Source organism: Triticum aestivum, chromosome 4D (assembly GCF_018294505.1).
Source record: "Triticum aestivum cultivar Chinese Spring chromosome 4D, IWGSC CS RefSeq v2.1, whole genome shotgun sequence".
Lineage (NCBI taxonomy): Eukaryota > Viridiplantae > Streptophyta > Magnoliopsida > Poales > Poaceae > Triticum > Triticum aestivum.
In genome coordinates, this window is record NC_057805.1 from 31,111,080 (window position 1) to 31,182,718 (window position 71,639).

Here is a 71,639-nt window from a genome sequence, read left to right on the forward strand (position 1 = left end):
GGAAGGGTGTTCTCACTCGAGACCTATATAGCAGCCCACCAGCTGATTTCTTTCTGCGTGCTGTTATAATTTGGTGCATCCATGATTATCCGGCTTTGGGCACTATGTCAGGGCGAACGACACATGGTTACAATGCATGTGTTCGCTGTGACAGGAATCCGCTGTCATACGCAATACTTAGCAAGATCTATTACATTGGACACCGCCGCTTCCTTGCCAAGGACAAGCCGCATCCTAGAAAATACCGAAGACATGTGTTCAATGCAAAGCATGAAAACCGTGATGCGCCAAAGAGGCTCACCGCCGATGAGTTGCAAGTGGAATTAGAGAAGGTTAGGCATATTACACCAAGAAACCATCCTGGTAATGGTAGCGGGAAAAGGAAGCGTGGCAGGGTAGAACAGAGATTATTGTTTACCCGCAGGTCCACTTTGTGGGACTTGGAGTATTGGAAAGATTTGGATCTACGGCATAATCTTGATGTGATGCACATCGAGAAAAATATATGTGACAGCATTATCGGCACACTTCTTAATATTGAAGGCAAGACGAAAGATACCTTAAAATCTAGGATTGATTTGACACACCTGGGTATCAGAAAGGATTTGCAGGTGCAAGATGAAGGTAAACCACGGGATATGGCACCAGCTGTGTACGTCTTGGACAAGGTAAAAAGAAAAGAATTCTGCGAGGTCTTGTCACGTGTGAGATTCCCACATGGATTTGCTTCCAACCCTGAAAGGAGAGTCAGTGCAGATGGAAACAAGGTACAGGGTTGAAAACTCATGACTGCCACGTCCTACTTCAAAGGGTTTTACCTGTTATCCTTAGAGGATTGGGCCGCCCTGACTTATACAGAGCAGTTGCAGTGTTGGGACAATTCTTCAGGGAACTCTGCAGTAGGAATATCAGGATAGATGCTTTGGAGTGTCTTAGAGACAAGATACCAACTATCCTATGCGACCTTGAGAAGATATATCCTCCAGCCTTCTTTGATGTGATGGTGCATTTGGCTGTTCATCTACCTGATGAGGCACTACTTAGAGGTCCAGTACAGTATGGCTGGATGTACCCTATTGAAAGGCGGCTAGGCACTTTCAAGGGATATGTTAGGAACAGAGCTAGACCCGAGGGTTCCATTGCAGAGGCCTACATTGCTACAGAAGCGTTGACATTCTGCTCAAAATACATTGAAACAACTGATCAGCTTAGCAAAGAGGTGGGTGAAGACAATCCCGGGCTTAATGTTTTCAATTATTCTGTTCGAGTTATAGGGAAGAGTCGACAAGAGGACAAACCTAAAGATTTGGACAAAATGGTTTGGTATGTGTTGAATAACTGTCCTGAGATACTACCTTATATCAAGTAAGTGCAGTACTGCAGCTTATATATCGTAATCTACTAAACTTGCAGCACATTCTTATATATTTAGATGTTTGACGCGATCACTATGTTGTGCAGCATCTACAAAGAGGGGTTACTGCCACAAAATCCAAGAAACATTGACAAACTGGTTATGGCAGGATTTGTGAAATGGTTCAAGAACCATGTAAGCTTTCGAAGTGCACTGTCAGTTTTTTTAATATATTGAGTACATAAGATGATCAGCTTGCCTATTTTCTAACCATAGGTTAAGAAGATGCGGGAGGATGGGCAGGCAGTTGATGATGCCCTTTACTCACTAGCAATGGGTCCTGATACTCGGGTAAGACATTATGAATCTTGCGTTGTTGGAGATGTGCGCTACAACACCCTTGCACGAGACGAAGGCAGGAAGACACAAAACAGTGCCATCATGAGCACGGATACGTATGACAAAGAGACAACTGAAATGTATGCTAACATAACAGACATTGTTCAGTTGCAGTATATCTCCAGTTCCGAGGATCATCGGTGTGTGGTTCTGTTGTGATGTCGTTGGTATAACCTGTTTTCCAGGATCGCAAAACCCAGAGCTGATGATTATTTCAAATCCATCAATGTCAAGGCGGCGTACCAGACCAATGAGCCTTTTATTTTGGAAAATCAAGCAACACAGATATTTTTCTTGGAAGACACATTTGCACGTAGCGATGACTGGAGAGTATTGCAAAGGTTTGAGCAGAGGAATTCGTTTAATGAAGTTGCACAACAAGATGATGCTTACACTGCTCCTGATGTACAAGATAACACAGATGTTCCTAATATCTTTGAGAACCATCACGTCAATGACGCCGGCGAAAAGATTGCTTGTCGTGCTGTGGACATACAAGAGTTGATCAAGAAGAAGCCAACGTTCGAGGACGTTGAGGACGAAGAAGAAGATGACACCGTGGGGAATTACGATTCAGACTGATACACATGACGAAGATGTTGACGCTGCTGCTGCGGATGATGATTACATTGCTTTTGTCGTATTTGCCTGTCAGAAGACGTTTTTTTATCTACTATGTGAAATTGTGTTTGCTATGACAACTGAAACCTGATGAACATGTTGTTTAGTATTTTGCTGTGAGAACATCACTTGTTATGTATGCTGATTTGTGTTTGGTGATTGTATGACAACTAAAACATGATGACATTGTTGTTTAGTTGTACTCATATTTGGCTGTGAAACTTGAATTTGATGACATAGTTTGTTGTTGGACTGCAATTTGCTCGACGTCTTCGAATGAGAACAAAGCTGACCCGATAGGGCCTCTGCTATTTATTTATTTATATGAGCAAAAGGGGATACCCCCTGATTTCCGTTAATAGAAATCATTAGATGTTCACAACACTACACCCAGCCTGCTACACAGGTTTCATTCATTACTAGTTTCAGCAAAGTGCTCATGTCGTAGCCACTTAATACATCACGAGTGCTACATACAACACATCGATTTTGCCCATTATCTTCACAAGCTCTTTCATCTCCTCATTGCTGTCAAGGCCGTTCAGCAGCTGTTGCTTGGCCATGATCAGAGGAACTGCATCTTTAACCTTCTGCTCTGCATCTTCCTCTTCTGCCGTTCCTTCAGTTACTTGTCCAACACCCCAACCTGCTGGTATTGGGATTCCTCGGCTAACCAAATAATCAGCGTAGTTGCATTTCCCCACATCAGCAACTTCCCAGAAATACAAATCACACGAATCTTCCCTTTTCTGCACGAATCAAATTGGAAGATCATCAACCAAACTATTAAAAAAATCAGCAACTGAAAGCAGCAGAACAACACTTAAACATATTATTACCCCATGATTCGGGCATTTGTAGAAGACTCGGCCAGGGTGAGACGTGACGGATGACTCTGCGTGATTTGCAGCAGTGGCATCACACCAACAGCAGCGGGTTGCGATGAGCAATTGGCTGCGGTGCGCGTGCCGGCGGGGGTGTGATGAGACCCACAGGCGATGGTACGGGTGGCGACTTGGCGCATATCTGGTTGTTGCCTGCTGAAGAGCAGGTGGACGAGCAGCCAACGGACATGGTTGCTGCGGCCAGAGCTTCTGATGCTAGGCAGAGTAAGTAGAGAAGAGGAGAAGCGAACGTTGGATATGTCAGTTTCATTACTTGCAGAGTAGCATAGCACCATATATAGTCATAGTCTAGGTTTGGATTTGAACCAGCTACAGGAGGGACCTCCTTGTTTTGCGAAAAAAAGTTATTTCTCCACCTGACAGTTGGGACCCACCGGCTGTATCTTCGCACGGAAGGAAGTGCATCCTTGTTTTGCGGAAAAAATTATTCATCCCGTTGACAGCTGGGACCCGTCAGATTTGGTGACTGACTTGTGGGCCTACTAAGCGGACGTGTACGCACGGCTTTGTCAACTTAATCAACAAATGATTCTAGCAGCTGGACCGTTGGACGTTAATCCAACAGCCGTACTCCTTCTTCAACCTCTGTTCTTGCTCCTGTCTCCCGTGGGCGGCACCACGGCTGTGCTGCCGCGCACCCGAACCAGTGAAGTTTCCCACTCCTCTCCATCTGCGACTCCACTGCCCCGTCTTCCCCATCTCCGGGCCGTTCCAGTCTGGGTGCGCTCGGCACGGTGTGGTCAACGTGGTCAACAACCGAGAGTCATCGGAAGATGACTGTACGTGAGAGGCTGACAGTGGGGACGCACCACGCCCATGGACGCATGCATGCAACGGAACGCGGCGAGGTCAACGTGGTCAAGGAACGACTTCCATCGGAAGTATACTGTACATGGAGAGTCTCAGCTGGGTCCACGGCCACAGCAAGTAAGTGCCTCCTTATTACGCGGAAAATAATGATTCCTCCAACTGACAGCAGGGACCCACTGGACGGGCCACCGTATTTTGCGAAAAAAACGTTTGCCCCCTGACTGCTGGGACCCACCTGACGGGCCACCGTATTTCGCGAAAAAAACGTTCCCCCCGCTGTCAACTCAGACCCACCGGAAGTGCCTCCTTATTACGCACAAAAAAAATGAATACTCCCCCGGCTAGCTGGGACCCACCTTGGTGGGAGGCTGACTTGTGGGCCTACTAAGTTGACAGGGACGAAGGGCTTTGTCAACTTAGTCAATATGAACGATTCTAGCTCCAGTGACCGTACAATGTCCATCCAACGGCCGTAGTGCTTCTTCAACCTCTGGTCTTGTTGCTCCAGCCGCCCAAAGCAGCGCCGGTCGTGCCGCATGCTCCTGCCTCCTGTGGCCGGCTATGCTGCCGCGAAGGCCTCACCGCCCCCTACTACTCCCACCGCTGGCTAGGCCCTGCGGCGACGGCTGTTGGGGAACGTAGTAATTTCAAAAAAATCCTACGCACACGCAAGATAATGGTGATGCATAGCAACGAGAAGGGAGAGTGTTGTCCACGTACCCTCGTAGACCGAAAGCGGAAGCGTTAGCACAACGCGGTTGATGTAGCCGTACGTCTTCACGATCCGACCGATCAAGTACAGAACGCACGGCACCTCCGAGTTCAGCACACGTTCAGCCCGATGACGTCCCTCGAACTCCGATCTAGCCGAGTGTTGAGGGAGAGTTTCGTCAGCACGACGGCGTGGTGACGATGATGATGTTCTACCGACGCAGGGCTTCGCCTAAGCACCGGTACGATATTATCGAGGTGGATTATGGTGGAGGGGGGCACCGCACACGGCTAAGAGATGAAGAGATCAATTGTTGTGTGTTTGGGGTGCCCCTGCCCCCGTATATAAAGGAGCAAGGGGGAGGCGGCCGGCCTAGGAGGAGGGCGCGCCAAGGGGGGAGTCCTACTCCCACCGGGAGTAGGACTCCTCCTTTCCTTGTTGGAGTAGGAGAAGGGAAGGGAGAAGGAGAAGGAAGGAAGGGGGCGCCCCCCTCCCTAGTCCAATTCGGACTAGTCCATGGGGAGGGGTGCGGCCACCCTTTGGGGCCTTTCTCTCCTTTCCCGTATGGCCCATTAAGGCCCAATACGAATTCCCGTAACGTCCGGTACTCCGAAAAATACCCGAATCACTCGGAACCTTCCCGATGTCCGAATATAGTCGTCCAATATATCGATCTTTACGTCTCGACCATTTCGAGACTCCTCGTCATGTCCCTGATCTCATCCGGGACTCCGAACTCCTTCGGTACATCAAAAACACATAAACTCATAATATAACCGTCATCTAACTTTAAGCGTGCGGACCCTACGGGTTCGAGAACTATGTAGACATGACCGAGACACGTCTCCGGTCAATAACCAATAGCGGAACCTGGATGCTCATATTGGCTTCCACATATTCTACGAAGATCTTTATCGGTCAAACCGCATAACAACATACGTTGTTCCCTTTGTCATCGGTATGTTACTTGCCCGAGATTCGATCGTCGGTATCTCAATACCTAGTTCAATCTCGTTACTGGCAAGTCTCTTTACTCGTTTCATAATACATCATCCCGCAACTAACTTATTAGTTGCAATGCTTGCAAGGCTTTAAGTGATGTGCATTACCAAGTGGGCCCAGAGATACCTCTCCGACAATCAGAGTGACAAATCCTAATCTCGAAATACGCCAACCGAACAAGTACCTTTGGAGACACCTGTAGAGCACCTTTATAATCACCCAGTTACGTTGTGACGTTTGGTAGCACACAAAGTGTTCCTCCGGTAAACGGGAGTTGCATAATCTCATAGTCATAGGAACCTGTATAAGTCATGAAGAAAGCATTAGCAACATACTAAACGATCGTGTGCTGAGCTAACGGAATGGGTCAAGTCAATCACATCATTCTCCTAATGATGTGATCCCGTTAATCAAATGACAACTCATGTCTATGGCTAGGAAACATAACCATCTTTGATCAACGAGCTAGTCAAGTAGAGGCATACTAGTGACACTCTGTTTGTCTATGTACTCACACATGTATTATGTTTCCGGTTAATACAATTCTACCATGAATAATAAACATTGATCATGAAATAAGGAAATAAATAATAACTTTATTATTGCCTCTACCGCATATTTCCTTCAGTCTCCCACTTGCACTAGAGTCAATAATCTAGATCACATCGCCATGTGATTTAACATCAATAATTCACATCAACATGTGATTAACACCCATAGTTCACATCGTCATGTGACCAACACCCAAAGGGTTTACTAGACTCAATAATCTAGTTCACATCGCTATGTGATTAACACCCAAAGAGTACTAAGGTGTGATATTGTTTTGCTTGTGAGAGAAGTTTAGTCAACGGGTCTGCCATATTCAGATCCGTATGTATTTTGCAAATTTCTAAGTCTACAATGCTCTGCTCGGAGCTACTTTAGCTAATTGCTCCCACTTTCAATATGTATCCAGATTAAGACTTAGAGTCATCTGGGTCGGTGCCAAAACTTGTATTGATGTAACCCTTTACGACGAACCTTTTTGTCACCTCCATAATCGAGAAACATATCCTTATTCCACTAAGGATAATTTTGACCGCTGTCCAGTGATCTACTCCTAGATCACTATTGTACTCCCTTGCCAAAATCAGTGTAGGGTATACAATAGATCTGGTACATAGCATGGCATACTTTATAGAACCTATGGTTGAGACATAGGGAATGACTTTCATTCTCTTTCTATCTTCTGTCGTGGTCGGGTTTTGAGTCTTACTCAATTTCACACTTTGTAACACAGGCAAGAACTCTTCTTTGACTGTTCCATTTTGAACTACTTCAAAATCTTGTCAAGGTATGTACTCATTGAAAAAACTTATCAAGTGTTTTGATCTATCTCTATAGATCTTGATGCTCAATATGTAAGCAGCTTCACCCAGGTCTTTCTTTGAAAAACTCCTTTCAAACACTCCTTTATGCTTTGCAGAATAATTCTACATTATTTCCGATCAACAATATGTCATTCACATATACTTATCAGAAATGTTGTAGTGCTCCCACTCACTTTCTTGTAGATACAGGCTTCACCGCAAGTCTGTATAAAACTATATGCTTTGATCAACTCATCAAAGCGTATATTCCAACTCCGAGATGCTTGCACCAGTCCATAGATGGATCGCTGGAGCTTGCACATTTTGTCAACACCTTTAGGATCGCCAAAACCTTCTGGTTGCATCATATACAACTCTTCTTTAATAAATCCATTAAGGAATGCAGTTTTGTTTATCCATTTGCCAGATTTCATAAAATGCGGCAATTGCTAACATGATTCAGACAGACTTAAGCATAGATATGAGTGAGAAACTCTCATCGTAGTCAACACCTTGAACTTGTCGAAAAACTTTTTGCGACAATTCTAGCTTTGTAGATAGTAACACTACTATCAGCGTCCGTCTTCCTCTTGAAGATCCATTTAATCTCAATGGCTCGCCGATCATTGGGCAATCAATCAAAGTCCATACTTTGCTCTCATACATGGATCCCATCTCAGATTTCATGGCCTCAAACCATTTCGCGGAATCTGGGCTCATCATCGCTTCCTCATAGTTCGTAGGTTCGTCATGGTCAAGTAACATGACCTCCAGAATAGGATTACCGTACCACTCTGGTGTGGATCTCACTCTGGTTGACCTACGAGGTTCGGTAGTAACTTGATATGAAGTTACATGATCATCATCATTAGCTTCCTCACTAATTGGTGTAGGAGTCACAGGAACAGATTTCTGTGATGAACTACTTTCCAATAAGGGAGCAGGTACAGTTACCTCATCAAGTTCTACTTTCCTCCCACTCACTTCTTTCGAGAGAACTCCTTCTCTAGAAAGGATCCATTCTTAGCAACGAATGTCTTGCCTTCGGATCTGTGATAGAAGGTGTACCCAATAGTCTCCTTTGGGTATCCTATGAAGACACATTTTTCCGATTTGGGTTTGAACTTATCAGGATGAAACTTTTTCACATAAGCATCGCAACCCCAAACTTTAAGAAACGACAACTTTGGTTTCTTGCCAAACCACAGTTCATAAGGCGTCGTCTCAACGGATTTAGATGGTGCCCTATTTAATGTGAATGCAGTTGTCTCTAATGCATAACCCCAGAACGATAGTGGTAAATCGGTAAGAGACATCATAGATTGCACTATATCCAATAAAGTACGATTATGATGTTCGGACACACCATTATGCTGTGGTGTTCCAGGTGGCACGAATTTGTGAAACTATTCCACATTGTTTTAATTGAAGACCAAACTCGTAACTCAAATATTTGTCTCCGCGATCAGATCTTAGAAACTTTATTTTCTTGTCACGATGATTTTCCACTTCACTCTGAAATTCTTTGAACTTTTCAAATTTTTTAGACTTATGTTTCATCAAGTAGATATACCCATATCTGCTCAAATTATCTGTGAAGGTCAGAAAATAACGATACCCGCCGCAAGCCTCAACACTCATCGGATCGCATACATCAGTATGTATTATTTCCAATAAGCCAGTTGCTTGCTCCATTGTTCCGGAGAACGGAGTTTTAGTCATCTTGCCCATAAGGCATGGTTCGCAAGCATCAAGTGATTCATAATCAAGTGATTCCAAAATCCCATCAGCATGGAGTTTCTTCATGCGATTTACACCAATATGGCCTAAACGGCGGTGCCACAAATGAGTTGCACTATCATTATTAACTTTGCATCTTTTGGCTTCAATATTATGAATATGTGTATCACTATGATCGAGATCCAACGAACCATTTTCATTGGGTGTGTAACCATATAAGGTTTTATTCATGTAAACAGAACAACAATTATTCTCTAACTTAAATGAATAACCGTATTGCAATAAACATGATCAAATCATATTCATGCTCAACGCAAACACCAAATAACACTTATTTAGGTTCAATACTAATCCCGAAAGTATAGGGAGTCTGCGATGATGATCATATCAATCTTGGAACCACTTCCAACACACATCGTCACTTCACCCTTAACTAGTCTCTGCTTATTCTGCAACTCCCGTTTCGAGTTACTAATCTTAGCAACTGAACTAGTATCAAATACTGAGGGGTTGCTATAAACACTAGTAAAGTACACATCAATAACATGTATATCAAATATACCTTTGTTCACTTTGCCATCCTTCTTATCCGCCAAATACTTGGGGCAGTTCCGCTTCCAGTGACCAGTTCCTTTGCAGTAGAAGCAGTCAGTCTCAGGCTTAGGTCCAGACTTGGGCTTCTTCACTTGAGCAGCAACTCGCTTGCCGTTCTTCTTGAAGTTCCCCTTCTTCCCTTTGCCCTTTTCTTGAAACTAGTGGTCTTGTCAACCATCAACACTTGATGTTTTTCTTCATTTCTACCTTCGTCGATTTCAGCATCATGAAGAGCTTGGGAATCGTTTCCGTTATCCCTTGCATATTATAGTTCATCACGAAGTTCTAGTAACTTGGTGATAGTGACTAGAGAACTCTGTCAATCACTATCTTATCTGGAAAATTAACTCCCACTTGATTCAAGTGATTGTAGTACTCAGACATTCTGAGCACATGCTCACTAGCTGAGCAATTCTCCTCCATCTTGTAGGCAAGGTACTGTCAGAGGTCTCATACCTCTCGACACGGGCATGAGTATGAAATACCAATTTCAACTCTTAGAACATCTTATATGCTCTGTGGCGTTCAAAACATTTTTGAAGTCCCGGTTCTAAGCCGTAAAGCATGGTGCACTAAACTATCAAGTAGTCATCATACCGAGATTTTGTCAAACATTCATAACGTCTGCATCTGCTCCTGCAATAGGTCTGTCACCTAGCGGTGCATCAAGGACATAATACTTCCGTGCAGCAATGAGGTTAATCCTCATATCACGGACCAAGTTCGCATCATTGCTACTAACATCTTTCAACTTAGTTTTCTCTAGGAACATATCAAAATAAAACAGGGGAGCAAAACGTGAGCTATTGATCTACAACATAGATATGCTAATACTACCAGGACTAAGTTCATGATAAATTTAAGTTCAATTAATCATATTACTTAAGAACTCCCACTTAGATAGACATCCCTCTAATCCTCTAAGTGATCACGTGATCCAAATCAACTAAACCATGTCCGATCATCACGTGAGATGGAGTAGTTTTAATGGTGAACATCACTATGTTGATCATATCTACTATATGATTCACGCTCGACCTTTCGGTCTCAGTGTTCCGAGGCCATATCTATTATATGCTAGGCTCGTCAAGTTTAACCTGAGTATTCCGCGTGTGCAACTGTTTTGCACCCGTTGCATTTGAACGTAGAGCCTATCACACCCGATCATCACGTGGTGTCTCAGCACGAAGAACTTTCGCAACGGTGCACTTATACCTTGATAATTTAGTGAGAGATCATCTTATAATGCTACCGTCAATCAAAGCAAGATAAGATGCATAAAAGATAAACATCACATGCAATCAATATAAGTGATATGATATGGCCATCATCATCTTGTGCTTGTGATCTCCATCTCCGAAGCACCGTCATGATCACCATCGTCACCGGCGCGACACCTTGATCTCCATCGTAGCATCGTTGTCGTCTCGCCAATCTTATGCTTCTACGACTATCGCTACCGCTTAGTGATAAAGTAAAGCATTACAGGGCGATTGCATTGCATATAATAAAGTGACAACCATATGGCTCCTGCCAGTTGCCGATAACTCGGTTACAAAACATGGTCATCTCATACAATAAAATTTAGCATCATGTCTTGACCATATAACATCACAACATGCCCTGCAAAAACAAGTTAGACGTCCTCTACTTTGTTGTTGCAAATTTTACGTGGCTGCTATGGGCTTAGCAAGAACCGTTCTTACCTACGCATCAAAACCACAACGATAGTTTGTCAAGTTGGTGTTGTTTTAACCTTCGCAAGGACCGGGCGTAGCCACACTCGGTTCAACTAAAGTTGGAGAAACTGACACCCGCCAGCCACCTGTGTGCAAAGCACGTCGGTAGAACCAGTCTCGCGTAAGTGTACGCGTAATGTCGGTCCGGGCCACTTCATCCAACAATACCGCCGAACCAAAGTATGACATGCTGGTAAGCAGTATGACTTATATCGCCCACAACTCACTTGTGTTCTACTCGTGCATATGACATCTACGCATAAAACCAGGCTCGGATGCCACTGTTGGGGATCGTAGTAATTTCAAAAAAATTCCTACGCACACGCAAGATCATGGTGATGCATAGCAACGAGAAGAGAGAGTGTTGTCCACGTACCCTCGTAGACCGAAAGCGGAAGCGTTGGCACAACGCGGTTGATGTAGCCGTACGTCTTCACGATCCGACCGATCAAGTACCGAACGCACGGCACCTCCGAGTTCAGCACACGTTCAGCCCGATGACGTCCCTCGAACTCCGATCCAGCCGAGTGTTGAGGGAGAGTTTCGTCAGCACGACGGCGTGGTGACGATGATGATGTTCTACCAAAGCAGGGCTTCGCCTAAGCACCGGTACGATATTATCGAGGTGGATTATGGTGGAGGGGGGCACCACACACGGCTAAGAGATGAAGAGATCAATTGTTGTGTGTTTGGGGTGCCCCCTGCCCCCATATATAAAGGAGCAAGGGGGGAGGCGGCCGGCCTAGGAGGAGGGCGCGCCAAGGGGGGAGTCCTACTCTCACCGGGAGTAGGACTCCTCCTTTCCTTGTTGGAGTAGGAGAAGGGAAGGGAAAAGGAGAAGGAAGGAAGGGGGCGCCCCCCCTCCCTAGTCCAATTCGGACTAGTCCATGGGGAGGGGTGCGGCCACCCTTTGGGGCCTTTCTCTTCTTTCCCGTCTGGCCCATTAAGGCCCAATACGAATTCCCGTAACGTCCGGTACTCCGAAAAATATCCGAATCACTCGGAACCTTTCCGATGTCCGAATATAGTCGTCCAATATATCGATCTTTACGTCTTGACCATTTCGAGACTCCTCGTCATGTCCCTGATCTCATCCGGGACTCTGAACTCCTTCGGTACATCAAAAACACATAAACTCATAATATAACCGTCATCTAACTTTAAGCGTGCGGACCCTACGGGTTCGAGAACTATGTAGACATGACCGAGACACGTCTCCGGTCAATAACCAATAGCGGAACCTGGATGCTCATATTGGCTCCCACATATTCTACGAAGATCTTTATCGGTCAAACCGCATAACAACATACGTTGTTCCCTTTGTCATCGGTATGTTACTTGCCCGAGATTCGATCGTCGGTATCTCAATACCTAGTTCAATCTCGTTACCGGCAAGTCTCTTTACTCATTTCGTAATACATCATCCCGCAACTAACTCATTAGTTGCAATGCTTGCAAGGCTTTAAGTGATGTGCATTAGCAAGTGGGCCCAGAGATACCTCTCCGACAATCGGAGTGACAAATCCTAATCTCGAAATACGCCAACCCAACAAGTACCTTTGGAGACACCTGTAGAGCACCTTTATAATCACCCAGTTACGTTGTGACGTTTGGTAGCACACAAAGTGTTCCTCCGGTAAACGGGAGTTGCATAATCTCATAGTCATAGGAACATGTATAAGTCATGAAGAAAGCATTAGCAACATACTAAACGATTGTGTGCTGAGCTAACGGAATGGGTCAAGTCAATCACATCATTCTCCTAATGATGTGATCCCGTTAATCAAATGACAACTCATGTCTATGGCTAGGAAACATAACCATCTTTGATCAACGAGCTAGTCAAGTAGAGGCATACTAGTGACACTCTGTTTGTCTATGTACTCACACATGTATTATGTTTCCGGTTAATACAATTCTAGCATGAATAATAAACATTTATCATGAAATAAGGAAATAAATAATAACTTTATTATTGCCTCTAGGGCATATTTCCTTCAACGGCAGCCTCACACCGCAGCCGAACCAGTGAACCCTCGTACTCCTCTCCGCGCGGGCTTCCACTGCCGCGTCTTCCCCGGCTCCGTGTCGTCCCCTTTCTAGGCCTCGCCGTCGTCCACCGCCGTGGTGCTCTCCGCGCGGCGTGGTCAACGTGGTCAAGGAATGACTTCCATCTGAAGAGTACTGTACGTGGAGAGGCTGACAGATGGGTCCACGGCCACAGCTTAGTTTTTTTGTGATTTGCCAAGTAAGTCGCTTTGTCAGGCCTGTTGGGCTGCAAATCTTTCAAGACAAGGAGAGCTTTCATTCGGCTGGCCGAGAAAATGGCCCATCAGTAATGAGAAATGGGATGTACATTTTTAAAACACATCAAACCGGCAATTAGTTTTAAATATCTTTTTTTTCATTTCGAGATTTTAAATTACATTAATTTTTATGCGTGGAGAATTTGTTGGATTTTATATTGATATACATTTATTTTTAAAATCAGTTTGAATGTGAGTCGAAATTTCGGGATTAAAAACAGTTCGGACCGCACCGAAATATGCAAAATTTCGTATAATTTTTTAACCGTGGCCACAATATGGGCTGTAATGCTAACAAAAAGAATATGGGCTCCAAAAAATACCTTAATAATTAGCAAATGGGCTGTAAATTATTAGAAATAATGGCAGATGGGCTGTATGCTGTTTTCCACAGATTTGAGGCTTTCCTAAAAAAAAGGTTGACGCACAACCAGTGACTGTTGGATGGCCATCCAACGGCCGTCGTGCTTCTTCAATCTCTGCTCTTCCTGCTCCAGCCGCTCAAACAAGCGCCGGCGGGACTGCCTGCTCCCTCCTCCCCGCGGCCGGCTCTGCTGCCGCGCAGGCCTCACCGCCCCACCGTACTCCCATCGCTGGCCTAGCCATCCCTCTACTCACCCACACCTATTGTTATTCTTTGGCGACGGCAGACGAACCAGTAAACCCTCGTACAGTCGTACTCCCCTCCGCGTGGGAAACAACTGCCGAGTCTTCCCTGCCTCCGTGTTGTTCCCTTCCTAGGCCTCGCCGTCGTCCACCGCCCTGGTGCTCTCGGCGCGGCCTGGTCAACGTAGTCAACGACCGACATGCATCTGAAGTGGACTATACGTGGAGAGGCCGACAGCTGGGTCCAAGGCCGCACGCAAGGAAATGCCTCCTTATTACGCGCAAAATAATGATTCCTCCACCTGATATCAGGGACCCACCGAAAAGGGCCTCTGTATTTCGCGAAAAAAACGTTACCGCCGCTGACAGCTCGAACCCACCAGCTATATCTTCGCACGCAAGGAAGTGCCTCCTTATTACGCACAAAAAAAATGAATACTCCCCCTGTTAGCTCGGACCAAGTATAGTGGCAGGCTGACTTGTGGGCCTACTAAGTTGACGGGGACGAAGGGCTTTGTCAACTTAGTCAATATGCACGATTCTATCTCCAGTGACCGTACGATGTCCATCCAACGGCCGTAGTGCTTCTTCAACCTCTGGTCTTCTTGCTCCAGCCGCCCAAACCAGCGCCAGTCGTGCCTCGTGCTCCTGCCTCCCGTGGCCGGCTGCGATGCGGCGGAGGCCTCACCGCCCCTAGTACTCCCACCGCTGGCCAGGCCATTCCTCTACTCACCCACACCCCCTGTTATTCTGCGGCGACGGCAGCCTCACACCGCAGCGAACCAGTGAACCCTCGTACTCCTCTACGCATGGGCATCCACTGCCGCGTCTTCCCCGGCTCCGCGTCGTCCCCTTCCTAGGCCTCGCCGTCGTCCACCGCCCTGGTGCTCTCGGCGCGGCGTGGTCAACGTGGTCAAGGAACGGCTTCCATCGGACGTGGACTGTACGTGGAGAGGCTGACAGCTGGGTCCACGGCCGCAGCAAGGAAGTGCCTCCTTATTACGTGCAAAATAATTATTTCTCCACCTGACAGCGGGGACCCACCGGACGGGCCACCGTATTTCGCAAAAAAACATTTGCCCCTGACTGCTGGGACCCACCAGCTACATCTTCGCACGCAAGGAAGTGCGTCCGGGCAAAAAAAATGATCCGCCCCCTGACTGCTGGGACCCACCAGCTACATCTTCGCAGGCAAGGAAGTGCCTGACAGTCGGGACACACCTGGTCGAAGCGTACGTAGCGTTGTCATTCTGGTCGCGAACGTGTACGTACATATATACTGGTGGATGTAGAGGCGCGCACGTGTCGTAGTAGAGGCGCGTACGTGTCGTAGTAGAGGCGTGCACGTAGCATGTACACGTACGTACAGCAGCCAGGGTGCAAGAAAGAAAATATGGCCACGTATGTGTACATACGGGCGGGATCTCGAACGCCTACTCGCGCATACGTACGGCCAGGGCTCGTGTACATGGCTGGGTCGGAACGGAGAAACAGCGTCGTCGTCATGTTCATGGGGAGGCAACGGAATGCGTCGTGTTCATGGGGAGGCAACGGAATGCGTCGTGTTCATGGGGAGGGGTGTGGCGTACCGCAAAACGGAGGAAACAGACCTCCTACGGTCGAAATGGGGGTCCTGTTGATCGGAAGGAGTGTGGCGTACCGCAAAACGGAGGAAACGGACTTCCTACGGTCGAAATGGGGGTCCTGTTGATCGGGAGGGGTGTGGCGTACCGCAAAACGGAGGAAACGGACCTCCTACGGTCGAAACGGGGGTCCTGTTGATCGGGAGGGGTGTGGTGTACCGCAAAACGGACGAAACGGACCTCCTATGGTCGAAACGGGGGTCCTGTTGATCGGGAGGGGTGTGGCGTACTGCAAAACGGATGAAACGGACCTCCTACGGTCGAAACGGGGGTCCTGTTCATCGGGAGGGGTGTGGCGTACCGCAAAACGGGACTCCACGGGATACTGTTCATCTCCACCGTCGACCTCCTCCAGCCTCCACAGGCTACCGTCGACCTCCTCCAGCCTCTACGGGCTCCTATTCATCCAGCCTCCACCGCGCACTACTCCACCAGCTACTGTTCAACCACCCCTCCACGGGCACCCCTCCACCGTCTACTGTTCATCCAGCCCTCCACACCACGGGGTCCTGTTCAACCACCCCTCCACGGGCACCCTTCCACCGTCTACTGTTCATCCAGCCCTCCACACCACGGGGTCCTATTCAACCACCCCTCCACGGGCACCCCTCCATCGTCTACTGTTCATCCAGCCCTCCACCACACCACGGGGTCCTGTTCATCCAGAGGCAACGCCACCGCTCACTGTTCATCCAACCCCCCCCCCCCCCCGCAACGCTCACTGTTCATCCCAGAGGCATCATCGATCGGCTTCAGTTAGAAGCAGTAGTGAAGGAATCGCTCGATCGGGTTCAGTTAACAGCCATCGATCGATCGCTCGGGTTCAGTAACGCGTAGCCTGCAGTGCAATCGCTCGGGTTCAGTTAGAGCCAACTCCTCGCACACACGCGCGTACGTGTACGAGAGAAACGCGCATCGCTCGGCCCCCGACCTCCCACCATAACCGGGAACTCCCCGAAATTTTCCTCGCCCTCGCTTCTACCATGGTTTTTTCCGTCATGGACGGCCCAAAGAATGTCATGCAGCTGCGTCTCCGGCCCGCCCAGGACGAAAAGCCCATTTTCTGTCATGATTTTTTGTCATAGAAGTAGGAGCCCACCACATCTATGATGATATCGGGTTTTGTCACAATTATCGTCATAGAAGTGTCATATGTATGACAGAAAAAAAATTCGTTCGGCCCAAAATGTCACGGATGTGTCTTTTTTTGTAGTGCTTGCTTTGATATAACAAAGTCTATATGCGATGACCTCAGCTCGATGATAGGACGCTACTGGTGGAGTCAAGTTGATAAGCAAAATAAAATGCATTGGGTCTCCTGGGATAAATTGTCGAAGCCAAAAAAGGACGGAGGGATGGGTTTCAGAGATCTATATTGTTTTAATCTAGCTATGTTAGCCAGGCAAGCATGGAGAATCATTCAACATCCTTCATCATTATGTGCTAAAGTGCTCTCAGCAAAATATTTTCCAGGAAAGTCAATTCTGGAAGCTACTCCCAGGAAGGGTATTTCTTACACTTGGCGCAGCATCCTGAAGGGTTTACAGTTATTAAAAAGAGGCATTATATGGAGGGTTGGGAATGGTAAAAGCATAAAAGTCTGGACTGATCCATGGATCCCATGAGACGGCACAAGAACAGTAATATCACAAAAAGGACACAATCTTATAACGAAAGTCTCAGAACTAATTGACCCTGCCACAAGTTCATGGGATGCAAATCTAGTCCGACAAACCTTCCTACCTGAGGATGCAAATATGGTCCTACAAATACCTATCCATGAAGATATAGACGACTTCATAGCTTGGCACTATGACAAAAAAGGTATTTTCTCTATTAAATTGGCATATAAAGTGGCGGTGGATATTCGCGACCAGGAATCCCGTGTAGGTCTGACATCTTCTTCTAGTGCAGATAATGTTTTCAATTGGAAGAAACTATGGTCGCTGCCGCTGCCAGGCAAGGTGCTACATTTCTTATGGCGGATTACCACCTACAGTTTGCCATTACGAACAAAACTTCAGCGCAGAGGTATGAATATTGACACTATTTGCCCTCTGTGCTTTAGACAAGATGAAGATGCTGGTCATTGTTTTTTAAAATGCAAAAGGGTAAAAGGCATATGGAGACATGCTCTATTAGAACACACCAGGCTTCGGCTACTTGAATGCCCAGATTCTTTTAAATTCATGGAAGAAATTCTTGAGCTTAAGAAGAAGAAGAAGAAAATAAAAACTTGCATTCTTCTTTGGATGTGGTGGCACCAGAGAAACAAAGCTAATGTGGGAGATAGACTCAGGTTGAATGATAAAATATGTTTCTCAATTAACCACTATCTTGTTAATGCACTGAAAAATGTGCAGCCAAGCAAACACACAAGACAGAACACTATCCAAAGATGGACTCCTCCTCCACCGGGAATTATGAAGCTTAACACTGATGGCGCCTTTCAAGAGGAGACTCATTCTGGAGGTTGGGGCTTCATTCTAAGAAATGATACAGGTGCATTAATAGCGGCTGGAGCAGGAAACTTGGAATATTTAGTAGGTGCTCTGCACTCTGAAGCATTGGCGATGCTCTATGATGTGAATGTGGCAATCAGGATGGGATGTGATCGGCTAATTATAGAAACCGACTCTCTTTTGCTAAAGCAGGCTATAATGTCAAATACTTATGATCTTTCACAGCTAGGTGCTATCTTTAGAGATATCAAATATCAATTTAGAGTTGGTTTATCTGATGTATCTGTCAAACATTGTAACCGGGAATGTAACCATGCTGCACACACTCTAGCTGCACATGGCACAACCATGAGTAGGAGTACATGGGAAATCTGGCTTGGCAAATTTCCATCCTTTGTATCAGATTGTGGAGCTGGAGATTCTGCCAGCACTGCTTTATAATGGAATGCTGCGTGTTCCTTTTAAAAAATTGTTAATGCATATAGCTGAAAATAATATCACTGAAAACTATGTTCAAATACGAATCCAATGATATATTTTTTAGTGACATGCATTATTATTTTCTTACTTAAATCTATGGTCAAAGTTTGGCACTAACTATACGGAGTTAGAGCATCTCCAGCCGGCCCCCAAGACGCCCCCACGACCACTTTTTGGGCGTCGGCAGTAAAATATCCTCCCACTCGCGCCCCCAAAGCCTCACTTTTGGCCGGATTTAGAGAAAGTTGACGCCAGCAGTCCCACCCCAAACCCAGCCCCCTGGCGAGCAGCTGCGCGTGTCCCACAACCTCTCTCCTCTCCCTGCCCCTCTCTCTCGAGCGCGGAGCGCGTCGGCGCGAGGCGGAGCGTCGCTAGAGGTCCGGGGTCCAGCTCGGGCGCGCGTGGTCGGCGTCCAGCGTGCTCGAGGCGAAGGCCAGCCCCGAATCCCTCTCCAGCGCCTCGTAACCGTCCGGGGAGGCGGCCGGCAAGCCAGCGGCAGGGCGAGCTCGGGCGAGGACGAGCGGGGCTGTGTGCGAGGCAACGCGGCACGGGGCCAAGTAGCGGGAGGTGCGGGGGACCCGACGACGAAGGACCAGGGCGCAACCGGCCCGGGATGAGGCGGGCGCGTCGGCGGAGCCTCCTGCCGACCACGGAGCAGCAGCCGGCTCGGGAGCAGGGCCGGATGCGGGTGCAAATGGAGTGAGACGGCGTAGCTGGGCGCCGGGGGCTTGGGCGGAGGCCGGGCCAGTGCGAAGACGGCCGAGGCGCGGGCAGAACCGGCTGGCGCAGGAGCGGAGGCCGAGCGGGGCGGCGCAGACCTGCGCGGAGTCAGGGTCGATGCAGGCGCAGGACGAAGCGACCGCAGTGAAGCGGGCGCGCCAACGCCGGGGCCGAAGATGCAGGGTGCGCGATGGAAGAGCGAAGCGAGCGGTCAGAGCATGCTCGAGATGACCGGCCGGCGCGAAAGGCCGCCGTCCGGCTGCCGGACGACAACGTTCGCGTGGACGCCGCCGGTGTGGCTGGCCGCCTGTGCTCAAACGAGCCAAGCTAGCTAGCTAGCAAGCGCGCACACAGCCGAATCGATTGGCTCTGCTCTGCTAGCTAGCTAGCTGGGTACGAGTACTTGTACGCACAGGGACGGAGGTGGCCAGCGAACCCTCGTGCGGAGGAGCGAGCTCGGCGGCGAGGCCGGGCCAGCCGTGGCCTGGGGCGGGCATGGCGTGGGCCTTGGGGGTGGACACGGCCGAAAACATTTTCATTCCGTCAAAATTTACGCCGACAGCCCCCCAAGCCGCGAAAAATGCCTCTTGAGGGGCTCAATGGTCGGAGATGCTCTTAGTACCGTATCGTGGACTGCCGACCTTCCCCTGTGCGATATTTTGGGGGTCCCCGTGCCGAGTCGTTCACATGCATGCAGTACGGGCCCCGTTACACATCTGGTGCGATGTCCACTAAGTACTAGGAAAGTTCGCCACCGGACCCGATCCCACCCGTCAGAATCCAAAACCCTTTGGCGCAAGTCATTAACCGCTCCGCAAAGCTCTTCATCGTCCACAAGCTGACCCCGAATGGCCGGCTCCTCCAAATCCCTCCCCATCGCAACATCAACAACAGTAGCGTGAGATTCCATGGATTCATTCCACGCCGTCGTTTCCGTGTTGCTTCCCCGGCCCAGCTCCTCCCTCTGTCTCCCCTCTCCCCCACCTTCTCTTGGATTAGTCTCGCGCTCCCGAGAGGTCAGGAGGAGAAAAGTCACAGTCCAACTCTCTCGCCATCTCTCTTTTTAACGCCTGTCCAGGTCTCGCCGCCATTGCGTCAGGGACTCTCTCGGAACCCCGGTTCTTGCCATACTCGCAGGTCTGCTTCGTCTGCCGGGGCTCCCGTCGAGGTCGATCCTGCCATCCTGGTATGGAGATTTATTCTTGATTCAGTTTTCATTTCTTGGTCTTGTTTGTCCTGCTGGATTGACAACTGCTGTGGTGGATTCTTGCCCATTCATATTCTGATGATGTATTGAACTCCTCGTGCCCGGGTTGTATTCCCTGCCCCTGGTGATTGATAAATCTTGCGCTTGTCTCTGTGAAACCATTCATCAGGAATCTGTCATTCTCTGTTTCATTTAACCGTAACTCTGCTAGTATGAACATCAGAACATGTTCATCTTCAGGGGGGAAAGCTCCGTAGCACCAACAATAGAGCTTTAAGTATATCCCGAAATCTTTAGCCTATTTCCTTGTGAGCCTCTTCTTATTTCTTTCCGATTCGTGTTGCCTTGGGATATCTGGGATTCCTGCCCATCGATCTAGATGATAAAAAGTAACGCGTCGAACCTTCAGTTTCCACAAACTTTTCCCTTAAAAGTCAGAGTTGAATGCTTAGGCACATTTCCCGGCCACGTGATTTGAGAAAATGGATGTCGCGGTCCGACTTGGTGCCAAATTACAGCCACCGTCGGTTTACTTGGCCTTTGTGTAGCATTGCTTGACAGATAGTACCACGATTGTTTCTAGAGGTTGTACTTTTCCATTGAGCGAAATTGCTTGTGTTTTCTGTGTCATAGTGTGGTACAGTAGTGATTAGGAGTTTAGGACGACGTCAATAGGCTTGACATTTGCCTGCTGTACGTGCCGAATTGATACATGATAGCAAAACAAGGGAAAGAGGCACCCATCGTTTTGCGCTGATAGAGACAATTTATAAATCAATGTTCTTTCTTATTTATGCAAAAAAATATTTGTGGTCTGTAATCCATTCGGACTTGACAATATGGTAAGATTCATTGTTTGGTAGTCTCAAGTATGGATATTGACACACAAAGTATACTATGCATTAATAGGCTAGAAATTTGAATACTCGCTCCGTTTCAAATTATACGAAGTTATAGATTTGTTCTGAGTCTAGTTTACAGAAAAATGTGCTAATATTTTTCACCAAGTTAATGCAAAAATGTGGGTGATAATATCCACAATGATAAGTATATGTGGCCCGGAAATATATTTTATGATGAACCTAAAGAAAATAATTTGGTGTTACAGATGTTGATCAAACTCAAATGATTTGAAATGGAGGGGGTATATTGTTATCACCATTCGTCTAACTTCAATTGCCGTTCTGTAGCGTTACAGGAGGTTGACAGCACTACAGCAGATCTATCAAGGGGTTGTACTTTTTCATAGAGTGAACACTGCTTGTGTTTTGCGTATCATAGTCTGGTACAGTGACTAGGACCACGCCAGTAGGCTTGACATTTGGCTGGTGTACGTACTGAACTGGTACATGATAGTATCAAATAGGGGAAATAGGCAACCATAGTCTTGCACTGATAGACAATTTGAAGTTAATGCTCTTATTGATTTGTGTGGAAATGGGGTCCAAATATTTGTGGTGTATAATTTAGTCAGAGTTCACAGTAATGGTAGGTAGGATTCATTGTTTGGTAATGTTCGGACATATACACTTTGGAGTATGAATATTTACGCACTTCGTTTCAAACTATTTGAAGTTCTAGCTATGCCGTAAGTCAAACTTCTCCATATTTGACCAAGCCTGTAGAAAAAATTACCCAGAAACTATAACATCAAATATTTATAGTGTGAAAATATATTTTATGATGAATGTATCAAAATTAGTTTGGTGTTGTAGATGTCAATATATTTCTTCTAGGCTTGGTCAAACTTAAAGAAGTTTGAATCAGCGCCGCCAGCAACGAGAGAAGTTTGAATTATTATCACCTTGTGAGCAACTGTAATTTCCATTTTATAGTGTTGTGGTTGAAGTTTTTACAATACCAAAAGAAAAGTAAGATAACATCAAGCATCTCTTGTTGGATTTGCGACGAACTTTCAGAGTCTTGATATTTTTCATCCAGTCTAGGTTTATGTTTCTCTCAAAAGCCACTATAAACTTATTTGGAAGTCTGGTCAAACAAGAAATTACATTTTTCATACATATGCATTCATATCAATTGTGCAAGATCAGGCAAGTATATTCATTGACCATCATTTCAAATTCTGTTATTCTTCAATAGATATTTGATAGTTCTTGCACGTACTATTTAAAATGTAACTGCACTCGAACATTTGAAGTGGATTTGCACAAGGGTTGGCCACTGTCACCTAATTTTGTTCCAAATACTTTTTCTGTTTAAAGGTTGAGCATCATTGAGTTAAAGAGAACATGTTTCGGAAAAAGCAAGCTTCTCATTTTGATTCAGATGATGCTGAGCAGAGACAAGCAAAGGTATTTTTGAAAATTATCATATTCTGGTTACCTCGTGGAGAACTATTAGCATGCAGATTTTATGGCTTCTAGTAAATAAATTACAATGTTGACCCCCCTCCTAACAAGGAAAAGAAAAGGTAAAAAAATTCATGGTGGCTGCATTTGTCTCTCTTGGGCTTCAGCCTTAGTTGCATTTGTAATAAAATGGAGTTGGTCGAACTGTAATATAGCCAAGTAGAAGCCCGAAAGATCATGTCATGGTAAATCAAGAAGAAAGGGGTATTATGTCAGTTTATCTCCTGCATACATACTATATTTATTGTGACCCAAACAGCTTATTCCCAGTCCTTGTGTTATGAGTTAATTTTGCTGTCATTCCAGCTTATTGATAACGATTCTCGGTTTTATGCACAGACAACTCCACGATTACAAAGTTATGTGCAGTTTGTGTGTGTTGTTCCGCTCAAAGGAATATAAGCATCAATCCATCTGTATAACGTACTTCAGATACTTCCTTGCAAAGGATGATCACATCTCACCCTCTGATGATAATGACCATTTGACAAAATGTGTCTTTACTTAGCACAGTCTTTTGTCAGCAATTCAGAGTTCATGTAGTCTACTAGTTAAATTTTGTTTTGCACAAAATCCCACAATGTAGATTTTAGGACTACGAAATGTCTTACCATGCATTCTTTCATCTAGTTGTACATATATCTGTATGTTGCAACAGAATCACCGTAATCCCCTTTGGAACCAGAGCCTGCAGGAGCTCTCTTAGGAGTCGTTTTCATCTTTCCACTTCACTGGAAGCTCGTAAGGGGACTACAGTGATAAAAATACTAGTTCAAGGAACTTGTGTTCATCGTTATCTGTATAAAGCATACAGGGTTTACACGTATTTATTATTCTAGTCTGTTAATTCAAACATGTCTACTATTTTCTAATCAATTCTCACATGTAACAATCTCCTGGGGACAGATCAAGGAACTAAGAGCTGCTCTTGGGCCTTTATCTGGCCGTGGAGAGAAATATTGCGATGAAGCATGCTTGATAAGATATCTCGACGCCCGCAACTGGAATGTTGACAAGTCTAGAAAAATGCTGAAAGAAAGTCTCAAGTGGAGGGCAACTAAGAGACCTGAGGATATTCGCTGGGTAATTTTTCTTTTCATTTTCCTTTCTTGCATTTCATCGAGTAGCTAAACTCTTCTTTAATTGTTTTATTCTTCCTTTCAGCCGGATGTTTCCGTTGAAGCAGAAACAGGTAAAATGTACAGGGCAACTTTCACAGATAGAGAGGGCAGAACCGTGGTTGTAATGAGACCGGCAAAGCAGGTAGGAACTCAACATGTTCCTTGGTTCAGAACTGCCAGTCTCCTAGAACTCACCTGTATAATTTTTGTTGAAACACTTTCAGAATACATCGTCTCACGAAGGGCAGTTGCAGTATCTTATATATACCTTGGAGAATGCTGTTCTCAGCCTGCCTGAAGGTCATGACAAAATGGTGTGGCTGATAGACTTCACAGGGTGGACACTGGCCCATGCAACCCCCTTCAAGACTGCCAGAGACTGTATGAATGTCCTGCAAAACCATTACCCGGAGAGGCTTTCAATTGCATTTCTGTTCAATCCGCCCAAAGTATTTGAGGCTTCTTTCAAGGTGTAGGCTTACCACTTCATAAAACATAGTGTTGCATGTCCCCTTTTTATCCAGGAAGCTCTTTGATTTGAAAAAAAAACTATAGATCAATACAAATAAGTACCATACTAATTTTCCAACTTGGATGTTTCAAATGCTTTCAGGTTCTCAAAGTACTGGTTGACCCGAAATCAGCCCAGAAACTGAACTTTGTGTACAAGGAGAACGATGAGAGCATGAAGACTATGTACAACCACATTGATCCGGAAGTCCTTCCTGTGGAGTTTGGAGGGAAGAACAATGCCGTGTACAACCATGAAGATTACTCTAAGTTGATGACAAAGGATGACATCAAAACAGCAAGCTTTTGGGCAGCAGATGTTAACCATGTCGTCAGCGTGGACTCGGTTCCTGAGGTTAAGCCGCAGTCGTCACTAATTGTTGCTAAAGCGAGTTGAGGAACATCGGCCAGCCATCTTATCTATTATTGCAAAAGTTGGTTGAGGAGCTTCAGTGAGCCGCTGTGACGGTTCTCGGTACAGCTCTGGAAGAGAAGAGGAATGTATCGATATGTTTGCATAAATAAATGTAACTGCAGAATATCTCGCTTGTGATGTTACAAAAATAGTTAATACAACAATCCTATAATCCCTTGGCCAACAATTTGACACACTGAAGAATCCAAAGCCCTTTGGCGCATGTCAGCGATGCTGGCATGTTACTCCCCAAAACGCTTCAGCTGACACTCAACAGCAACAGCGTGATTCCACAGATCCAGATCCATTCCACGGCGTCGTTTCGGTGTTGCTTCCTCAGCTCCTCCGTCCTCCCTCTGTCTCCCCCTCCCTCCCTCTCTTCCATTATTCTCGCGCTCCCGCCCCAGTCCAACTCTCTCGGCGCCTCTTTTTTTAAATTTTAATAACGCCAGCCGGCGACGCCTGCGCAGGTCTTGCCGGCACTGCGTCGGTGAATCTCGCAATCCCAGGTTCTTGGGCATAGTAGCAGGCCCGGTCCGTCTCCCTGGGGCTCCTCTCCTCTCGTGGCCGATACTGGTACGTATGGAGATTTTCTTGATCCACTTTTCATTTCCTGTTCTTGCTGGATTGACAACTGCTGTGGTGGATTCTTTCCCATTCATATTCTGATGATGCATTGCACTACTCGTGCTCGGGTAATATTCCCTGCCCCTGGTGATTGATAAATCTTGCGCTTGTCACCGTGAATCCGTCATTCCCTGTTTATGTCACAGTGACTCTGCTAGCTAGTACGAACATCACACCATGGCGTTGCAGAGGGCGCCACGCCCCATCGGCCGTGCCTGGATCGAGAGACGGAGCCGCCCGCACGCGCTGGGGGGCGGGGGAACCTTCTCCCCTCCTCTTCCTTTGCCGAGTCCACGGCCGGCGGCAGCGGCTGGGTGAAGGGGATCCTGCGTGACCACCAGGCCGACGGGACGGCGCGGGGGAGGTAGCTGCGCGCCTTCCACGGGGCAGCGGCCTCCAGGCGGGAGACGACGGCGGGGAGCGAGGACGGACAGGAGTGGGGGCTCTGTGCCGCCATCCACCTTCCCCCCAACCCCTGATCTAGATCCTCCATGGGGGGAATTTTAGATGAAGAAGATAGAACTGACATGTGGGCCCCACATGTCGACAGACAAAATTAATGGAGTAGCACACTAGAATTCGAGCTAATACCTCCGTTTCATATCTTTTGAATTAGCTTTGTCTTAAGTCAAAGTTCTCTATATTTGACCAAGCCTATAAAAAATTGCTAATATCTATAACATCAAATATTTATAGTGTGGAAAAATATTGCATGATTAACCTAACATTAGTTTGGTGTTGACGTTAATATATTTCTTCTAGACGTGGTCAAACTTTAAGAAGTTTGACTTAGGATAAATCTAGAACTTCGAATAATTCAAAACGGAGGGGGTATATTATTATCACCTTGTAACCAAGTGTAATTGCCATTTTATAGTACTCCCTCCGATCCCTTTTACTCTGCGCATAAGTTTTTTTCGTTTTTTCCGCAATACTCTGCGCGATCTAGATTTGTAGTGGTTTCTTCCAAGTCTATCCCTAAGACTAGCCACAGTGGGAGTAACTTCAGCAGTAACATCGAGTCCAACTCAGCAAATTTTCTTATGTGGCAATGAGTTAATGAGGAGAGAGGTAGTTTGAGTAACTTAGCTAGTTACTGTAACATCACATGTCCCAATGCAACATGAGTCTATAACCTACTCCCTCCATTCCAAAATATAGTGCGCCCGCGCTTCCCGAGGTCGAACTTTGACCATAAATTTAACGAACGAGACCGACTGCGGCGGGAGAAAAAGTTACATAATTAAAAACTTCTTTCGAATACGAATTCACTGATATAACTTTTGCTCCCGCCGCAATCGGTCTTGATAGTTAAATTTACGGTCAAAGTTGAAGCACGGGGATAGAGGAAGCACTACATTGTGGAATGGAGGGAGTAATAAATGAGTCTAGGGATATGTCTATGTTACTCTCCATTGTGGCTAGTCTAATCTTCAGCCCCACATGCAACGCTGCCTCCTCCTGTGCATTAATTTCTGACCACGCATGCATCACATGCAAAGGAGAATGGGCCAATAACAGCCATGCAGAGAACACCGCGGGGGTGGGGGGAGGAAATGAGGAGGACGGGCCAATAACTGGCTCCCGTGATTATCGCTTTCCAACTTTCCTGGTCACTGCAATTCAACTAGCACAGGGGCAATTTCGTCCAAAATCAATTATAAGCAGCTCTCCTTGGTATGGGTGATGTGAGTTATGTGCAGACTAAAAAGGATAGAAGGGAGTACCATGGTTGAACTTTTTACAATAGCGAAACAGAGTGAGGTAACATCATGCATCTCTCGTTGGGTTGGGATTCCCAACGAACTTTCACAATCTTGATATTTTCATGCTGTCTAGGTTTATGCTTCTCTCGAAAGCAATTATAAATTTATTTGGAAGTCTGGTCAAACAAGAAATTATATTTTCCATACATATGAATTCATATCAAATGTGCAGAATCTATCATGTATATCAATTGACCATCATTTCAAATTCTTTTGTTCTTTGATAGATAATTGATAGTTCTTGAATACATATGCATTCATATCAATTGGTATTTTCTTGCAAGTACTATTTAAAATGTGACTATACTCTACTCGAACATTTGAAGTGGCTTTGCACAAGGTTTGGCAAATGTTACCTAATTTCACTCCAAATGCCTTTTCTGTTTAAAGGTTGAGCATCATCGAGAGTTGAAGAAAACATGTTTTGGAGAAAGCAAACTTCTCATTTCGAGTCAGATGATGCTGAGCAGAGACAGGCAAAGGTATTTTTTTAACAACAATATCATACTATGGTTACCTTGTGGAACTATTATCATGCAAATTCCAAGCCTTCTAGTTGAATAAATTACAGTATTGAACCCCCCCCCCCCCCCCCCCCCCCCCCCCCCCCCCCCCAAGAAAAATAAAAGGTAAAAAAGTTTCATGGTGACTATATTTGTCTGTTTCACCTTTCGTCCTTATATGCATTTGTAATCAAAGGAAAATGGGCATTGCCTAGCGCCTCCTAGGCATTGCATTTTCCAACAGAGAGCACCGCGCTAGATGAAAAAAATGGCCCAGACATTTGTGGGCGTTTTGCGGCACGACGTTGGATATGCCCTTCCATCGTTTTTCTGCAGTTTATACATGCTGCTTTGCTCAAAGGAATATAAAATGCATCAATCCAGCTCTATAATCTACTCCCTCCGTTCACTGTTATAGGATGTTCTAACTTTTTTTCCCGAATGGATGTATATAGACACATTTTGGTGTGTTTGTTCACTCATTCAGTCTCTATGTAGCACATATTGACATATCCAAAATATTTAATATTTGTGAGAGGAGAGTACTTTAGATACTTCCGTGCAAGGATGGTCAAGCCCTTTGATGATAATGACTGTTTGCAAAATGTGTTTTACTTGGCATAGTCTTTTGTCAGCAAGTCAGGGTTCGCATAGTGTACTAGTTGAAATTTATTTTGCACAAAATCCCAGAATGTAGAATTTTAGGTGTGTGAAACGTCTGACCAAGCATTCTTTCATCTAGTTATACATATACTTGTATGTTGCTACCGAATCACCGTAGTCCCCTTTTGAACCAGAGCCTGCAGGAGCTCTCTTAGGAGTCATTTTGATCTTTCCACGTTACTGGAAGCTCATAAGGGGACTATACGGTGATAAAATGTACTAGTTCTTGTCGCAGAGAACTGTTGTTTCCGTTATTTCTTTTTTTAATAAAGGACGCTTTTTAAACTTTAAATATAGGATTAAGCATATACGAAACATGATGAGCAACATCTGGTCTGTGCCTAGCTAAGATGCACAGAGTCAAACACAAACAGCCTGCCAAAAGAAAAGATAAAAACTGACATATTGGTAACAATAAAGTCATACAAGACCGGCACTATGTCTAGGTTGTGAACTGATCCGGAGATTATGCTATCACCCATGTTGGGTACCCAGTCCACCCACTCCAACTGCACACATACATACAAGGTTCAACTATTGTCCATCGTTATCTGTATAAAGCATACAAGGTTTACACATACTCCCTCTGGTTTTATATACAAGGGCACTTTTTCAAAAATACAATTTGCATCTATACAAGGCCTCTATCTCCTTCTAAGAAATATCAATTAGATTTTTGTCTCGTATGATGATGCTTATTAATGCAAATGTTGCATGCAGCCCTAGAGAAAGAGGCACCACATGCAAAATGTTTAATTAGCCTGGAAGAACATGAGAGTTTTTTCACACAGTTAATCATGCTATTTATTAGTTAGTTTAATTTTCTTGGTATAAGAGGGATAGTGGTCTTTTATACAAAAACGGAGGGAGTATTTATTATTCTATTCTGTTAATTCAAACATGTCTGCTATTTTCTCATCAATTCTCTAATGTCGTGGGGACAGATCAAGGAACTGAGAGCTGCACTTGGGCCTTTGTCCGCCCGTGGAGAGAAATATTGCAATGAAGCATGCTTGGTAAGATATCTCGAGGCCCGCAACTGGAATGTCGACAGGTCTAGAAAAATGCTAGAAGAAAGCCTCGAGTGGAGGGCAGCCAGGAGGCCTGAGGATATTCGCTGGGTAATTTTTCTATTTTCATTTTCCTTGTTTGCATTCATCCGGTAGTTAAACTCCTTATTGATTGTTTTCTTCTTCAATCCAGACGGATGTTTCAGTTGAAGCAGAAACAGGTAAAATGTACAGGGCACCTTTCACAGATAGAGAGGGGAGAACCGTGATTGTAATGAGGCCTACAAAGCAGGTAAGAACTCAACATGTTCCTAGCTAGCTTGGGAACCGACAGTCTCCTAGAACTCACCTGTATTTTTTAAAAACAATTTCAGAATACATCATCTCACGAAGGGCAGTTGCGGTATCTTACATATACCTTGGAGAATGCAGTCCTCAACCTGCCTCAAGGTCAAGACAAAATGGTGTGGCTGATAGACTTCACTGGATGGACACTGGCCCATAGAAGTCCCTTCAAGACTTCCAGAGAGACTATGAATACCGTGCAAAACCATTACCCGGAGAGGCTTTCAGCTGCATTTATGTTCAATCCGCCCAAAATATTTGAGGCTTCTTTTAAGGTGTATCCTTTTTTCTTCATAAATGTAGTGTTGCATGTCTCATTTTTATCTAGGAGGCTCTTTTATTAGGAACAGCTATAGATTGATACAAAAAGGTACCATGCTTATTTTCCAACTTAAATGTTTCAAATGCTCTCAGGTTCTCAAAGTACTGATTGACCCGAAATCGGCCCAGAAACTGAACTTCGTGTACAAGGAGAACGAAGAGAGCATGAAGACAATGTACAACCACATAGATCCAGAAGTCCTTCCTGTAGAGTTTGGAGGGAAGAACAGTGTAGTGTACAATCATGAGGATTACTCTAAGTTGATGACAAGAGATGACATCAAAACGGCAAGCTTTTGGGGGGCAGATGGTAACCATGCCATGAACGGGCACTCGGTTCCTGAGGTTAAATCGCAGTTATCACTAACTGTTGCTAAAGCAAGTTGAGGAACATCGGCCAGCCATCTCACCGGCTGTTGCTAAAGCAAATTGAGATGCATCGGACGAGACTTGCCTGCTCCCTTCCCATGCTCCCATCCGTGCTCCCGCATACGTGGCTTGATTTGATTGGAAGAAAATAAGGCCCGGCCCCACCCCCTGAAAATCAGGAGGGATGATTAGATTAGAAAAGAAAAAGGGAAAAGAACAACCGGAGGATGAAGTGGGAGCACGGATGGGAGCATGGAGAGGGAGCAGGCAAGCCGGATCCAGATGCATCAGGCAGCCATTATAAGCTTACGATGGCCTTCAGTACAGTTCTGAAAGAGGAATAAAGAAATGCAACTGCAGAATATCTTGCTTGTGCTATACTTGTCCATCACCAAATAGGTGATTTCATTACTATCTCATGGCCAAGATATCCACATACCAAGTAAGATCCAGTGATTTATTTTTGGGAAGATCTAGTGGTAGAGTACTCCTCCCACAAAATAGACCCCCTACGTTTTGTCTTAAAACAAACTTAAAAAAAATTGACCAAAATTATAGATCAACATTTACTATAAAAGGTAAATATACTATGAATACATATTGGGTGTTTCCCCAACCCCAGTACGTTTCTACACCCCCTTGATAAAAGTGGATCGGTGAAAATGAACAAAAAACAGTCCTATCCCTGCATGCATGTGTGCTGTTTTGCCCACCCCCCCAGAAATTTTCAATGAAGATTGCTGAGAGAGAGAGAGAGAGAGAGCCATGAGGGGATGAGAAAAACTGAACAAAGAACAAAAAATTCAACGATAATTATTGAGAAAAAATAAAATATATTTCAGAAAATTATTGGCATGAGGGTTCAAAGTTACCCTTGTGCATGTGCTAACTGCCAAAACTGAATGCCAATTGTTGCTCCCTGAACTAAAAGGCACCAAAAAATGAAATTTGAACTAAACTAAATGACAGCTTTTGCGGGCACACAAAATCTGAACCTTTTTTTCAAAAAGGAGGTTGAACCCCCAGTCTTTGCATCAAGTGATGCACACAACCATTTTATTATTCTTGCAAAAAAAAACCATTTTTATTATACTATTCAACAATGTCTTACCAGATAAAACGCTGATCCTTCCGAATCCACCTTCTTGGTGACAAAAACCGCTTCCACCTACAATCTTGATGATAATGGTGGTCATGATCAGGGCCGCTTGCCCTGACCTCAGTCCTACGCACATCATCTAAAACCGGAGCACCGGTCCAGCAGACCCTTAGCGCACACCGCATGCGCACGCTCCAGAAGTTGTCGTTGCCGTCTTCCGCGAAGCCATCTTCGAGGCAGAGATCAGTGAAAATACATTATCAGGCCTACTGTCGATGCTACCACGACCCTAGATAGCACCATCGCCCAGCGTTCGTCCATCATCACGAGCTTGCCGCATAGACTCGGCTTACACCCGGCTACACAAAAACTGAACTTGAACAGAACTTAATGACCACTACTTCCCCAGAATTTTTTCCTAACCTTCAAGCCCCAAAAAGCTCCATCTTGAGCCCAGCGCCGAAAACAGGCAGCTCCTTCTTGGCTGCTAAAGCCACCGGAAGCGACACGAATGTCAGCAGGCTTGTTGCGCAGACCCGCAAAAATGATCTTGCTCTGAAAGTTGTATCTCTGAATTTCAAGAGCATGTATCTGATCGTGGTGGGATTCAACACCACTGACACCCCATTCAATTCATTTCCAGCGTGTATCTAATCTCGAAAAAATGAAAAATAATAACCGGGAAAAGAAGGACTAAAAAGGAAGAGACGAATATGATGGTTTAAGTAGTGAAATGAGACATGTAAATAGACTGAAAACTTGCTAAACTAGTTAACTAACCTACCTATGTGGTAACACACAAAACTGAAAAAAATGATACCTAACACTGAAACTACAAACAGGACTGAAGAAATGACACCTAACACTGAAACTACTGACGATAACTGATGAAAATGATGCCTACTCGTTGTTGCCGGCTTCATCTTTTTCAAGTAGTGCACTGCTAGTACCATAGATGTTCAATGTGCATGCAAATCCTTTTGGGGGTTTCGATGCAGGGGAAGAGGGAAAACAGAACATGAACAAGGAGATTCAAACCAAAATGTCCTACCCCCAAGACAGACCGAGGGACTGAAAATAAATAGAGAATGAATGAAGAATGAAAAATGAAAAACTGAAAACCGTAAAAAGAGAGAATGAGCACTAAATACAAAAATCTACAGTATAAAGGAAAAAAAACTCTAAACAAATGAAAGAAACCTGCACTGAAGATGACTGAAGCTGTTTTTTTTTCTTTACATTGGTGTACGTACACGATTGCTATTTGTGAATTGTACTGTGTTACTTTTTTTTCTTTTGCGGTGTATTGTTTTGGATATGTCTAGGACACATCTAGATGTGACATAATTATGTCACATCTAACCTGATGTCTACCATGTTTGTGGTCTATTTGCTTTTTGTCTCAGTTTTTTTTTTGTTTCTTGTTCTTGTGTTATTTATGGAAGCTTAGATATGACATCCATAGAAGACATCTAAATGTGAATTAGACAAACTGTATTGTTTTACTCTTCACTCATGTCTCTCAGACGGTTCTGATGTTTCTCAGCTGACTGGGGTACAACAATTTCTGAGCCGATCCTGCGTACCATTTCATTTAACGCTGAGATTCGTGTGAGTAAAAGAATTTATATAAAAAAACGTATAGATTTCTAGCAGCATCTAGAAGCATGCAGGATCTTTTACACTAGTCATTTATTCTTGCAGATTTTTCGTATATTAAAAGCCTTTAAAGCAGCATCTAGAAGCATGCAGGATCTTTTACACTAGTCATTTATTCTTGCAGATTTTTTTGTATATTAAAAGCCTTTAAAGCAGCATCTAGAAGCATGCAGTATCCTTTCATATATCTTTGACTTACGAAGCAGCTTCGCGGCACGTCGATCTGTCGATCGATAAGAAGTCAAGAACGTGTTGGCAGCTAGTATGGTCCGCTTACATCGGGAAACACGTATCGAGCAGCAACGGGTGACCTCCCGCTCACGCTTTGCAACCACTGGAGAACTCGAAATCTGGTACTCCTCGGCGCCACCAGAATTGGTACGTTGTCGTCAGAGATGATGTGAGCAAGCCATACAGACCTTCTAGTATTAAGCTGCTCTGCGCCTCTGCTTCATCACCAAGTCCAAGTGCATACTTCCTAGTACTCCAGCACAGCAAGTGCAAGTTCCTAGTACCAAATAGCAGCAATGGCGCCAGCGCAGCAAGTGCAAGTTCCAGTGCAAGCCTCGCCACCCGCGATTCTCAGCGTCCTCGAGACCACCCTAGTTACTCCCTCGCCGAGTGCCGGTGCCGCCCCGCCGGAGTCCTCCCTCCCGCTCACCTTCTTCGACGTCCTCTGGCTCACCTCCCCGCCCGTCGAGCGCGTCTTCTTCTACCGCCTCGCCGCCGACGCCGACATCCCCGCCATCCTCTCCAGCCTCAAGGCCTCGCTGTCCCAGGCTCTCCACGCCTACTACCCGCTCGCCGGCCGCCTCCGCCTCACGCCCGGGACGGCTGACCGCCACGAGATCTACTACCAGCCGGGCGACGGCGTCACCTTCACCGTCGCCAAGCACCGCGACGATGTTGGCTTCGACGAGCTCGTCGCTGACAAGCCGAGGGAGGTCCGCAAGATCGCGCCGCTCGCGCCGCCTCTTCCCAAAGGGGGCGCGGTGCTCGCGCTGCAGGCCACCGTGCTGCGCCGTGGCCTCGCCATTGGCGTGGCCGTGCACCACGCTGCCTGCGACGGCGCCATCTCCACGCGCTTCCTGCACACCTGGGCGGCGGCCGGCACCGGTGCCGTCGCTCCGTCACCTCCTGTCATCGACAGAACACTCGTAAAGGACACAACCGGTCTCTACGACGCCTTCGTCAAAGCCATGCCGTCCGCCGACGAGATGGAGCACGTCAAGCTGTTCGAGGACAAACTCCTCGCCACGTTCACGCTGTCCAAGGAAGACATACAACGTGTCAAGGACGCGGTAGCCAGCGAGGCGGGGCGGCGAGGCGCGCCGCCGCCGCGATGCTCCTCGCTGGTGGCCACCTTCGGCTTCATGTGGTCATGCTACCAGCGAGCCAGAGACGATGCAGGAAGCAACGGCGGCGACCGCCCGACGTACCTGGTCTTCCCTGTCGACCACCGCGCGCGGATGAAGCCTCCCGTCCCGGACGAGTACCTCGGCAACTGCGTCGGCGGCGCCATGCACGCCGCGCCCATGAATCAGCTCGCCGAAGCCGGCGCCGGCGGCCTCTTCGTCGCATGCACGGCGGTGGCTGCGGCGATCGACGAAGCCGTGCGCGGCATCAGGTCACCCGAGACGATTGCGTTGTGGTTGGACAAGTTCAGGGAGGCTGCCGTCGCCGGGATGTGGACTGTCGCCGGGTCGCCGAGGTTCCGCGTGTACGACGTGGACTTTGGGTTCGGGCGGCCGGCCAAGGTGGAAATCGTGTCCGTGGCGAGAACCGGTGCCATGGCGGTGGCAGAGAGCCGGAGCAGCTCCGGCGGCATCGAGGTGGGCATCTCTCTTCCGGCGGCTGGCATGCAGAGCATCCAAAAGTGCTTCCAAGATGCCATTGACTGGCTTCGTCACCAGTAAACAAGTGATTCTTTTTAGGTCTGTCTAGGACACATCTAAATGTGACATAGCTAACTGATGTTCACTCTGTTTGTGATATATTTTTTTCCTATTTTTTTTGTTTCTTGTTGCTACATTATATACTTGTGAGAGTTTAGATGTGACATTCTTAAAAACATTTAGATGTGAATTAGACAAACTGATTCTTTTTTGCTGTGCAATTGTGGTAGCTCGTCAGGTGACATGGTTGCGTACACTACATGTAGCTTCTAGTCGGTTGTGTTCAGTTACTGAGATGTCAAAATGGTCAGCGTTTTGTTAAAAAAAAATGGTCAGCGAATCCATCATGCATATGCATAGCTAGTGATGTTGGCACATTAATATTCTTGGTAAAATTATTTTGGAGGTATATAAATCAAATTTTCTTTTGAACATCAGTACAGATGCAAACGCTCATACATACGCGCATATTCATCCCTATAAACGCATACACGCACACCCTACCTCTATGAGCACCTTCGAGAGATCGAGCCGGCATGTCATTTTGAAATTTACGAAGTCACTGTAGGCGCCTCATCGTCGACGGGAACCTCTCCTCTCACTGAAAGCGAATCGCTAGAAATCCTGAAATAAATTAATCCAGAAATAATGCTAGCACCAGGACTTGAACCTGGTGGGCTGGTGATACCACTGTCCCTCTAATCATCCGACCACAGATTGATTCGCTAAATCAAAAATTTCTTTGGTAAAAAAAAACTGTCAAAGCCATGACCGTTCACACAATTGGCGAATAGTCTACACCAGGGGCGATAAAGTTCAAAATACACCAAAAAGATCAAAAGTTGAATGGTTCTGGACAAATAACTTTCTATCTTTGGGAGAACATACTCCATAGTAAACTGATTGATTTTTAGTTTCAATCGAATCTCGGCGTCCGCTCCTTCTTCCTTCAGCAGTGCCACCCCTTCCCTTCCTCGTACAAAAACTACACCTGCATGCATGTGAAAGATAAGGACATCTTCAACGTTGTCCATACACGTAAAACATCGAGGGCCGTGGACAGCAGACATGGGGCAGCCATTTAACCGGATGCACCAAATGTTCGCCCCGGGTCTGGCCGCCTCCATTTGGCATGCATATTTTGCTCAAGTGGCAATTTATAGCATATGTAAATAAATGTAAACACATGCAATCACAATCATGGATCGATAGTATATTTTACTCCCTCCGTTTCTAAATATAAATCTGAATCCTTTTTTTTTTTCAAATACGCAAGTTGTGTATCATTTCATTGATAGGTTGGGAGAGAGTACAAGGGTGAGCGTCTTAGGCTTCGTACGCATGAGATGGCGGGCCTAAGCGCTAGTTGAGCAGCGAGGAAGGGAGGATGCTCAGCCTCAAAGTTTACAACTTAGGTTAAGAGAATGATCCTATCGAGCCCTTTGGAGCCGGCTCTTGCCCAGAGTTTCACCTCCTGTTGTATATCCTCGATAAGCTTGTTGTAGGAGGGTGCAGCATTGTCGAAGAGAACTGCGTTCCGATGTTTCCAAAGTGCCCAAGAGGTGAGGATGATGATGGAGTTCGTCCCTTTGCGGAGGCGGCTGGCACGCCGGCCGTCGTTGCCATCCACCAGTCGAAGAAGCCGGAAGTGCCATCAGGGAGAAGGGCGGGAATGCGGCACCATGCCATGATGTCGTGCCAAATGATGTGCGAGAAGACGCAGCCTACGAGAAGGTGGTGCAGTGTCTCGTTGTCTTGGCTGCACAACTTGCAAATGGGGTCGTGAGGAAGATTGTGGCGCGCTCGTCGGTCAGCGGTCCAGCATCTGTTGAGAGAGGCAAGCAAGAGGAATATCTTCGCATTGGAAGGAGCCCAAGTCTTCCAGATGGGGCGCCGGTGGTGGCGCCAATGAACAGTGCTTGGTAGGCTGATCGCGCGGAGTAGTTCCCATCGGCCGTCCATTTCCAGGAGAGCTTGTCGGGTTCGTTGGAGAGCTGGACAGTTTGGAGCATCCTCCATAGCTCGACATATTTGACGACCGCGCGGGGGTGTAAGATGCCGTGCATGTCGGCGATCCAACCTCTGTTGCTGAGAGCGTCGCTGACAAGGCGTTGGCTCCGGCGGCGCCTCGGAATGAGGGCAGAAATGGTAGGAGCAATCTCGGGGATGGAGCGCTCGTTGAGCCAATGATCCTGCCAGAACTTGCAGGTGTTGCCGCCGCCGATGGTCCAGGTCGTGGAAGACGGAAGAGCACAGAGGCCTCGTGATCGGACAGGAGGTGGAGATGTTTCCAGGAGCGGTCAGGGTCGGTGCGCTGCAACCATAGCCACCTGGTGCGGAGGGCGACGCCAGTACGGTGCAGATCGCGGATCCCCAGTCCACCAAGCGCGAGGGGACGGCACACCTTTTGCCACGAGATGATGCAGCAACCAGCATGGGTGTCCTTGTTGCCGTGCCAAAGGAAATCTCGAATGAGCCTGTTGACCTTCCCGAGGATCACTGGGTGTAGCGCTAGCGCTAGCAGGATATGCACAGGCATGGCGGTGAGGACGTGTCGGACTAGAGCAAGCCGCTGGCCACGGGACAGCAGAGAGGCTTTCCAGGTGGCGAGCTTCATGGTGAGCTTGTCGACGAGCGGAAGGAGGGCGGAGGCCGGCACTTTGCGAGTTGAGAGCGGTAGCCCGAGGTATTTGATAGGGAATTCCGCCATCGGGCAGGAGAGGGAATCTGAATCCTTTTAGACATTACAATACAAATTACATATGGATATATATAGATACGTAGTTTCTTACTGAAATGTTTAGAAGAACTTATATTCAGGAACGAAGAGAGTATTTACGAAACCATGTGCCCATTTTTTCTACAGAGAGTCAAGAGCAGGTTCGAATAGCTACCTAGCTAAGCTAGTTTGGTTTTGCTCACGTCAGGCAACAAGGGCCTCGTAACCACCGGAAAACTCGAAATCTACTAGCAGTAGAATTTTCTCAAACAAAAGCAAACTAGCAGTGGAAAAACCATAATACTACTGTATTTACCAGCTCTGCTGAGCACCACCACCAAACTGGCACGTTATCATCAGAGTATTAAGATGGCGTCAGTGCTTCAGCAGGCCAGACAACGCGATCGACGAAGCTAGCCCATATATAGCTGCTCTGCTTCATCACCAAGTACACATACCTAACAGCGGCAATGGCCCCAGCGCAGCAAGCCTCGCCACCCCCGATTCTCACCGTCCTCGCCACCACTCTCGTAGCGCCCTCGCCCAGCGCCGGCGCCGCCCCGCCGGAGTCCTCCCTCCCGCTCACCTTCTTCGACGTCTTCTGGCTCAACCTCCCACCCGTCGAGCGTGTCTTCTTCTACCGCCTCGCCGCCGACGCCGACATCCCCACCATCCTCTCCAACCTCAAGACCTCGCTGGCCAAAGCTCTCAGCGCCTACTACCCGCTCGCCGGCCGCCTCCGCCTCACGCCCGGGACGGCTGACCGCTACGAGATCCACTACCAGCCGGGCGACGCCGTCACCTTCACCGTCGCCGAGTACCATGGTGATGTTGACGTCGACGAGCTGGCCGTCGACCGGCCGAGGGAGATCACCAGGATCGCACCGCTCGCACCGCCACTGCCGAAGGGCGGCGCGGTGCTCGCGCTGCAGGCCACCGTGATGCGCCGTGGCCTCGCCATCGGCATGGCCGTGCACCACGCCGCCTGCGACGGGGCGACCTCCACGCGCTTCCTGCACGCCTGGGCGGCGGCCAGCACCGGCGCTATTGAGCCACCACGCCCTGTCATCGACAGAACTCTCGTGAAGGACCCAACGGGTCTCTACGACGTCTTCGTGAAAGCCAAGCCGACCGCCGGCGAGATGGATCGCGTCAAGACGTGGGAGCACCGACTCCTCGCCACGTTCACGCTGTCGAATGAAGACATACAACGCGTCAAGGACGTGATAGCAAGCGAAGCGGAGCGGCGAGGCGCGCCGCCGCCGCGCTGCTCCTCGTTGGTAGCCACCTTCGGCTTCATGTGGTCATGCCACCAGCGAGCCAAAGACGATGTAGGAAGCACCGGCGGCGACCCCACATACTTGCTCTTCCCCGTCGACCACCGCTCACGGATGAAGCCCCCCGTCCCGGACGAGTACCTCGCCCCCGCGCCGCCGTTGCCTCGCCGACCCCGCCGGCCATGCCATCCCGCCGCCGCCTGAGCCCGCCCCGAGTACCCACCGCCGGTGGTTGCCACCACCGCCGGTGGTTGCCACCACCGCCTCCACCCCCGTGCGCCACCATCTCCTGCCAACCCCGCCTGGCCCTGCTCCGCTCGCCGGCGCGCCACCGCCTCCTGTCGACCCCGCCGGCCACGCCATCCCGCCGCCGCGCGAGCCCGCCCCAAGTACCCACCGCCGGTGGTTGCCACCACCGCCTCGGCCCCGTGCGCCACCGCCTCCTGCCGACCCCGCCTGACCCTACTCTGCTCGCCGGCGGGTGTACCTGGAGAGAGAGAGAGAGAGATGAGAGAAACCTGACAAGAGGGCCCCACCCAGGTCAAAACCGCCGTTGACTAGTGCCACATCAACAGAGGGTGGAGAAAAACCAGCCAGGGGGTGTTTTGTCCGGTTTGGGTTTGTTTGGGGGTAAAAGAAGCCAAAAACTAGATCAGGGGGTAAAGTGAATCACCCACTTTATTCAGGGTAGTAAAATGGACTTTTTTCTTTTCAAAATATCGCATATTTCAGTGGGGTCTGAAATACTTGTATCGCTGAAATTTTGAGCCCAATTCAAACTAAAATTTAAGTTAGGTTACACTAAAATTTGTTGAATTTTGAGAAGTCAAAATCTGAAATAATTTTTGAAATATGCAAAATTTCCAAAATTTGCATATTTTGGGATGTCGGAAATATTTTTGTTTCCGAAAAAAAAAACCTTGGTTATGACCGTTCAAACAATTGGCGAATACTCTCTACACCACCGGCGATGAAGTTTTAAATACACCGAAAAGATCAACAAGTTGAATGGTTAGTGGCTATGGCTGACAAGTTCTGGACAAAAGACTTCCTTTGGAGCACATACTCAATAGTAAATCGATTGTTTTTCAGTTTCAAGCGGCTCCTTTTCCCTCCACAGCACTGCCACACCTGTTCCTTCCTCGTACGAAAGCTACACCTGCATGCATGTGGAAGATAAGGGTGTCTTTAACGTCGTCCATTAAAATGTACACATAAAATGTCCATGGACACGTCCGAACAAGTTCGTGGACAGGAGATAGATGTTGGCATGCATATTTTTGATCAATATAGTAGCAATTTATAGTATATATAAATAAATGCAAACCTATGCAATCACATCATGGATCAATAGTAGCAGTTGTGTAAATAAATATCTAAAATAGAGGCTTGGTGTAAACAGAAACTGTTGGGGAACGTAGTAATTTCAAAAAAATTCCTATGCACACGCAAGATCATGGTGATGCATAGCAACGAGAGGGGAGAGTGTTGTCCACGTACCCTCGTACACCGAAAGCGGAAGCGTTAGCACAACGCGGTTGATGTAGTCGTACGTCTTCACGATCCGACCGATCAAGTACCGAACGTACGGCACCTCCGAGTTCAGCACACGTTCAGCCCGATGACGTCCCTCGAACTCCGATCCAGCCGAGTGTTGAGGGAGAGTTTCGTCAGCACGACGGCGTGGTGACGATGATGATGTTCTACCTACGCAGGGCTTCGCCTAAGCACCGCTACAGTATTATCGAGGTGGACTATGGTGGAGGGGGGCACCACACACGGCTAAAAGATCAAACGATCAATTGTTGTCTATGGGGTGCCCCCTGCCCCCGTATATAAAGGAGCAAGGGGGGAGGTGCGGCCGGCCAGGGAGGAGGAGTCCTACTCCCACCGGGAGTAGGATTCCCCCCTTCCAAGTAGTAGGAGTAGGAGTCAAGGAAAGGGGAGAGAGAAGAGAAGAGAAGGAAGGAGGGGGCGCAGCCCCTCCCCCTAGTCCAATTTGGACTAGGCCTTGGGAGGGCGCGCAGCCTCTCCTCTCTCATTCCCCTAAAGCCCAATAAGGCCCATATACTCCCCGACGAATTCTCGTAACTCTCCGGTACTCCAAAAAATACCCGAATCACTCGGAACCTTTCCGATGTCCGAATATAGTCGTCCAATATATCGATCTTTACGTCTCGACCATTTCGAGACTCCTCGTCATGTCTCCGATCTCATCCGGGGCTCCGAAGTACCTTCGGTACATCAAAACACATAAACTCATAATATAACCGTCATCGAACTTTAAGCGTGCGGACCCTACGGGTTCGAGAACAATGTAGACATGACCGAGACACGTCTCTGGTCAATAACTAATAGCGGAACCTGGATGCTCATATTGGCTCCCACATATTCTACGAAGATCTTTATCGGTCAAACCGCATAACAACATACGTTGTTCCCTTTGTCATCGGTATGTTACTTGCCCAAGATTCGATCGTCGGTATCTCAATACCTAGTTCAATCTCGTTACTGGCAAGTTTCTTTACTCGTTCCGTAATACATCATCCCGCAACTAACTCATTAGTTGCAATGCTTGCAAGGCTTATTGTGATGTGCATTACCGAGTGGGCCCAGAGATACCTCTCCGGCAATCGGAGTGACAAATCCTAATCTCGAAATACGCCAACCCAACAAGTACCTTCGGAGACACCTGTAGAGCACCTTTATAATCACCCAGTTACGTTGTGACGTTTGGTAGCACACAAAGTGTTCCTCCGGTAAACGGGAGTTGCATAATCTCATAGTCATAGGAACATGTATAAGTCATGAAGAAAGCAATAGCAACAAACTAAACGATCAAGTGCTAAGCTAACGGAATGGGTTAAGTCAATCACATCATTAGGAATGACAACTCATGTCTATGGTTAGGAAACATAACCATCTTTAATTAACGAGCTAGTCAAGTAGAGGCATACTAGTGACACTCTGTTTGTCTATGTATTCACACATGTATTATGTTTCCGGTTAATACAATTCTAGCATGAATAATAAACATTTATCATGATATAAGAAAATAAATAATAACTTTATTATTGTCTCTAAGGCATATTTCCTTCAGAAACAACATATAAAGAGGTCAAGGATCGATCACCATACGTTGTGCTTTGTTAAGAAACGAGTTACTTAGGGCCTGTTCGGTAGCTGGCCAGCTTCGAGATTCATGAAATTTTCGCTGGAGCTAGCTTCCCAGATTTGAATAGGATCTACGTACAAAAATGGGAGCGGCACTTCTGGCGATCAGCGGGAGTTAGGCTAAATTACATAGGAATGCCACCGCGAAGTGACTCAAGGGGCACCTACCGGTTTGCTATGTTCTCTCTCCCCTCTTATTACGTCCTGACGAGGCGACGTGGAGAGATCGCTACCTTTCCCTCTGTACTGGGCCAAGCCCAGCCTCTCTTCTCCTGTGTCTGACCGGGCCTAAGGCCACTTTACGTGTTGAGTTGGCTCGGCTCCAGCCCGCCCATGCAGGTTGGCCTGCCGGCACGCACCAGAAGCTGGAGTTAGCGAGCCGAACAGTTTTCATCGATCGCGATCCTGTGAAAGAAGCCAGCATCGAGAAATAGAAGTGAGATTTGCGGATCCACTGAAGCTAAAAGGCAATCGATGTCGATGCTGACGGCCCTCACCTGTTTAGCTCCAGGTCACCGGTTCAAACCCCGGATAGTACCATCTGGTGCTGTTCCACAAGGCATCTGGTGCTCTTGATACATATCCCTCTCTTAGTGCGCGCACTAGCATAATTAGTTTACCATCATCATCACTTTATTTACGGCAACATCTAAAACCATGCATGACTGTCTTCACATACTTCATCCATTTTAAAATATAAGTCTTTTTAAAGGCTATGTATATAGATATATATTCTAGAGGGTAGATTCACTCATTTTGTTCCGTATCTAGTCGCATTGTAATCTCTAAAAATAGTTATATTTAGGATACGAAACCGTTGTACCCGATTTGTCTACAAAGAGTCAAGGGCAGGTTCGAATGGCTAGCTAGCTAAGCTAAGCTAGTTTGGTCACATCAGTCAACAAGGGCCTCGCAACCACCGGAAAACTCGAAATCTACTTGCCTAGCAGTAGAATTTTCTCGAGAATTTTCTCAAAAAGAAACTAGCAGTGGAAAAGTCGTATTTACCAGCTCCGCTGAGCACCACCACCAACCGAGCTTGGCACGTTATCGTCGGAGATGGTGTCTGCAGGCCATACAAGGCCTCGGTTAGCCTGGGACTGGGAGTATTAAGATTGCGTCACAACGCGACGAAGCTATATATAGCTTGCTCTGCTTCATCACAAGTACGCATACCTAACAGCGGCAATGGCGCCAGCGCAGCAAGCCTCGCCACCCCCGATTCTCAGCGTCCTCGACACCACTCTCGTAGCGCCCTCGCCCAGCGCCGGCGCCGCCCCGCCGGAGTCCTCCCTCCCGCTCACCTTCTTCGACGTCTTCTGGCTTAACCTCCCACCCGTCGAGCGCGTCTTCTTCTACCGCCTCGCCGCCGACGCCGACGTCCCCGCCATCCTCTCCAACCTCAAGACCTCGCTGTCCCAGGCCCTCCACGCCTACTACCCGCTTGCCGGCCGCCTCCGCCTCACGCCCGGGACGGCTGACCGCTACGAGGTCTACTACCAGCCTGGCGACGGTGTCACCTTCACCGTCGCCGAGTACCGTGATGATGTTGACGTCGATGAGCTGGCCATCGACCAGCCGAGGGAGATCATCAGGATCGCGCCGCTCGCACCGCCACTCCCCAAGGGCGGCGCGGTGCTCGCGCTGCAGGCCACCGTGATGCGCCGTGGCCTCGCCATCGGCATGGCCGTGCACCACGCCGCCTGCGACGGGGCGACCTCCACGCGCTTCCTGCACACCTGGGCGGCGGCCAGCACCGGCGCCGTCGGCCCACCACCCCCTGTCATCGACAGAACCCTCGTAAAGGACCCAACGGGTCTCTACGACGTCTTCGTGAAAGCCAAGCCGACCGCCGGCGAGATGGACCGCGTCAAGACGTGGGAGCACCGACTCCTCGCCACGTTCACACTGTCCAAGGAAGAGATACAACGCGTCAAGGACGTGGTAGCCAGCGAGGCCGGGCGGCGAGGCGCTACGCCGCCGCGATGCTCCTCGTTGGTGGCCACCTTCGGCTTCATGTGGTCATGCCACCAGCGAACTAAAGATACAGGAAGCACCGGCGCAGACCCGACATACTTGCTCTTCCCCGTCGACCACCGCTCACGGATGAAGCCTCCCGTCCCGGAGGAGTACCTCGGCAACTGCGTCGGCATCGCCACGCATGCCGCACCCATGGACCAGCTCGCGGCAGCCGGCGCCGGCGGCCTCTTCATCGCGTGCACGGCGGTAGCTGCGGCGATCGACGAAGCGGTGCGCGGCATCGGCTCACCTGAGACAGTTGCGTTGTGGATGCATCGGGTCAGGGAGGCTGGCGTCGCCGGCATGTGGACGGTGGCCGGGTCGCCGAGGTTCCGCGTGTACGAGGTGGACTTTGGGTTCGGGCGGCCGGCCAAGGTGGAGATCGTGTCCGTGGCGAGAACCGGCGCCATGGCGGTGGCAGAGGGCCGGAGCGGCCGCGGCGGCATCGAGGTGGGCATCTCTCTGCCGGCGGCCGGCATGCAGAGCTTTCAAATGTGCTTCCAAGATGCCATTGACTGGCTTCACCAGTAAACAAGTGATGCATATCATTTTTCCTTTTTCTTGTGGTAAATCAAGTGATAGTATTACGTATAATGTGCAATTATGCATACCCGTAAGGCCGTAAGATAAGTACGTACGAAGTTCATCATGTAATACGTACGATGTTATAGTGTAAATTGATACGTACACTTGACTTGAGGTTGAGGTCTCTTGAGGAGCTATATAGCATTGCGTTGGTTGTGTTCAGATACGGGAAGTGGTGGCCACTGATGTATTTTGGTTCAATTTCATTCTGGAGATACTATATAATATCTACAAATTTCTCTGCGGTACGTAACAGCTGCCAAAGTCGTGACGTTCACACAGTTAGTGAACGCTCTCCACAACACGGCGATGAAGTTTGAGATGCACCGAAAGGATCAAAGTCACCAGACAGTCGTGGAACACGTACTATTTCTACTCGTGGACAAAAATGGCCAATAGACGATGACGTACCAGTACCATACGGATCGCTTTCGGAGGCTACGTACACGCGCATGCATAGCTCAAGATAGCCCAAAATTATAACAGGCTCGATGGAAACCTTTCCGCCTGTGGGCTTGTGGTCGTTTCTTCTTCTATGCAAAGCGACACAACACACCTTCTTTCGTGCAATGAGTCTTGGCATCCGATCTGAATTCAGTGCATGCACGTAACCTCACATGTCCTCAGCCATTTGCAGGTTAGCCGCGGGGACAGTTCTAGTGCTCTAAGATTAGCTATCAGACGTGCATTCTAGTACAACCCTCCATGCCGTGTCGGGCTGAGTTTGTGCGCACATCCGCATAGGTGTCGCCATCTTATTTGTTTATTCGTTGTCTTCATCCAAGTTGAATTATTGTACCCTTCTTCGGTAAGAAATATAGTATAAGTGTTAGCATTTTGATTGGAAATTTAAGTTTATTTACACTCTGGATGCTCTTCTGCTAATGCAGATATTACTTAGCCTTCTCGTTATTTTCGTTAACCATAAACCCTATATAACACCAGATACACAATGGCGCCTCAGGACCCAAAGTCGCTCCCGCGGACGGCGCGGGAGAAAGCCCTAGCCGCCACCACCAGCACCCCACTGATGTGACCCGGTGTAATATAAATTCCGAGGTCTTTGATGTTTCGACTGAAGCCGGTATTGTTCAAAAATACACTGCATATACACCTGATTACATACGGCCAAGCACGAAGATGAACATGCACTAGTAAATTGGTATGGTCATGCAAACTGTTGTGTTGGAGACCACGTGCATAGATGAGGAAAAGAAGGGCGTTCAGTTTGAGATTAAATGCCATTTGGATTACATTCGCAAAAAAAATGCCATTTGGATTAGGCTTGCATGTGGAGGAAACCAAGGAAAAGAGCATCCTAATTATTTTGGTAAGCTACGATTATAAGATGGCATGAAGGAGTCCGTGAGCCATCGTGATTGTTTCCTTGGCAGTACTACTATTTGCTACGCCGGAAATAAAACAAGAAGAATATTTATGTTTCTTTTTCTGCCCCGGAAGGAAAAGATAAACATGAGGATTCTATTTATTTAGGAATTATTCAGCTTAAAGACGTTGGCTGGGGTTCACCACAGCCAAGGAAGAAGCCAGCGACCCACCAAGTTGCGAAAGACAGATATTTCTAATGCAACGGTAATACAAATATGTGTTTTATAAGGGTAATACCGGTGTCACTAATTCATTACGTTTTAGAAAACTTTTTTTGGCCGAATCTTAGTATTATATGCTTATTTTTGCATAGTAATAATACATTTTTGATATATACATACGTATAGTGCGTATATGTATTGTATGCATGTATAAAAATATACAGACATATGTGAGATTGCACATACAATCACTAACCATTCCATGCAAATATGTACACTTCAGAATGCACCATGCACGATCTTCATCGATCATCGATCAGCACAGACACTCTCTTATACCCATATAATACATACACATGCACTTACCTAGTACTCCATCCGTTCCCAAATATTTGTGTTTTAGAGATTTCAAATGGACTACCACATACGCATGTATATAGACATATTTTAGAGTGTGGATTCATTCATTTTGCTCCGTATGTAGTCACTTGTTTAAATCTCTAGAAAGACAACTATTTAGGAACGGAGGGAGTACATGCATGGCCGGAATGCGTACGTAGGTTACACCCTCGCACCTAGCCCGTCAATCGAAATGATTCAGGACTGACCCAAACTATTATAACCGGGGCTTCCCTTCAGAAAAAAAATTACCACAACTCAGAGACCTAACACAATGCTATCACTTTTAGGGTATTTTTTTTCGCAAATCACTACCAATTCAAGTTAGTTTCCGCTTTGGCACGTTTATGACAGGGTGGGCCCACCCGTTAGCTAGGGCGGATGTGGCACAAATAGTCAACTCCATTACTTTTGACCATTATGACATTCTAGGAGGGCCCACATGTCAGCAACCGGGAGGGTCCTACTTGACAGTGAAATAACACAAATTTTATTAGAATGAAAAATGATCTGATCCAGGGTTTGAACTGGCAACATGGAGTTAAACAGATGAGGGCTGTCAACATCAGCTGCCTTTTCTTGGCCGCACCACTATCTTATACACCCATTGTCTAAATACACATTTTGAAAAGTTGAAAAATAAAAATTCCGCGTGTATATCCGGACGAGGTCATCGACGTCAACGTCATCACGGTACTCGGCGACGGTGAAGGTGACGCCGTCGCCCGGCTGGTAGTAGACCTCGTTAGCAGTCAGCCGTCCCGGGCATGTGGCGGAGGCGGCCGGCGAGCGGGTAGTAGGCGTGGAGAGCTTGGGACAGTGAGGCCTTGAGGTTGGAGAGGATGTCGGGGACGTCGGCGTCGGCGGCGAGGCGGTAGAAGAAGACACGCTCGACGGGTGGGAGGTTGAGCCAGAAGACGTCGAAGAAGGTGAGCGGGAGGGAGCACTCCGGCGGGGCGGCGCCGGTGCTCGTCCAGGGCGCCACGAGAGTGGTCTCGAGGACGCTGAGAATCGGGGGTGGCGAGGCTTGCTGCGCTGGCGCCGGACGTGGATTTTTAGAACACCTGCACCCCGGCCCTGGTATCCTGGTTGTCCAATATTGCTTTAAGATCTGTGCAACACAACTAACTTTCCATATAAAATTTTCTCTTTTTTGTTTCTCTCACATAAAAGATGTTTTGAAGTTCAAACCTTTGCAGCGTGGCAAAACTTTCTATCTAGAATTTAGGATAAATCATTTTTTGTATATTTATGTTTGACAAAAAATTCTGAAAGATTTATCCTAGATTCTAGATAGAAAGCTTTGCCACGGTGCAAAGGTTTGAACTTCAAAACATGTTTTATGTAAGAGAAACAAAAAAAGAGAAATCGATTTGCACGAATCGCGATGCGAAGAATGGATGGCTAGATAGAGAGGGCCTGGGTGCAGGTGTTCTATTATATATTTTCCCGCTGGCGCCATTGCCGCTGTTAGGTACGTGCTTGGTGATGAAGCAGAACAACTATATATATCTTCGTCGCGTTGTATGGCCTGCTGAAGTACCGACGCCATCTTAATACTCCCAAGTGTCAGGAGGCCATCTCCGACGATAACGTGCTAGTTTGATGGTGGTGCTTGTTAGAGTTGTGTCGAATATTGTATACAAGGTAGGTTACAGTTGGACTCTGAGTTGTATTGTGTTTAGATAGGATATGGAGTCGTGTCCTAGTAGGACACTTGTATCCTAGGCCTCTCATATATAGTGGCAAATTTGACAATTTTGACCTGGAAACGAAATAAATTCACAGAATGAACTGGGTGCGAAACTATTTCACACCCCTGACCCTTTTGTGTAGCGCCCGCCACGCCGGCGCCACACCCTACGGTGCAGCGCCTAGCTCCGGGGCGTTGCACCTCTGTCCACCGTGGCAGCCCATGGGCCCGCACCCAGCAGTGCAACGCCTCCGAGCTAGGCGCCACACATGTAATGTGCAGCGCCTAGCCGCTAGGCGCTACACGTGTAATGTGCAGCGCCTAGCGGCTAGGCGCTGCACTGTGACTTATCCAGCCACTTGGTTGGCCCCCCTCCCCCACCCCCCCACCACACACTCTCTCACTCTCCCCCCGAGCTTTGCCCCCTCTCCCACTCTCCCCCCTCTCAAATCTTCTTCCAAATCTTGCAAATTTGAAGAATTTGTCCGTGGATTTCGAAGTCAAACCCTCCCTCAAGGTAATAATCTTCGATCCCCTTGTTTTGATTGAAGTAAAGTTCTCCCATTGCTCATTTGTTGGTAGTTTGGGGAAACCCTAGTTTTGTTTGGATCTAGAGATTTGCATGGAGATGTGAGATGTTTGTTTGCCAATTTCTATGATTAGGCTTTGTTAGTATGCTAGGGTTATTCTTATGGGTGTTCTTATGTTGGTGCTAGGGTTAGGTTTAGGGCTAGGGTTATGGTTAGGGTTATGGTTATGGTTAGGGTTAGGGTTATGGTTAGGGTTAGGGTTGTTGTTTCATATATATATTAGGGTTTGTATTCGGTGTTAATCCATGGATTAGTACTCATGGAAGCAATGTTACCTTGTGTTCATTGCTTATAGGGATGGGAAGAACATGTGTGTTTGTTCATCATGGGGACAAAGACGCCTTTTTGAAAGGCAATAAAGAACCGGACCCGGATGAGTTTGACATGGTGTTTGATAGTAGTCCTAGCTATGCGGAGCTCTTGCAACAAGTTAGGAAAGATTTGAATTGGATGGACCCTAGTGATATCATTGAGTTGGAGGGAAGGCATAATGTTGGTTTTGGAATGCACATCCGTTGGAAGACAATGCGTGTAAACTCGGAGCAACGTTGGGTTGCATACAAGGAGACGGTGGCCGAATCACTAGACAAGGCTCTTGAGTTATTTGCAACGAAGAAGGTTGATTCAAGTTTGCATTTGGACTTGAACCGGAACCCCTCCCCTTTGGTTGCTAGTAGCCCCCCATCCTTGAAGCGAGATGAAATTGTTGAACCTCTTTTGACCCAAGAAGTGAGGCCAACATTGAGCCCTTATAGAAACAACCAAGATGAATCTTTGCAAGAGGACAATGATGAGTATGCGGACGATGACAATGAAGTTGATCTCCATGACAACAATGTGGGTGATCTCGACAAATATCATTTGCAAGAGACAATGGACCATTCCATCCCTTTTTCCCGTGCATATGCATCGGACTCGGATGACGATGGTCCCGATGAACAAGTTGATGCGGAGGGGTTCACGGTGAAGGAGGCCGAAGCTTTCGAGAAGGTATTTGGTCGGGATCATCGGACTACATTGTTCAAGGATGTTAGTCTCGCGGATGAAGCCGTGGTAGATGGTGGCCAATGTGTACCTCTTGGGGTTAGGCCAAGCTCTCACCGTGATTTGGTAGACGACAAGAACCGGATTGCTAAAGGTTCTAAGTTCGACAGCTTGTTGGATTTGAAGATGTGGCTCGACAACTACTCGGTTACGCATTATCGTCCACACAAGGTGGTGCACTCGGACGTCAATGTGCGCTACACGGTTGCATGTGCATGTGAAGATGAAAAGGAGGTCCAACTTGGACTTACAAGAGGCCGTGGTGGTGGTAGAGGTCGTGGAAAGGAGGTCCAACAAGGAGTGGCAAGACGCCGTGGCGGTTGTCCGTGGATTGTGCGTGCAAGACCATGGAAAGGAGGTCCTACTTGGCATGTAGTGAGTTGTGTGCCAACTCACATGTGCCAAGGCAAAAGGGTGGATGGCAAGATTGTGTCCGAAGACCACAAACAACTCACGTCCGAGTTCATCGCTTACAGGCTCTCCAACTCAATATCCACACTTCCAACAATGAGCGTCCAACATGTCATTGACCTTGTGAAAGCCATCTTTCATTACAAGGTGAAATACGGCAAGGCATGGAAGGCGAAGCAAGCCGCATTTAAGATGTTGTATGGTACATGGGAGGAAGCATACAACCGAATCCCTAGGTTGTTGTTAGCCATGGCCGCGACAAACCCGGGCATGGTTCATGTGGTCGAGCCTCATGGGCACCAAACAACGGTTCATGAAGGAAGGAAAGTCAGAGTATTTGGCCGTGCTTTTTGGGCGTTCGAGCAATGTGTGAGGGCTTTCGAACATTGTAGGCCGGTCATCGCAATTGATGGCACGTTCTTGACCGGACAATACAAGGGCACCTTGTTGGTTGCGATAGCAAGTGATGCCAATAACCGGGTGTTGCCATTGGCATTTGCTTTGGTTGAGGTGGAAAACAATGACAACTGGGAGTGGTTTCTGCATCTTTTGAGGACGAAGGTGTTACCCGCTCAAAGGGAAATTTGTGTCATATCGGATCGGAATCAAGGAATTCTTAACGCCGTGGAGATTGACATTCCCGGGCATGCTCCGTTGCACCATCGCTGGTGCATGAGGCACTTTTGTTCGAACTTCTATAGGGCATGTGGCCTTAAGGAGTTGGCCGATGATCTTCAAGATTGTTGTCTCGCTTTCTCCGATAAGCGCTTCGCCACTTTGTACAACAAATTGCTCGCACACAAAAAACTTGATCCCGGGGGTCAAGAGTTTCTCAATAGGCACATTCAATACCGGAACAAGTGGGCACGTGCTTTTGATGAAGATGGCCGGAGATACGGTCAAATGACAAGCAATATGGCCGAATGCTTCAATAGGGTGCTCAAAGGTGCACGTGGATTACCCGTGACGGCAATAGTTCAATACACATTTGACAAGATGAATGCGTACTTTGTAAAGTACTCGATGGAAACCGATGCACAGATAGCGGGTGAGAACCCACGGAAGTACAAGTACAAGTTCCCACCCAAAGTTGATGAATGGTTGCTATTTCAATCACGGAAGGCGGACTCAGAAGAAGCTATATTATATGACAATGAAGAGTGGAAGTACGAAGTGAAAGAGCCAGGAGGAACCACAAATGATGGCCGGCAACATGGAGGTCGGGCTTTCAAGGTGTCGTTAACACAATGTGATTGCACTTGCGGGAGGCCATTGTTGCTTCATCTCCCATGCTCACATTTGTATGCCGCCGGCCGCGTTAGGAATGTGGACATCAATCACCCACGCACCGTGAGGGAGTCGGAGTTCTCAATCATGACGGTCAAGAAAACATGGGCTCCCCGCTTTCACCCATACTTTGACCAATCACAATGGCCGGAGTATCATGGAGTTCAACTATGGCCGGATCCGGAGTTGAAGGTTGTTAAACGGGGTAGACGTAAGACAAAGCGTCTTAGAGGCGACATGGACGGATGGGGCCATGGTGGGCGCCGCGAAGCGGGCAACGACCAATTCCAAGAGCCTCGTGAGAGCTCCCGTTGTGGGGAGTGCAAAGGTCATGGCCACAACAAAAGAAAATGTACGAAACCAAGGAAAAGGTCCAAGAAAAATGATGGAAGCACAAGCCAACATGGAGCTACACAAGGGAGCCAACCAAGTGGTAGCCAACCTAGTGGTAGCCAACAAGTGCCAAGCCAACCAAGTGGTAGCCAACCTAGTGGTAGCCAACAAGTGCCAAGGCAACCAAGTGGTAGCCAACAAGTGCCTAGCCAACCAAGTGTTAGCCAACAAGTGCCAATGTAACCAAGTGGTAGCCAACAAGTGCCTAGCCAACCAAGTGTTAGCCAAAGAGGATCTAGGCAACAAAGAGGTCGGCAACTTGGACTTACAAGAGGCCGTGGTGGTGGTCTCGGCTGTGGTGGTGGAAGAGCTCGACGTGGTGGTAATGGCCGTGGTGATGGTCTCGGCCTTGGTGATGGTCTTGGCCTTGGTGGTGGACTTGGCCGTGGTGATGGACAAGCGCAAGTTCATTATAGAGGAATGTTTGGATACCTAGATGGACCATTTTCGTATGTTCCTCACTAACTATAATGTATCATATGTTCTTGTTTTTTCATATGTTCTTCTTTTTCATATGTGCTTCCATTTGTTCTTATTGTCCTTACTAACCATTATGTTCCACTCATTGTAGGTATGGCGGCTTCCCAACCCAACAAACCAACGATGAAGGAGGATGGCAAAGATGAGATGGCCGGATGGTGGGAGAAGGCTGCGAAGAAGCTTAGAGAGGAGGATGCAGCCAAGCTAAAGAAGAAGAAGGAAGAGGAGCTTGAGAAGGAGAGGAAGCGAAAACAGAGTGCGGCAAATGCGATGCGCGCTAGGGAGCAAGCGTTGATGAGGAAAGTTGAGGAGGCAGAGAAGAAGCGTCAACAGGATTTTGAAGAAAGAACCATGAAGCTTTGGGCAATTGCAGCTGAAAAAGAAGAGAGGGACAATCAGATATTCATGGAGAGGGTGGTTAAGGAGGCTCACCTCATAAGAAAAAGGGAGGAGGAAGAGGAAGAAGAGAGGAAGAAGAAGAAGGGAAAGGGGCCTTGCTCTACGCAATAGAGCTATGTCTCCTCTTCGATTTGGTTGTGAACTACTATGTGCCGTGAACTACTATGTCTCCTCCTCGATTTGGTTGTAAGAACTACTATGTGCGGTGAACTACTATGTCTCCTCCTTGATTTGGTTGTAAGAACTACTATGTGTCGTGAAGTACTATGTGTTATGAACTACTATGTGTCGTGAAATACTTGGGCGCTGCAATCTACCATGTGGCGCCTAGCTGCTGTGGCTCTATGGATAGCTAAAAAATTCACTAAGTCCAAGTCCAAGTGCCTCAAAATGTAGAGTACCTTCTGTTCTGGCTGCATAGCTACAGACCAGTGCAGCGCCTAGCTAGGAGGCGCCACACTGTACAGTGCAGCGCCTGGGTGCTAGGCGCTGCACTGTATAGTGCGGCGCCTCCATGCTAGGCGCTGCACGAACACTTAGCGAAATTTTTGCCTGAAACTGGAGGCATACCTTAGAGTGTGGCGCCTCCAAGCTAGGCGCTGCATATGTCTGTAGCTATCCAGAGAGCAACAGAAGTATGGCTAGTTACAGACATATGCAGCGCCTAGCACGGAGGCGCCACACTCTATAGTGCAGCGCCTGCGAGCTAGGCGTTGCACTGTAGAGTGCGGCGCCTCCAAGCTAGGCGCTGCATATGTCTGTAGCTATCCAGAGAGCAACAGAAGTATGGCTAGTTACAGACATATGCAGCGCCTAGCACGGAGGCGCCACACTCTATAGTGCAGCGCCTGCGAGCTAGGCGTTGCACTGTAGAGTGCGGCGCCTCCAAGCTAGGCGCTGCATATGTCTGTAGCTATCCAGAGAGCAACAGAAGTATGGCTAGTTACAGACATATGCAGCGCCTAGCTTGGAGGCGCCACACTCTATAGTGCAGCGCCTGCGTGCTAGGCGTTGCACTGTAGAGTGCGGCGCCTCCAAGCTAGGCGCTGCATATGTCTGTAGCAATCCAGAGAACAACAGAAGTATGGCAAGTTACAGACCTGTGCAGCGCCTAGCTTGGAGGCGCCGCACTCTACAGTGCAACGCCTAGCTCGCAGGCGTTGCACTGTAGAGTGTGGCGCCTCCAAGCTAGGCGCTGCACAAACACTTAGCAATATTTTTGCCTCAAACTTGAGGCCTACCTACTGTGCCTCCTCCCCCCCTCTACTGGGTCATTTTCAGCCACAGTTCAACAATTCGTATAACAAACATTCAGGTTCAAAAAGGGTTCACCACAGACATCATTTCTTAGAAAGGACCATCACAATAAGTTCCAGTTTAACATAGAGCTACCACCACTCCAAGTTCAACGACATAAAAGGTACGACCACTCCAAGTTCAACGACATAACAAATTGCACTCGAAGTTCAACATTATAAAAAAAACTAAGATGACTAGTGCTTTCCACGCTTGCTGGCTCCTCCCCCCTATTGACGCTTATCTTCTTCACCTTCCTAGGAAGAGGAACCCGCTCCGCCTCCGGTTCGACATCGTCATCCAAATAGTCATCCAAAGCCGCCATCCGCGAGGTGCCGACCGTCCTTTTGCCTCTTTGGGTGAAGTCTTCAGGTGTGTACTTGTTGATTCCCCTCCTAGGCTTCAACTCGTATGCAGACCGAGCCTGGTACGTCCCCAAGGTCATATCATCAGCCTGGAAATATGCCCTAGAGGCAATAATAAAAGGTTATTATTATATTTCTTTGTTCATGATAATCGTCTATTATTCATGCTATAATTGTATTGTCCGGAAATCGTAATACATGTGTGAATACATAGACCACAACGTGTCCCTAGTAAGCCTCTAGTTGACTAGCTCGTTGATCAACAGATAGTCATGGTTTCCTGACTATGGACATTGGATGTCATTGATAACGGGATCACATCATTAGGAGAATGATGTGATGGACAAGACCCAATCCTAAGCATAGCATAAAAGATCGTGTAGTTTCGTTTGCTAGAGCTTTTCCAATGTCAAGTATCTTTTCCTTAGACCATGAGATCGTGTAACTCCCGGATACCGTAGGAGTGCTTTGGGTGTGCCAAACGTCACAACGTAACTGGGTGACTATAAAAGTGCATTACGGGTATCTCCGAAAGTGTCTGTTGGGTTGGCACGGATCGAGACTGGGATTTGTCACTCCGTGTGACGGAGAGGTATCTCTGGGCCCACTCGGTAATGCATCATCATAATGAGCTCAATGTGACTAAGGCGTTAGTCACGGGGTCATGCATTGCGGTACGAGTAAAGAGACTTGCCGGTAACGAGATTGAACAAGGTATTGGGATACCGACGATCGAATCTCGGGCAAGTAACATACCGATTGACAAAGGGAATTGCATACGGATTGATTGAATCCTCGACACCGTGGTTCATCCGATGAGATCATCGTGGAACATGTGGGAGCCAACATGGGTATCCAGATCCCGCTGTTGGTTATTGACCGGAGAGGCGTCTCGGTCATGTCTGCATGTCTCCCGAACCCGTAGGGTCTACACACTTAAGGTCCGGTGACGCTAGGGTTGTAGAGATATATGTATGCGGAAACCCGAAAGTTGTTCGGAGTCCCGGATGAGATCCCGGACGTCACGAGAGGTTCCGGAATGGTCCGGAGGTGAAGAATTATATATAGGAAGTCTAGTTTCGGCCACCGGGAAAGTTTCGGGGGTTACCGGTATTGTACCGGGACCACCGGAAGGGTCCCGGGGGTCCACCGGGTGGGGCCACCTATCCCGGAGGGCACCAAAGACGGTTTTAAAACATCGCAGAACATATGAGATGTTCCAAAGACTGAAATTGGGATTTTAGACTAGTGCCCACGTCAAGAGGTATGAGACCTCTGACAAGTTTCTTAAGCCTGCAAACTAAGGGAGGAAAGCTCAATCGTTGAGCGTGTGCTCAGACTGTCTGAGTGCCACAATCGCTTGAATCGAGTGGGAGTTAATCTCCCAGATGATATAGTGATAGTTCTCCATAGTCACTGCCACCAAGCTAGTAGAGCTTCGTGATGAACTATAACATATCAAGGATAGTTATGATGATCCTTGAGCTATTCGCGATGTTTGACACCGCGAGAGTAGAAATCAAGAAGGAGCATCAATTGTTGATGGTTAGTAAAACCACTAGTTTAAGAAGGGCAAGGGCAAAAGGATACTTCATGAAACAACAAGTCGTTTGCTGCTCTAGTGAAGAATCCCAAGGTTGAACCCAAACCCGAGACTAAGTGCTTCTGTAATGAGAGGAACGGTCACTGAAGCAGTACTACCCTAGATACTTGGTAGATGAGAAGGCAGGCAAGGTCGACAAAGTATATTGGATATACGTTATATGAATGTGTACTTTACTAGTACTCCTAGCAGCACCAGGGTATTAGATACTGGTTCGGTTGCTAAGTGTTAGTAACTCGAAATAAAAGCTGTGGAATAAATGGAGACTAGCTAAAGGTGAGATGACGATATGTGTTGAAAGTGTTTCCAAGGTTGATGTGATCAAGCATCGCATGCTCCCTCTACCATCGAGATTTGGTGGTTGCGCTGAACATGATTGGATTATGTTTACCGCAAAACGGTTATTCATTTAAGGAGAATAATGGTTACTCTGTTTATTTGAATAATACCTTCAATGGTCTTGCACCTAAAATGAATCTCAATCGTAGTGATACACATGTTCATACCAAAAGATATACGATAATAATGATAGTACCACATACTTGTGGCACTGCCACTTGAGTCATATTGGTGTAGAACGCATGTAGAAGCTCCATGTAGGTGGATCTTTGGACTCACTCATTTTTGAAAAGATTGAGACATGCGAACCATGTCTATTGGTATATATGCATGAAGAAACTCCATACAGATGGATCGTTTGGACTCACTTGATTATGAATCACTTGAGACATGCAAATCATACCACATGGGCAAGATGACTGAAAGGCCTCGTTTTCAGTGAGATGGAACAAGAGAGCAATTTATTGGAAGTAATACATTTTGATGTATGCAGTCCAATGAATGCTGAGACATGCAGTGGATATCGTTATGTTCTTACTTCACAGATGATTTGAGTAGATGCTGAGTGTATTTACTTGATGAAACACTAGTCTGAATTATTGAAAGGTTCAAGCAATTTCAGAGTGAAGTTGAAGATCGTCGTGACAAGAGGATAAAATGTCTGTGATATGATCATAGAGATGAGTATCTGAGATACGAGTTTGGCACACAATTGAGACATTGTGGAAAGTGTTTCACAATTAATACCGCCTGGAACACCATAGTGTGATGGTGTGTCCGAACATCATAACTGCACCCTATTGGATATGGTGCATACCATGATGTTTCTTATCAAATTACCACTATCGTTTATGGGTTAGGAATTAGAGACAACCGCATTCACTTTAAAAGGGGCACCACGCAATTCCGTTGAGACGACACCATTTATAGAAACCTAAGTTGTCGTTTCTTAAAAGTTTGGGGCTGCGATGCTTATGTGAAAAGTTTCAGGCTGATAAGCTCGAACCCAAAGCGGATAAATGCATCTTCATAGAATACCCAAAAACAGTTGGGTATACCTCCTATTTCAGATCTGGAAGCAAAAGTAATTGCTTCTAGAAACGAGTCCTTTCTCGAGGAAAAGTTTCTCTCGAAAGAATTGAGTGGGAGGATGGTGGAGACTTGATAAGGTTATTGAACCGTCGCTTCAACTAGTGTGTAGCAGGGCACAGGAAGTTGTTCCTGTGGCACCTACACCAATTGAAGTGGAAGCTTATGATAGTGATCATGAAACTTCAGATCAAGTCACTACCAAACCTCGTAGGATGACGAGGATGCGCACTACTTCAGAGTAATGCGTGATCCTGTCTTGGAAGTCATGTTGCTAGACAACAATGAACCTACGAGCTATGGAGAAGCGATGGTGGGCCCATATTCCGACGAATGGCTTGAGGCCATGAAATCCGAGATAGAATCCATGTATCAGAACAAAGCATGGACTTTGGTGAACTTGCCCGATGATCGGCAAGCCATTGAGATAAATGGATCTTTAAGAAGAAGACGGACATGGACGGTAATGTTACCGTCTATGAAGCTCGACTTGTGGCAAAGAGTATTTTCACAAGTTCAAGGAGTTGACTACGATGAGTTTTTCTCATCCGTAGCGATGCTTAGGTCCGTCGGAATCATGTTAGCATTAGCTACATTTATGAAATCTGGCAGATGGATGTCAAAACAAGTTTCCTTACCAGTTTTCGTAAGGAAAGGTTGTATGTGATACAATCAGAAAGGTTTTGTCGATCCTAAGGATGCTAAAAGGTATGCTAGCTCCAGCGATCCTTCCATGGATCAGAGCAAGCATCTCGGAGTCAGAATATACGCTTTGATGGGGTGATCAAAGTTTTTGGGTTTATACAAAGTTTGTTAGAAACTTGTATTTACAATAAAGTGAGTGGGAGCGCTACAACATTTCTGATAAGTATATGTGAATGACATATTGATGATCCGAAATGATGTAAAATTTCTGGAAAGCATAAAGGGTTGTTTGAAAGGAGTTTTTCAAAGGAAGACCTGGATAAAGCTACTTACATATTGGGCATCAAGATCCATAGAGATAGATCAAGACGCCTGATGATACTTTCAAAAGACAGCACACCTTGACATGATTTTGAAAGAGTTCAAAATAGATCAGCAAAGAAGGAGTTCTTGGCTGTGTTACAAGGTGTGAGTATTGAGTGAGACTCAAGACCTGACCACAGCAGAAGATAGAGAAAGGACGAAGGTCGTCCCCTATGCTTTAGACATAGGCTCTATAGTATGCTATGCTGTGTACCGCACATGTAGTGTGCCTTGCCATGAGTTGGTCAAGAGGGTACAATGGTGATCCGGGAAAGGATCTCATGACAGCGGTCGAACTTATCCTTAGCACCTAGTGGATTAAGGAATTTTCTCGATTATGGAGGTGGAAAGGAGTTCGTCGTAAAGGGTTACGTCGATGCGAACTTTGACACTAATCCGGATGACTCTGAGTAGTAAACCGGATTCGTATAGTAGAGCAATTATTTGAAATGGCTCCAAATAGCGCGTGGTAGCATCCACAAGATGACATAGATATTCGTAAAGCACACGGTTCTGAAAGGTTCAGACCCGTTGACTAATAACCTCTCTCACAAGCATAACATGACCAAACCAGAACACATTGAGTGATAATCACATAGTGATGTGAACTAGATCGTTGACTCTAGTAAACTCTTTAGATGTTGGTCACATGGTGATGTGACCAGTGAGTGTTAATCACATGGTGATGTGAACTAGATTATTGACTCTAGTGCAAGTGGGAGACTGTTGGAAATATGCCCTAGAGGCAATAATAAATGGTTATTATTATATTTCTTTGTTCATGGTAATTGTCTATTATTCATGCTATAATTGTATTGTCCGGAAATCGTAATACATGTGTGAATACATAGACCACAACCTGTCCCTAGTAAGCCTCTAGTTGACTAGCTCGTTGATCAACAGATAGTCATGGTTTCCTGACTATGGACATTGGATGTCATTGATAACGGGATCACATCATTAGGAGAATGATGTGATGGACAAGACCCAACTTAAGCATAGCATAAAAGATCGTGTAGTTTCGTTTGCTAGAGCTTTTCCAATGTCAAGTATCTTTTCCTTAGACCATGAGATCGTGCAACTCCCGGATACCGTAGGAGTGCTTTGGGTGTGCCAAACGTCACAACGTAACTGGGTGACTATAAAGGTGCATTACGGGTATCTCCGAAAGTGTCTGTTGGGTTGGCACGGATCGAGACTGGGATTTGTCACTCCGTGTGACGGAGAGGTATCTCTGGGCCCACTCGGTAATGCATCATCATAATGAGCTCAATGTGACTAAGGCGTTAGTCACGGGATCATGCATTGCGGTACGAGTAAAGAGACTTGCCGGTAACGAGATTGAACAAGGTATTGGGATACCGACGATCGAATCTCGGGCAAGTAACATACCGATTGACAAAGGGAATTGCATACGGATTGATTGAATCCTCGACACCGTGGTTCATCCGATGATATCATCGTGGAACATGTGGGAGCCAACATGGGTATCCAGATCCCGCTGTTGGTTATTGACCGGAGAGGCGTCTCGGTCATGTCTGCATGTCTCCCGAACCCGTAGGGTCTACACACTTAAGGTCCGGTGACGCTAGGGTTGTAGAGATATATGTATGCGGAAACCCGAAAGTTGTTCGGAGTCCCGGATGAGATCCCGGACGTCACGAGAGGTTCCGGAATGGTCCGGAGGTAAAGATTTATATATGGGAAGTCTTATTTTGGTCGCCGGAAAAGTTTCGCGCTTTATCGGTATTGTACCGGGAGTGCCGAAAGGGGTCCGGGGGTCCACCAAGGGGGTCCACCAGCCCCGGGGGGCCACATGGGCTGTAAGGGGTGCGCCTTGGCCTATATGGGCCAAGGGCACCAGCCCCAAGAGGCCCATGCGCAAGAGATAAGAAAAAGGGAGAGTTCTAAAGGGGGAAGGCACCTCCGAGGTGCCTTGGGGGGGAAGGACTCCCCCCTGGCCGCACCCTTCCTTGGGGGAAGGGGCAAGGCTGCGCCCCCCCTCTCCCTTGGCCCTATATATAGTGGGGGGAAGGGAGGGCAGCAAGATCTAAGCCTTGGGCGCCTCCCTCCTCCCCTGCAACACCTCTCTCTCTCTCTCTCTCTCTCTCGCAGAAGCTTGCGAAGCCCTGCCGGAGACCCGCTACATCCACCACCACGCCGTCGTGCTGTTGGATCTCCATCAACCTCTCCTCCCCCCTTGCTGGATCAAGAAGGAGGAGACGTCGCTGCACCGTACGTGTGTTGAACGCGGAGGTGCCGTACGTTCGGCACTCGGTCATCGGTGATTTGGATCACAACGAGTACGACTCCGCCATCCACGTTCATTGGAACGCTTCCGCTCGCGATCTACAAGGGTATGTAGATCCACTCCTTTCCCCTCGTTGCTAGTAGACTCCATAGATGCATCTTGGTGAGCGTAGGAAAATTTTAAATTATGCTACGATTCCCAACAGCCTACACCGACTGGGGAGGAAGTTAATGATGATGATCATGAAGCTTCGGATCAAGTTACTGAACTTCGTAGGTCCACAAGGACACGTTCCGCACCAGAGTGGTACGGCAACCCTGTCCTGGAAATCATGTTGTTGGACAACGGTGAACCTTCGAACTATGAAGAAGCGATGGCGGGCTCGGATTCCGACAAATGGCTAGAAGCCATGAAATCCGAGATAGGATCCATGTATGAAAACGAAGTATGGACTTTGACTGACTTGCCCGATGAGCGGCGAGCCATAGAAAACAAATGGATCTTTAAGAAGAAGACGGACGCAGATGGTAATGTGACCATCTACAAAGCTCGACTTGTCGCTAAGGGTTATCGACAAGTTCAAGGGGTTGACTACGATGAGACTTTCTCACCCGTAGCGAAGCTGAAGTCTGTCCGAATCATGTTAGCAATTGCCGCATACTATGATTATGAGATATGTAAGATGGACGTCAAAACGGCATTCCTTAATGGCTTCCTTAAGGAAGAGTTGTATATGATGCAGCTGGAAGGTTTTGTCGATCCTAAGAATGCTAACAAAGTATGCAAGCTCCAATGCTCAATCTATGGGCTGGTGCAAGCATCTCGGAGTTGGAACATTCACTTTGATGAGATGATCAAAGCGTTTGGGTTTACACAGACTTATGGAGAAGCCTGTGTTTACAAGAAAGTGAGTGGGAGCTCTGTAGCATTTCTCATATTATATGTGGATGACATACTATTGATGGGAAATGATATAGAATTCTTGGAAAGTATAAAGGCCTATTTGAATAAGTGTTTTTCAATGAAGGACCTTGGAGAAGCTGCTTATATATTAGGCATCAAGATCTATAGAGATAGATCAAGACGCCTCATTGGTCTTTCACAGAGTACATACCTTGACAAGATATTGAAGAAGTTCAGTATGGATCAGTCCAAGAAGGGGTTCTTGCCTGTATTGCAAGGTGTGCAATTGAGCACGGCTCAATGCCCGACCACGGCAGAAGATATAGAAGAGATGAGTGTCATCCCCTATGCCTCGGCCATAGGGTCTATTATGTATGCCATGCTGTGTACCAGACCTGATGTAAATCTTGCCGTAAGTTTGGTAGGAAGGTACCAAAGTAATCCCGGCACGGAACACTGGACAACGGTCAAGAATATCCTGAAGTACCTGAAGAGGACTAAGGATATGTTTCTCGTTTATGGAGGTGACGAAGAACTCGTCGTAAAGGGTTACGTCGACGCTAGCTTCGGATGACTCGAAGTCACAGACCGGATACGTGTATATTTTGAATGGAGGAGCAGTAAGCTGGTGCAGTTGCAAGCAAAGCGTCGTGGCGGGATCTCCATGTGAAGCGGAGTACATGGCAGCCTCGGAGGCAGCACAGGAAGCAGTCTGGATGAAGGAGTTCATTACCGACCTAGGGGTGATTCCCAATGCGTCGGGCCCAATGACTCTCTTCTGTGACAACACTGGAGCTATTGCCCTTGCGAAGGAGCCCAGGTTTCACAGGAAGACCAGGCATATCAAGCGTCGCTTCAACTCCATTCGTGAAAGTGTTCAAAATGGAGACATAGATATTTGTAAAGTACACACGGACCTGAATGTAGCAGATCCGTTGACTAAACCTCTCCCTAGGGAAAAACATGATCAACACCAGGACGCAATGGGTGTTCGATTCATCACAATGTAACTAGATTATTGACTCTAGTGCAAGTGGGAGACTGTTGGAAATATGCCCTAGAGGCAATAATAAAAGGTTATTATTATATTTCTTTGTTCATGATAATCGTCTATTATTCATGCTATAATTGTATTGTCCGTAATACATGTGTGAATACATAGACCACAACGTGTCCCTAGTAAGCCTCTAGTTGACTAGCTCGTTGATCAACAGATAGTCATGGTTTCCTGACTATGGACATTGGATGTCATTGATAACGGGATCACATCATTAGGAGAATGATGTGATGGACAAGACCCAATCCTAAGCATAGCATAAAAGATCGTGTAGTTTCGTTTGCTAGAGCTTTTCCAATGTCAAGTATCTTTTCCTTAGACCATGAGATCGTGCAACTCCCGGATACCGTAGGAGTGCTTTGGGTGTGCCAAACGTCACAACGTAACTGGGTGACTATAAAGGTGCATTACGGGTATCTCCGAAAGTGTCTGTTGGGTTGGCACGGATCGAGACTGGGATTTGTCACTCCGTGTGACGGAGAGGTATCTCTGGGCCCACTCCGTAATGCATCATCATAATGAGCTCAATGTGACTAAGGCGTTAGTCACGGGATTATGCATTGCGGTACGAGTAAAGAGACTTGCCGGTAACGAGATTGAACAAGGTATTGGGATACCGACGATCGAATCTCGGGCAAGTAACATACCGATTGACAAAGGGAATTGCATACGGATTGATTGAATCCTCGACACCGTGGTTCATCCGATGAGATCATCGTGGAACATGTGGGAGCCAACATGGGTATCTAGATCCCGCTGTTGGTTATTGACCGAAGAGGCGTCTCGGTCATGTCTGCATGTCTCCCGAACCCGTAGGGTCTACACACTTAAGGTCCGGTGACGCTAGGGTTGTAGAGATATATGTATGCGGAAACCCGAAAGTTGTTCGGAGTCCCGGATGAGATCCCGGACATCACGAGAGGTTCCGGAATGGTCCGGAGGTGAAGAATTATATATAGGAAGTCCAGTTTCGGCCACCGGGAAAGTTTCGGGGGTTACCGGTATTGTACCGGGACCACCGGAAGGGTCCCGGGGGTCCACCGGGTGGGGCCACTTATCCCGGAGGGCCCCATGGGCTGAAAGTGGAAGGGAACCAGCCCTTAGTGGGCTGGGGCGCCCCCCCTTGGGCCTCCCCATGCGCCTAGGGTTGGGAACCCTAGGGGGGAGCTTCCCCCTTGCCTTGGGGGGCAAGGCAACCCCTTCCCCCTTTGGCCGCCGCCCCCCCCCCCTTGGAGATCCCATCTCCCAGGGCCGGCGCACCCCCCAGGGGCCTATATAAAGGGGGGGGGAGGGAGGGCAGCAACCTACAGCCTTGGGCGCCTCCCTCCTCCCCTGCAACACCTCTCTCTCTCTTGCAGAAGCTCGGCGAAGCCCTGCCGGAGACCCGCTACATCCACCACCACGCCGTCGTGCTGTTGGATCTCCATCAACCTCTCCTTCCCCCTTGCTGGATCAAGAAGGAGGAGACGTCGCTACACCGTACGTGTGTTGAACGCGGAGGTGTCGTCCGTTCGGCACTCGGTCACCGGTGATTTGGATCACGGCGAGTACGACTCCGTCATCCACGTTCATTGGAACGCTTCCGCTCGCGATCTACAAGGGTATGTAGATGCACTCCTTTCCCCTCGTTGCTAGTAGACTCCATAGATGCATCTTGGTGAGCGTAGGAAAATTTTAAATTATGCTACGATTCCCAACACAAAGTTCATCATTGGAGCTGAAGGGATCACCGAGTTGCCTTTCCTGACTAATGCGTTGTACTGGTGCTGGGCTACCTCATCAAAAACGGTGGGTTCTTCCAGAATCTCCTCAGCATACGCCGGCTGGCATACCTCCACGCGGGTACTTGCAAGAAACCATGCGAGATAGTTGTTGAACGCGATCGGGCAGTGCTCACGAAGCTGGGCTCGTTTTCCATCCCTTGCTTGCTCCACACTAAGAGCGAACTGCACGACATACTTCCTGTGATGGCTGGCCCAATCCTTGATCTTCCGCTGCTTTTTCCTATCCAACCTGCAAGTTAGAAACAGAATATTAGCATCATCGAAACCGTCGAGAAGCTGCTAAGTGCTCAAGGTTAATTATATCTTACGCGTGTAGCAACTTGTCCGTGTCCTCCCACTCCGGCGGGTGTGGCTGGAACAAACCAAACTGGCGGAACACCCGATGTGGCAGGTGAAGCTCAACCGCCCAGTTGCATATCAGTGGGCACCGCATATGCCAGAGATCCCTATCCCTAATGCACATCGGATTAAGCCTGAACTCTATAGGGTTACCAAAACTCTCTCCTTTTCCATACGGCTCCCATTCCACCTGCAAAATGGGATTGAATGCAAAATTGATATCGAGTGAAGATACAAGCATGACAATCACTTATGCAAGGTCGGTTCACCTGCTCAGGCGTGATCGCATCTAGCTCGCTCTTGTACAACTTGTACATTACCGAGGGATCATCCGTCGTCTCATTTAACACATCCCACTTGTAAGCCCAAGTGGGGAGCCGTAGTGGGTCGTCTTTATCGTCCCAACCCTCGTACTTCACGGTCTTAGGTCGTCCAACCGGCAAACGCTCCCAGCTCCATATGGAAAGTGCGAGCAGACAACCACCAATACCTCCAGTGTGCCTACAACTGGCTTCGTCCAACTGCACATAAAAAAGAACATGGTCAAATTTGCCGCAAGAGCGCATTGATAATGTATCAATGAAGTGAAAAGGAAACAACTTCATACCTGTCGATACAAGTAAGCTAGTGTCGCCGAATCCCAACTCCATTTGCTATCGAAGACGGTCAACGCCTTCAGCCACATCCATGGAGCATTCTTGCCTGTGCCATCAGCAAACATTGTCCTCGATATCACGTACCACATGTAGACACGAGCATATGTCTTCACCATGTCCTCATTAGCATCATCGGGGCAATGACAGAAGTTCGATGATATCCACGTGAAAGTAGCGCCCGCTGCGACTCTTTCCTTCTTCTTATCTTCTGCTTCTGGCTCCCGAGGCTCTGGAGGAACCATACCGATAAGGGCTTGCATCTGCGCGCGCCACCCTTCAGAATCGGTGTTCATACATAAAGGATTGCCATCGATAGGAAGACCGGTGATCATAGCAATATCCTGCAGCGTCACGGTCATCTCCCCGGTCCGAAGATGGAAAGTGTGTGTCTCCGGCCTCCAATGATCAATAAGCGCGGTGAGTGCTGCAGCATTGTTGGGTGGCGTCGACCGGCGGACCAACTCAATGAAAGGGAGAAGTCCTGCCTCCCTAACATAAGGTGTGTACCGCTCATCATAGCGCATCCCTCCAAGGCTGATCCCGTGAGACCGAAGCTTCAGAGGTGCAAGCTCCTACAAACAAACAAATCATAACATTACATATGGGGCATTTGTGTTTGAAAAAACATACGAAATTCATAACACCGGCCACTTTCAGTATTACCCGCTGCTGCACCGACATAGCGTACGACCGGTGTTGTTTGTCCCAATGATCATCGAGAAGCCAAACCATCCTAACAATTTCAACAAAGCATTCTTGTCAACACGATTATCTTTTCAATTCAAAAAAACTAAAGTAGGCCTACTACATGCAAGATTCAAAGCATATGTATCCAAAGCATTTTTCTCAATACGAGTATAACATGGCCTACTTCATACAAATAACTTTTCCATAGAAATAACATGTCAATCTATATATCCAAACTATATAAATAACATGTCAACCTATCTATCCAAACCACATTCTAATCTAACAAAAGTTCCCCAAATCTAATATATGCAAGATTCAAACAAAAGTTCCCCAAATCTAATACATGCAAGATTCAAACAAGGGTTCCCCAAATCTTCAAAATATAATATTTTCTATGGATACAAAGAAGGGGATCGGAGGAGAGTACCTTCTACGATGGATTGGTGAAGAAATGCACGGACCAAATCGTCGGATCGGAAGGATTTGGGAGAGGGGATTGAGAGGGGGAGTGCAGAGGGCCGCCGCCCTGTTTGTTCTGTAACTGGCAATGGGGAGGGTGGGGGAGGAGAGGGCTGGCGCGTTTGCAGATAAGTCACAGTGCAGCGCCTAGCCGCTAGGCGCTGCACATTACACGTGTAGCGCCTAGCGGCTAGGCGCTGCACATTACACGTGCGACGCCTAGCTCGGAGGCGTTGCACTGCTGGGTGCGGGCCCATGGGCTGCCACGGTGGACAGAGGTGCAACGCCCCGGAGCTAGGCGCTGCACCGTAGGGTGTGGCGCCGGCGTGGCGGGCGCTACACAAAAGGGTTAGGGGTGTGAAGTAGTTTCGCACCCAGTTCATTCTGTGAATTTATTTCGTTTCCAGGTCAAAATTGTCAAATTTGCCATATATAGCGGGGCTAGACACACGATGTAACCTATGCCAACATAATAGCACATGCACGCAAGGGGGAGCCGGCGGCGTGTGCCGGCGCCCGGGTGGCCGGTGTGCGGTATTGTGACGGTGTCACGGGGAGGAGCGCCCGTAGTGAAGCCCCGGGGATGTAGCCATATCGGTGAACCTCGTTAACAAATCTCGGTGTCGTACTCGTGTGATTGCTTGATCCTCGGATGATGGACGAAGTGCCTCGGATTTATTCTAACAAGTGGTATCATGAGCTAGGTTGTTCCAAGATGATGGATTGTCGATTTAGAGGCAGGTTTGATGTTTTGATCGGTATCGTGATGAGCACGGTTGAGATCGATGGGAAGACGTCAAGGCGACGAGCAATCACGGGGAGTAGCGGAAATCGGATGGGCATGCAAGCAGTCGAGACTTGTTTGCTGAGGAGCCGTGCAAGTTCGATGCATACGGTGCGAGCTAGGAGTACATGCGAGATTTGTTTGGAAAACAAAACCGGACCGAGTCCAGGGAGAACACGTGTCTCTGCGACGAGTGTACCTGCGGTGCAGTATAAAAACAGCAGCAGGCAGCCTCGTGACGAGTCAAGGAGGCAGGCCAAATCTAGCGGAAAGTTCCATATAGTGATACACGTACATCAGGAAAGCTGAGAATTGGCAAGAAAGCAATTGCTAGCATCGGGAATTGAGCCAGGAGCTGCTTCACGTGAAGACCAGAAGATTTTTTGTTCTTTGGTTGGAATTTGCTATTAGTGCACAAGGGTGTACCACGTCAGGTTTTGCTTGTGTACTTGGGCATCACGGAAAGCTCGGATAATTTTTCGTAGGGTCAGCCGTACAAAGAACTGTGGCGCCATCGGGTACTAGGTTTGAGGTGGAGAAGTTCGACGGGACTGAAAATCTTGAGTTATGGCAGACATGGGTGAAACATTTGTTGGCACAACAGGGATGCTTGAAGGTGTTGCGGAAAGTCATGCCAGCTAAAGATGGAAGTTTCATGTGATGGATGAGAATTCGCGGAAGATGATTGGGAAGCCTCAAGCGTGTCGTGCAGCCGGATATGTTCGGCTGGGTCGGACTGGACAGTCTGACGGATCGACGTGAGTCGGTTGGTACAGAAGACGGTGGTGGGATCGGCGAAGACGACGTAGGAGCGTGATGCTGATGGTGACCGACTTCTGGGGCGTGGAAACACGTGGCGCATGCCTGAGGGCTTGTGTGGCTTCGACAAGACTATGGCGCGGGGTTGATTCAAGACGGTGCACATGTGAGCTTGAAGTCGATGGGGCGCGAGGATGGACTGATCATCTACCATGGAGTCATGTTGAAGGTGGAGCTGGATTGAGAGGCTACGACGTAAGTCGACAGAGAGTCGAAGCCTATTCAGCGGGAAAAAGCGAGTGACATGCAGTTCGGGCTGGAGCCCAGTGGTCTGATGGAAGCGTGAAACTCGTCATCGGTCGGTGATGATCGGTGGTACTCTGCAGTGGGGGTTGAGTGGTGTGGGTTCGCGACCCTTGAGACTCGACCGGGACAGCGGAGGCTCGACGCGGTAATAACGCCGAGGCGTGCGGTATGCACGTGGCATGGAGACGGGCCAGGGCTCTGGTGGTCATACATGTGGTGAGACAACTGCGAATTTGACTCGGGATGACTACAAGCAACGGTGAAATTCCTACAAGTTTCAGATCCATCAGACCACTGGGCTCCAGCCCGAACTGCATGTCACTCGCTTTTTCCCGCTGAATAGGCTTCGACTCTCCGTCGACTTACGCCGTAGCCTCTCAATTCGAACTTGCACGACTCCTCAGCAATCCAGGGCCTTGGGCCACCTCTGACACGTGCACCTGGGTCGCGTCGCTGCTGCCGCAATTCGCGTACGCCGCCTGACGCTCGCCCGATCGATCCACCTGATCGACCGCCGCACGTCTCGACTCACATATTGGATGCCACACATAAGAGTTACCTGAACAAAACATCACCGCTCCTTTCTTGACCGCCTGTCTGAAACTTGTAGGAATTTCACCGTTGCTTGTAGTCATCCCGAGTCAGGTGATGATCACTTTCACGCAGATCAGTGATCAGTGTGTGATGGCGTTGGACGGATACTCTGGAAGTTGGGAGCACAAACTAGAGTAACAAGAAACTTAATTTTGCTCGAGTGTTGACTGTGATCAAGAAAAGAAGGGACTACAAGTTACATGTGGAGTCATATGGAGTCTTTGGAGTAGCAGCGGTACTCATGGGATAAGCTCAAGTCCAATGTACATGGAAGTTTGACGCATTGACGAATTCAAGGTGGTGGAGAATATTCGCCAAGGTGGAGTTTGTTAGAGTTGTGTCGAATATTGTGTACAAGGTAGGTTACAGTTGGACTGTAAGTTGTATTGTGTTTAGGTAGGATATGGAGTCGTGTCCTAGTAGGACACTTGTATCCTAGGCCTCTCATATATAGCGGGGCTAGACACACGATGTAACATATGCCAACATAATAGCATAGGCACGTAAGGGGGAGCCGGCGGCGTGTGCCGGCGCCCGGGTGGCCGGTGTGCGGTATTGTGACGGTGTCACGGGAAGGAGCGCCCGTAGTCAAGCCCCGGGATGTACCATATCGGTGAACCTCGTTAACAAATCTCAGTGTCGTGCTCGTGTGATTGCTTGATCCTCGGATGATCGACGAAGTGCCTCGAATTTATTCTAACAGCGCTCGATAAGTGGAGCTGGTAAATACAGTAGTATGACTTTTCCACTGCTAGTTTTTTTTTTCTTTTTCAGAAAATTCTACTGCGTAGATTTCGATTTTTCCAGTGGTTACGAGGCCCTTGTTGCTTGATGTGAGCAAAAACCAAACTAGCTTAGTTCTTGCCTCTTTGAGTCTTTGTAGAAAAAAATGGGCACACGGTTTCGTACATAAAAGATACTACTATGTGAAAACAGCCATGCAGGGTTCTAGATGCTGCTGTAAATAAAATGATGAGAGCGGCGATAGAGCTCCCGGGCTCGCTGCTCACGCTATGTGTTCCAATGGCACAACGACGCGTTGGTACGGGGATTGAATGGGATCGTAGATAGGAGGAAAAGCTACCTAGCGTCCAGCACTGTTATACGGTGACTTCGCCGTTTGATTTGACGACGCCGGTGCATAACGACTCGCGACCTTCACGAAACAGAAAAAGTTAGGAGCGCATTTCGTAAATAAAAAAAACTAGTGGAGCGGACACTCTATATTATTATTTTTCTTTTCTTTTCCGGTTTTATTTACTCCCTCCGTTTCTAAATATAAATCTTTTTAAAAATTCCACTATGGACTACATACGGAGCAAAATGAGTGAATCTACACTCTAAAATCTATCTATATACATCCGTATGGAGACCATATTAAAATATCTAAAAGGATTTATATTCAGAAACGAAGGGAGTGCATTTTAATTCAATTTTTGTCTTTTGGGTAAATACACGTGCTAAAAATATATAATATTCACATACATCAAAGAACTGCTCGTGGATATACAAAATTTTCAAGTGTACTTCAAATTTTTTTTTATGCGTGTACTAAAAATATTCACCATGTTAAAAAAATCAACTCATATTTTTAAACAAATTCATGATGTATTGTAAAACTTGTTTTTCATGCAATAAAAATTATTCATAGTGTAATTCATACATGTTCATCGGGTAATATCAAAACACTCATCATGCGTTAACATGTTTGATAGTTACATCAACATTTTTCAAATGTGTGAAAGTGTTCATCGTGTATTAAAAATCTTCATTGGAGTTTATAAAAATGTAATCGTGTATATATAAAAAATCATTGTGTTTTCCAAAATTGTTCATAATGTAATTCAAAACCTTTTAGCGTATATTTGAAAGTGTTCATGACACTCGGGCCCTAATTATTCAAAACCTTTTACAAAATATTCAACATGTAATTACAAAATATCATCATGTATTAAAAACTGTGCATGACATATCTTTTAAAACATCATTACTAAAAAAAGTTCACCCTACACC

The 71,639-nt window shown here is 47.4% G+C and overlaps 4 protein-coding genes and 1 pseudogene across 5 annotated transcripts; 4 read left to right on the plus strand and 1 right to left on the minus strand.

The window, feature by feature from the left end:
• The first annotated feature begins 20,346 nt into the window (after positions 1-20,346).
• Positions 20,347-31,049, plus strand: LOC123095951 (phosphatidylinositol transfer protein PDR17). Of its 2 annotated transcripts, XM_044517519.1 has the most exons (7): positions 20,347-20,631; positions 22,875-22,964; positions 23,928-24,104; positions 24,186-24,284; positions 24,367-24,612; positions 24,756-25,643; positions 25,841-26,383. In XM_044517519.1, the coding sequence occupies exons 2-6, from the start codon at positions 22,902-22,904 to the stop codon at positions 25,047-25,049; spliced, it is 879 nt and encodes a 292-aa protein (XP_044373454.1). In that variant the 5' UTR covers positions 20,347-20,631; positions 22,875-22,901; the 3' UTR covers positions 25,050-25,643; positions 25,841-26,383. The 2 variants fall into 2 exon arrangements, with proteins under 2 accessions (XP_044373454.1, XP_044373455.1); XM_044517520.1 differs by lacking the exons at positions 20,347-20,631; positions 22,875-22,964; positions 23,928-24,104; ... (1 more) ...; positions 24,367-24,612; positions 25,841-26,383 and adding exons at positions 27,851-27,942; positions 29,571-29,747; positions 29,830-29,928; positions 30,011-30,256; positions 30,396-31,049 and having other exon boundaries at positions 25,333-25,643.
• Positions 31,050-33,803: 2,754 nt separating this feature from the next.
• LOC123099510 (phenolic glucoside malonyltransferase 2) lies at positions 33,804-35,609 on the plus strand. The gene has a single exon (XM_044521657.1). It carries the CDS (start codon positions 33,957-33,959, stop codon positions 35,343-35,345), a length of 1,389 nt encoding a protein of 462 aa, XP_044377592.1. The 5' UTR covers positions 33,804-33,956; the 3' UTR covers positions 35,346-35,609.
• Positions 35,610-38,513: 2,904 nt separating this feature from the next.
• Positions 38,514-39,524, plus strand: LOC123096615 (malonyl-CoA:anthocyanidin 5-O-glucoside-6''-O-malonyltransferase-like). Its single transcript, XM_044518380.1, has one exon. It carries the CDS (start codon positions 38,514-38,516, stop codon positions 39,522-39,524), a length of 1,011 nt encoding a protein of 336 aa, XP_044374315.1.
• A 4,097-nt stretch (positions 39,525-43,621) lies between these two features.
• On the plus strand, positions 43,622-45,270 carry LOC123099511 (phenolic glucoside malonyltransferase 1). Its single transcript, XM_044521658.1, has one exon. The coding sequence runs from the start codon at positions 43,683-43,685 to the stop codon at positions 45,042-45,044; it is 1,362 nt and encodes a 453-aa protein (XP_044377593.1). The 5' UTR covers positions 43,622-43,682; the 3' UTR covers positions 45,045-45,270.
• Positions 45,271-47,638: 2,368 nt separating this feature from the next.
• Positions 47,639-48,599, minus strand: LOC123096616 (phenolic glucoside malonyltransferase 1-like; annotated as a pseudogene).
• Between the last annotated feature and the right edge of the window lie 23,040 nt (positions 48,600-71,639).

Bases quoted from the DNA above. Each gene is read 5' to 3' on its own strand.
- LOC123099510 (XM_044521657.1), top strand. From the start codon at position 33,957: ATGGCGCCAGCGCAGCAAGTGCAAGTTCCAGTGCAAGCCTCGCCACCC.
- LOC123095951 (XM_044517519.1), top strand. From the start codon at position 22,902: ATGTTTCGGAAAAAGCAAGCTTCTCATTTTGATTCAGATGATGCTGAG. The intron at 24,105-24,185 runs GTAATTTTTCTT...TCTTCCTTTCAG, and splicing joins GACCTGAGGATATTCGCTGG to CCGGATGTTTCCGTTGAAGC. The intron at 24,285-24,366 runs GTAGGAACTCAA...AAACACTTTCAG, and splicing joins TAATGAGACCGGCAAAGCAG to AATACATCGTCTCACGAAGG.
- LOC123099511 (XM_044521658.1), top strand. From the start codon at position 43,683: ATGGCGCCAGCGCAGCAAGCCTCGCCACCCCCGATTCTCAGCGTCCTC.
- LOC123096615 (XM_044518380.1), top strand. From the start codon at position 38,514: ATGGCCCCAGCGCAGCAAGCCTCGCCACCCCCGATTCTCACCGTCCTC.